Genomic DNA, 72,089 nt, shown 5'->3' with positions numbered 1-72,089 from the left:
TAAAATGTATATTTACCCAAAACTAGATGTTTATCTGAAGGGAATCCTTGAAGAACTAAACCGAATGAATTTGGTTAGACTACGTGAGGGATGGACAGTAAACCTAATTGTCCTTCTCTCAATTTGAATCAAACAAAAACTTCGTGACCAATTCCAGTTACTAAATCCAAAGAATAGACTACCGAAACTAATCTAGCTTTTCCCTGACCAAACTCACCAAGAATCTAGTTGACAAAATGATGGGTAGATTACCCTCATGAGAGATCAAGGATCCTCATTATTGAAACTGGGAATTATGGAAAAAGGGTTTTCGAAACCGATCTCAAACTGTAATTTTACTTACATTGGAACCTCTGTTTTTTTTCATTCAAAGGACTGTTTTACACCAAAATGCTGGAGGAAGTATTTGGCTTATGTTTTTCTAAGAGGAGGTTCGTTGGAACAGCTGGCGAGGAGTCGTCAAGGTACGGTGGTCACGGCAAAGCCTGTCGAGGTCTTGACCAACCTCGGTACGGTTAAAATGGTGGGCTTGCGGTACGATGGGCGAGGATCGACGAAGCAGTCCCTGAGTGGAGTGCTAGGACACCTAAGGAGGATCCTAGAGGGTTCTGACCAGGCGATGCACGGGCTCGCGGTTGCTTTGACACCCATGTGTACGTCGAGGAAGATTTCGAATGGACAAAAAGGAAAGATTTTTGGGAATCAAATTTTGATACTGGATCTCGTTGGTTGGCCAGCTCTGCTGGTCTTCAGAGGATACATTTTTGTAATACAATGGACTCGGAATTTTGGAGAATGATGATCAGAAATATTATGATTTCTATTGAAGGATTGTTTTTAAAGCCAGTCAAATCTGTTATAAATGGCAAGTTCATATTGGGTGTGCACGTGGTATGCCTACCTTGATTTTTGCATGAATCGTCGGCTAGGGGGCCTGGGAACTCTTTTCCTCGGTACCCGAGCAAAAACCCAACCAAAGCTTTATGAAGGAATCCTGCCAATTCAGTGGTCGGGTGGTTGGCTAACCCATGGGCCGGATGGGGTTAGGCTAGATCGGAGGATTCCTAAGAAACAACTAGATACGATTAGTTATGTTATTTAGTTTTAAATCCTGAGAAGACCTTGTTCTATGGGAGGGGATCATTGGCTGTGCCTTGGTAAATGAGGAAAAAAGCGGTGATTGCATGGACCAAGTGCAAGTCTCTTCTTGATCTGATCATGTGACTTCAGGTTTGGTCATATTAATTTTTCAAGTTAAGACTTGACTCATTAAAGTAATTTCCCCGTTAGAAGATTTTTCCCAATTGGCGGAATCGCCCATGCCTTTCATGCGAGGGGAATCTTTGGGGCCCTCTGGTTTGGGAGGGGCCGCCTGGGCTAGCCTCTCGTCCTTGACATCCACGGACGAGGCCCCGAGTGTGTGGACCCCGCCCTGCGCGGGAGATCGACGCCGCTTCTGCTGCCGACAGGAGCCCCAGAGCAGGTGGAGGACTTCATAGTTGGTATCAGAGCGCTAATAAGGATAAACGAATTATTATCAGTAATTGATAATAATAAAAACTCAGAAAAAAGCATTTTCATAATGTATTTTCATTCCGTAAGCTTCTTTAATGAAGAATTTTTAATGAAAGAAATTGTTTTTATAGATGGAAGTTTCGTACTTATTTGGTATTCTCGACCTCACCCAGTCACAAGACATGGCTGCGTTCGCCTTTGAGCATCTCATCTCTTCCACTGCAACTCCTCGAATAAGTCGAGTCAGACTCGCACGCCATTTCGAGGATTTATATTTTTTGGATCCAGCGGAGAGACGACAGCATAAGTGGTTTGCAGGGCAGTATGTCCTTGCCTCTTGCGACCGGTGTGCAACGCTGAGGCAAAACCTCTCATTGGCCATGATTCTGATAAAGTTGAAAGTGGTACATGGTGTCATTCTATATCATTCAACACCTCGGAATTTTAGACTCTCATGCCAAATCTATAGACTCCTTAGTCGCTTTATTCCTAAGGAGAAGATAATAGCTCCCTTGGTAGTAAGTGAACGTTTGTATCAGGGCATGGCTATGGCCTAACCGGATGGTATAGGATCTGTATACCTAGGTATGCTCAAATAGTGCCCCCCCTTTGACTAACCTTCTCAAGAAAAGTACACTTTTTCAGTGGAGTGCAATGTATCAGAGTGCCTTTGACAAGCTAAAGACAGCCTTAGTAACCAACCCTGTTCTTAAATTGCCAGATTTTACCAAACCCTTTGAGGTAGTTACTGATGCCAGTGGATTCGCCTTAGGTGGTGCTCTAATACAGGAAGGTCATGCAGTGGCCTATGAATCCAGAAAACTCAAAACACATGAGAGGAATTATGCCGTCCATGACTTGGAGTTACTCTCAGTAGTGTATGCTCTGAAGTTGTGGAGACATTATCTTTTGGGACAAAGGTTCACCTTGATGACAAATCATCAAAGTTTGAAGTGGATCTTCACCCAAAGGGATCTCAACATGCGTCAAAGGAGATGGATGCAGACCCTATAGGAATTTGATTTTGAAATAAAGTATTGATCGGGGAAAGAAAATGTGGTTGCAGATGCGCTCAGCAGAAAAACCTCCTTGCTTGCAATTACAGTGGTGTCAAATCCATTGATCAATGAAGCAAAGGAGAAAATCATGCAGGACAAATTCTTTGCCCCTATTGCTACCCTTCTGATGAGGGATGCATGTATTATAATAATCGGCTATGTATCCCCAATGATGAGAAAATAAAGGGAAGAATTCTGAGAGAAGCCTATGATAGCCTGATAGCTGGACATCCAGGCTTTATAAAAACCTATATGTCTGTAAAGAAAAGCTTCTTCTAATTAGGACTCAAAAAGGATGTACTTGATCATGTGCAAAAATGCTTGATGTGCCAAAGAGTCAAGGGGCAGAGAGAGTCACGATGCCAGGGAAACTGTAGCCTCTAGACATTCCACAGATGAAGTGGGAATGCATTAGTATGGACTTTGTCACTGGATTACCTTCAGTGCAATCAGGTTACAACTCCATTTTTATGGTAGTTGACAGGCTAACCAAAGTTGCCCATCTGATTCTAGTGAAAGAAACATACTCTGCAGTGGATGTTGCCAGAGTTTTCCTTAAGGAGATCTTCAAATTGCATGGATTACCCAGGAGGATAGTAAGTGACAGAGATCCCAAATTCACATCGAAATTCTTGACTACGTTCTTTGAAGCAGTAGGAACTTTTTTGGATCTCAGCACAGCCTATCACCCCAAAATCGATGGCCAGACGGAAAGGGTGAATCAAGTAATTGAAGATATCCTTCGGTCATGCTGCAGGGGAACCCAAGAAGTGGTTAAGTCATCTGCATTTGGCTGAATTCTGTTACAATGCTTCTTATCATCAGAGCATTGGGATGAGTCCTCTTAAATCTTTACAATGCTTCTTATCATCGGAGCGTTGGGATGAAATCTTTGTATGGACAAGATTGCCTTACACCATTGACTTGGTCTGATCCATTCATCAGAGTCGAAATGTCCAGAAATGCTTGACGACATGGACCAGCAGATGCAATCAATCTGTAAAGATATAAAGGCAGGCCAAGATAGACAAAAGCATTATGCAGATAAAAAGAGATTTGAGAGAGAGTTCGAAGAATCAGATATAGTCTTCAATCGAGTACGACCAAAAAGAAGTTCCTTATCCTTAGGGAAGTACAAGAGGCTCTCTCCCAGATACTGTGGGCCATATGCTGTCATAAAGAAAGTGGGAGATCTAGCCTACAAACTTCTTCTGCCTCCCCATCTCAAGGTACATGATGTATTCCATGTCAGTTTATTTAAGAAGTATGTACCTAGCCCGAGTCACATGCTTGATGATGAACAATTGATCTCTCCGACTCAAGGCCAGATGGTACTCCAACCTGAGGAAATCCTTGACGTTCGGGAGGAGAAGATTCTCAGGAGCAAAGTCCTTAGAGAATTCTTAGTAAAGTGGAAGTTCTTCCCTCTAGAAGACGCCACTTGGGAGAAAGAAGAAGAGTTGGTGAAGGATTACCCCCACTTTGCGAGATCAGGACATCTCGCATTTTTCAAGTGGGAGAGGATGTAAGATTCCTTCTCGGACTGAATATTGATTAAGCCTCTACTTCAATCCCTTGTGATCATTCTATGTTTCTGAATACAAGAAAATATTATTTTTCCTTGTTTGGCCTAGTGAGATAAAAATTTCTAAAGAGTGGTAAATCAATATTGGAATATTTTTGGATAAATAAATTCTACAGATATAAAAAAAATGTTTCCCTGAAACAGAAAATCAAAATAGATTTTCCAAGGTGCAATTGGGATTAAATAAAAATGTAATGTTTCTCTTCTCAACCCCTCTCAAGCTTGAGAAGCATTAATTTGAATGGCTTTTGAGTACTATTGAAGTTATTTAATGTACTGTAATAAAGAAACACATAAATTTCCCATTAATGCTTAATTTATAATGGTTTTTAAGCATTTCTCTCTCTTCCCCAAAGAATGGTCATTCCTATGACCTATTCTCAATTTGAATGAAGCTTCTCATGAAGCATTTCTCTAATCTAAAAGTAATTTCTATACTTGTCTAATTGGAGGCCAAAATAATGGCTTTTTAATACTTTTATGCTATTTAACTTATGGTAAAATTAAGAATCAATCCATAATTGGACAATGATCCAATTAGTGGTTATTCTAATCACATGAATAATACTAAACTTTATTCTTTCAAATTTATTGAGAATTATCAGTAATAGCAGCGGAGCTATGGTAAAATTTTTGTAAAATTAACACATAAATCATTTTCATTTATATTATGAAAAGAGTAATTCCTACCATATTCTAGGATTAATCATCCTAGATTAATTGAATGATTCTCATTATAATCATGGAAAATTAATTTTTATGTTTATGCATAAATAGTTAATCATCCTAGATTAATTGAATGATTCTCATTATAATCATGATTATAATGATTCTCATTATAATCATGGAAAATTAATTTTTATGTTTATGCATAAATAGTTAATTAGAAAAAAGAGAAATTTCTAGTAATCCATTTTTATTTTAAAAGAGTAATTCCCACCATGACAATGGAAATCCATGTATTCAAATGAAGTAAGAGAAAAATTGTGATGCTAAAATAATGTATATTTTATTTAAAAATTAAAGAAGGATTTTAGTTAAATTTATCTTTTTGCATAGATAAATTTTAAATGATGAAAGAGGAATTCCCACTATATTGGAATCCAAATATTTAAATGAGGAAAGTGTAATTCCTAGTGTAAAGGAATTAATGAAGATTTTTATTTAAATTTTTATGAGAAAATTTAGTTAAATATATCTTTTTGCATAGATAAATTTTAAATGATGAAAGAGGAATTCCCACCATATTGGAATCCAAATATGTAAATGAGGAAAGTGTAATTCCTAGTGTAAAGGAATTAATGAAGATTTTTATTTAAATTTTCAAGAAAAAAATTTAGTTAAATTTATCTTTTTGTATAGATAATATTAAATGATGAAAAAGGAATTCCCACCATATTGGAATTCAAATGTTTAAATGAGAAAAGTGGAATTTTCAGCTTAATGGAATTAATGGATATTTTATGTAATTTTTAAGAAGAATTTTAAGTAGATTTAATTTATGGTAAAAGAGGAATTCCCATGATAAATGGATTGCACTCATTGAAATGAGAAAAAGGAGGATTTCAAGTTTATTCAAAAAAATAGGTATTGATGTTTTAGTTAAAAGAAGAATTTTTATATGATATTTAAGAAAAGATGGATTTGAATTAAATTTTAGTGTCAAAAGACAAATTTCCACCATAATTCTACCTAATGAATTAAGGCTGAGAAATTATGTGGCATAAAGAATATCTTTGGATATTTTAATTGGTAAAATCACTAAATGTATATTTACCCAAAACTAGATGTTTATCTGAAGAGAATCCTTGAAGAACTAAACCGAATGAATTTGGTTAGACTACGTGAGGGACGGATAGTAAACCTAATTGTCCTTCTCTCAATCTGAATCAAACAAAAACTTCGTGACCAATTCCAGTTACTAAATCCAAAGAATAGACTACCAAAACTAATCTAGTTTTTCCTTGACCAAACTCACCAAGAATCTAGTTGGTCAATTGGACAAAATGATGGGTAGATTACCCTCATGAGAGATCAAGGATCCTCATTATTGAAACTGGGAATTATGGAAAAAGGGTTTTCGAAACCGATCTCAAACTGCAATTTTACTTACATTGGAACCTCTATTTTTTTCATTCAAAGGACTGTTTTACACCAAAATGCTGGAGGAAGTATATTTGGCTTATGTTTTTCTAAAAGGAGGTTCGTTTTGGAACAGCTGGCGGGGAGTCGTCAAGGGACGTTGCTCGCGGGGCAAAGCCTGCCGTGGTCTTAACCAGCCTTGGTACGGTTAAAATGGTGCGCTTCCGGTATGATGGGTGAGGACCGACGAAGCGGTCCCTAAGTGAAGTGCTAAGACACCTAAGGAGGATCCTAGAGGGTTTTGACTAGGCGATGCACGGGCTCGCGGTTGCTAGGACACCCATGCGTACGTCGAGGAAGATTTTAGATGGACAAAAAGGAAAGATTTTTGGGAACCAAATTTTGATACTGGATCTCGTTGGTTGGCCAGCTGGTCTTCAACGGAGAGTTCAGAGGATACATTTTTGTAATACAATGGACTCGAAATTCAGGAAAATGATGATCGAAAATATTATGATTTCTATTGAAGGATTGTTTTTAAAGCCAGTCGAATCTATTATAAATGGCAAGTTCATTTTGGGTGTGCACGTGGTATGCCTACCTTGATTTTTGCATGAATCACCGGCTAGGGGGTCTGGGAACTCTTTTCCTCGGTACCCAGGCAAAAATCCAACCAAATCTTTATAAAGGAATCCCACCAATTCAGTGGTCGGGGGTGGTTGGCTAACCCATGGGCTGGATGGGGTTAGGTTGGATTGGAGGATTCTTGAGAAACAACTAGATACGATTAGTTACGTTATTTAGTTTTAAATCGTGAGAAGACCTTGTTCTGTGGTGGGAGGGGATTATCGGTTGTGCCTCATAAATGAGGAAAAAAGCGGTGATTCCATGGACCAAGTGCAAGTCTCATCTTAATATGATCATGTGACTTTAGGTTTGGTCAGATCAATTTTTCTAGTTAAGACTTGACGCGTTAGAGTAATTTCTCCGTTAGAAGATTTTTCCCAATTGGCAGAATCGCCCGTGCCTTCCGGGCGAGGGGAGTCTTCCGAGCCCGGTCTGGGAGGGGCCGCAGGGGCTAGCCTCTCATCCTGGACATCCACGGGCGAGGCCCCAAGTGTGTGTGGACCCCGCCCTGCACGGGAGGCCGACATCGCTTCCGCCGACACGAGCCCCAGAGCGGGCGGGGGACCTCACATCCCTTATGCACAGGTTGTGGGATAGACTATATGTACAAGGCTTTACCTTTAAGAGCGGGTGAAATGGGGAAGGAAAATGAAGCTGAATCGAGCACCAGCAATAACTTGCTAAGTATAAGGGACAACTTCATACACATAGTGCCTTTGAATGCAGTCACTAGAATGCAACATAGGAGAGGAGCCGCAACCCATGCTACTACCAAAGCATCTACTTCGCAAAAGTAGAAAACCTCAGGACACGCAAGGATCTTATGTTCTAAGGAGGTTCCTCAGCAACAAAGCAACACAAGGAAGTAGGCTCTCTAAAAAAATAGGCCATAAAGATCAGCAAGGGAGATAGCCATGTTATCATCAAAAGTGGATCCGACGAGGGGACAACTACCAATGTGTCATATTCCTCATCTGATGAAGAAAAGATACTACCATCCTCCCCTCAAGAAAGAGAGCAAATAGACCCCAGTCCTCGTCTACCCAGAAAGTTAGCCAAATATCCCAACATGATCGAGGAGGGAAGACCAAAGGTTGCTCATCAGGAGTTAGTCAAGCTTAAATGGAGAAGAAACCTTAAGCACTTGAAACTACACGAAGTTCCTCTATGCCCAACTTAAAACCAACTGAGGATACCTAGGAGCTTAACAAAAGTCCCAACAACTAAGAACTTCTTTAGAATCTCTCCCAAGAGGTAGACTCAAAAGCCACGACATTCCCTCACCATGTGAACTCTATTGCTACGTATCGGAAGAATCTGAGGGATTATTAAACACACTGAAGCTCATATCCCTATACCCTATACCTTGAAAATTCTAAGCATGAATAGGTATGACTAGATTCACAAATCTACACTCATTCCGAGAGATATTGTAGGTCTTTCCTCCTTTCTACTTTCAAAAGTCTAGATTCCCATTGGCACCTTACTTCAAAGTAGCCAACGTCTATGGAAGGATTGGATGGAAGGAAGGCTTGGAGCAAGAATGGAAGAACAAGGGGAACTAGGAAAATCCAACAAGATTGATGAGGAAGGATCCATAGAACTAGATAGAATTACTAGTGTTCCTATAATCCAAGTGAACAAGTTAGGGTATTATTTTGAAGAACGTAGCATTGCCCTATTTTGAAGATGGAGCCAATGCGAAGCCCATAGGCCTTTTGCAGGATTTGAGGATTAAGATTCTTGGGACCGATTCCGACACACCTTTGTGGCAATGAACTTTGGCCAATAGGCTATTTCCTACGATTTCATCTTAGGACGGCCCTTTATGAGAGAAACCAGGGTGATCCAAGACTGGGACATGGATCACATTTACATTAAAAAAAATACCAAACACTAAAGGTTAGCCTACGCACTTGGAAGATCCATCCAATGAGTGGGGACCCTTGGCAGAAGTTTCAATGAGACTACGCACTTGGAAGATCCATCCAATGAGTGGGGACCCTTGGCAGAAGTTTCAATGAGACTACTCTAAGATCTACTACATTACAGTTATGCCAAAAGTACCATAAAATGTTGTATGATGAATGGGATAGCATGGAGTTTTCAACTCTCCTGAAGTGGTTAAACATACCATCCCCATGGTAGAGGGAGCAAGGCCAGTGAACCAGAGAGCAAATCCTATGAGCTCCAAGTATTCTAAGATGGTTCCAAAAAAATCAATCGGCTCATAAATGTTGGATTCATCTACAAGATAGAGCACGCCAAATGGGTCTCACCCATTATGATAGTACCTAAAAAAAACAAAAACATGAGTGGACCTCAAAAAGATCAATGCTGTCAATGATACAAGATCACTATACATTTCCCTTCACAAAACATGTGCTTGAGCGGGTTGTAGAAAAGGAAGCCTATAGCTTTCTTGATGGGTTTTCCGGCTACAACCAAGTGCTGATCAACCTAAAAGATTAACACAAAACGGCTTTCGCCCCATTGACTGGGGCACGTATGCATACCGAGTCATGCCATTTAGATGTCAGCTCTATAGGATCTCTCTTAACTGTCTAAAATGCCAATTTTGGTTTTAGCATGAAGTAATCCTAGGACACATTGTCTCGGAGCACGATATCTCCAGAGACGACAGCAAGGTGCGACTCATTCTTAAGCTACCACCCCCTACCAACTTCAAGGGAGTCCAACAATTTATGGGGCATGTAGCTTATTACAAGTGTTTTATCTGTATGTATGCTAACATAGCTCATCTCCTTTACAGACTCCTTGTGATTTTTGAATGGACAGAGGAGTGCCAACAGTGTATGATACCTTCAAAAAAGCATTGGGGGCAAGCACTCCCATTTTGAGATTCCCTAATTGGGAAATCATATTCTATGTTCACATAGACACCTTTGCTTTCGCAATTGGTTTTATGTTGGCTTAAACTATAGAATACAAGAAGGACTTCCCTGTTAGTTTTGCAAAGTAGAATGAAATTATGCCATGACAGAAAGATAAGGATTGGCCATGGTCTATACAGTAAAAAAAGTTTCATTATTACCCTTTGGCACCAAATTTGTTTTCTTTGTAGACCATCAAGCTATTCTTTATTTGGTAAATAAACCTTGCACCACGGGTAGGATCACCAGATGGCTCATAATTCTACTAGAGTTTGATTTTATTATCACGGTACATAAAGGCTCCCAACATGTATTGGTCAACCAAATGTCACGCATTCCTAACGGGGCAAGAGCCATATGTGGGTGTTGATGATGACTTGCCAGATGCCCCCGTGTTTGAATTATGTTTGATTCCTGAATGGGGAGAGGAAGTTGCACATAAATTTAATCCAAAGCCAACAAGATCTTCGGTCCGCCATCCTCACCAACACACAACCGCAAGCCTCCCTGGAGGACTGTGAGCAAACCCTCCCCGAAGCCCTGCACAAAATCACCCACCTCCAAGAGTAACTCCACATGGCCTAGGGGGACTCCCAAACCACCTACAATGTCCGCCCCCCCTAGTCCAGAGGGAAGCCCAAGAGATGTGTCGTGGCTGGCCCAAACCATTGAGGATGGCTGCAACGAGCAGATCCGTGCCTCCTTTGACTCCTACAAGGCCATCATCGAGAAAACTCTATGGTGGCAAAAGGATGCGCAACTCACGCGTAGCACGCAACTCTGAGGTAGACACCGAACATAAAGTTGATGCCTTGATGGACGTTGACATCCTAGAATACATAAGTGTATGCCTTAAGTCTCATATAGATGAAAATACCATAGCTGTTACCAATAATCATGGGCCGACATGTATCTATGTTTTAATCAGTATAACGTGTTATTATGGCCCTTGCATTGTTTTATCTTTTTTCCAAACTCTCAAACTTCCTTCATTGATCCCTACACAGATTTTCTCCCTTTGACGTTGTTGCCTTGTTGTGACTATTATAGTGGTTAGGAGCATGAACAATGCAAATAATGCATGAATGAATGAGAGAGAGAGAGAGAGAGAGAGAGAGAGAGAGAGAGAGAGAGAGAGAGAGAGAAGTTTCCACAACTAATCCAAAGATTGGAGATTCTACCAAATGTTTTAGGGTGGATGTCATTCTTAATCACAAGGCTAAGCAATCCCTTGGCTTAATGAAATGATTATCAAGCCTTTTGGCCAAAACCTCATGCAAATGGAAAAATAATTAAGATTTTTCCCTTCCAAGGCCTACAAATTAAAGGTCCTAAACCTTATGCAAGCAAGATTCAAAACCAACACATCAGAGACTTGAAAATCATATGTATTTCAAAGTGTGACCTCCTATTCAACACCGAGTGATATTGGGAACCAATAGATTGGAATAAATGGGAATTAGATCTAAGTCCTTAGGCTACTCCTTGTTGCTAGGACTAGTGCCAAATATCTTCAAGTCAAGATCTTACTTGCCTTCTCTGAAAGTGTTGTTGAGCTTTGCCTTAGAGCCGCAAGAAGAAAATTTTGGGATGTGGGTGTGTAGAGCCTACCATTCACCTAACACCAAAGAGATTTCATAGCCGTGGTGTGGACAAAAAGCTCTATTTACCTAGGTAGAGAAATGAAGATGGTTTTCTTCTCTCCATAAGACATGGATAGAAGAGGAAAGCTTATGCAAGGAAGAAACCTATTCAAGCAAGCTGTAGTTTTGCTTCTCTAGACCACATTTAGCCATGGAAGATTTAGATGGGTGAAGCACTAGAGTATGAGGCCACTTGATCCCTTGTAGCTAGCATTACACATGCTCCACACCATGTATGGTATTATTTTAATATGGAAATCTATGACTTGCTTCACATGCTAGCTTATGAGTTGGTAAGCATTGTCTTACAAAAGATAGTAGGCTTTCCCTATAGATATAGATAAGATAGGCTTTCATTATGTACGGGTAAGATAGGCTTCCATTACGTAAAGGTAAGATGGTGAAGCACCTGAAATGATAATGGATTGTCAGTTAGTGAGAACTGTCACACCTCCGCTAGAACCTGAGATGGGGTGGTACGGCCCAGATAACCCAATCCAGATTGATCCAACAGTCTAGGGAGCCATGCCAACTATCGTGTTGATAGATTCATTCCAGGATCATAGGCCAGCACCAAACCTAGGTCAAGAACTAGTTCACCAATGTCCAGAGACTGCCTACTAAAGAGCAAGAGTCCACCCAGAACTTTCCAAGCTAGCACATGGCACACACATACAGCCATTACCTGCCTCATGGAGTGTATTGTGGACACCATATGGATCCTTATGAAGTGCACATAATCCCACCACTAAGGCACGATCCACCCCCGCAGATGGGATACTATCCTCTAGGCCTAGCTCCTCCATTTCTCATACCCCAACCTACACCAGCCCTAACCATGAGAAGGCTGGTGCCAGAAATGTTGTGGATAGCCATGGAAATAGGGAGGGGTAGCTTCAGGAATTGTACCACCAACACCCGCATACCCAATTCAAGGACCAAGATTAGCACCTGTATAGCTAGTACAAAGGCCAAGACCAGAAAGGAATAAATCGGCCCACATATCCAAAATTATCACTAAGTTTTATAGATCCAAAGACTCTGTACCTCATTTGGAGGTGTTGAACTAGATTTATGAGGCATTTTGCCATGTGCAAGATCAAGTTAAGTTGAGTGCCTTTGGCCTCACCCCTTGATGGAAAAGAAGGACAGTGGTTTCAATCACTAAAAGTAGAAGACAAGTCTACCTTTGACACCATGAAAGAGGCTTTCAAAGTAGGATATTCAAGACAATGAATGTGATGGAGTCCAATTGAATAGTTGCATAATGTAAAACAGAAAGAGGGAGAATCCATGAGGGACTATATCAACCGGGTGAGATATCTTCACTCCCACTGTAATAATAAGGACAAGCGAAAGACTAATTAGTCAATTCCTAGAGGGACTTGAAGATGTAGCCCGACGCCAACCCATGACCTTTCATCCATGGTCGTTCTTGCGTCCATGGTTGTTCTTGCGTGAAGCCATGCATGTTCCTCTATGAAGCCACCACCATACCTCCCCTGCAAATCTATATAAGAGTCCACCACCATTCATTTTTCTCACTTTTCTTCTTGCCCACTAATCAAACTATTGTTGTAGTTTTTTCGCTTCACTTTTCACAGCTCAAGCTACTTAGTGATCTCGGGGGGGTCACTCATATAAATATGTAAGTATCACGTGGGTTCAACAGAAGGACATTTTAAATATTTAAAACTTACAGAAATATATTTACAGAGGGGATTTATTTATTATATTTTAAAAAAAATTTACAGATTTGAATAGGAAAGGATACATTATATTCACTAAAAAATTCACAGATAAGGGACTTTTTAAATAGGCCTTGAACGCACGTGATATAGAGGATTTACATATAGTGACCCCCCCGAGTTAGTGATTAGGGGCTGTAGGTTGACAGCAGGTTGTCATCTATTGTGACAACCTTAGTAGTATACAGTTGGTGGAGGAACCCAAATTTTCATGTGCGGACCAAACACATAGAGGTCCACATTCACTTCATCACAGAGAGGGTCTTAGCAAGAGACATTAATCTCATGTATGTTACCAAATAGAGGAGCAATTAGGTGACATTTTCACAAAATCCCTAGGAGCAGAGAAGCTTTGCAAATTCCGAACTATGCTTGGACTCTTAGAGATGGAGTTGAGCTTGAGGGGAAGTGCTGAGATGTCAAGCTCAACACTAGCTGACACTTATGATATGCCTGGGTGACTATTTCTGTCACTTTTATCACTAGCGTGTTGGGTAGGATGCTGACATGATATATCTTTGCCAGCTTTCTTCCTCCTTGCATGTTTTCACAGTTCCCTCCCCAACTTTGCAGAAGGATTCTCTAACCTTGCCCAAGAGCTCCTCGTGTCCATGATAGAATATATGTAGCACAAGCATGACCAAGTCACAACAACCCAATTAACTGTGCCTTTTGGCATGGCCAAAATTAATCCAAAGCCAACAAGATCTTTGGTCTGCCATCCTCGCCAACACACATCTGCAAGCCTCCCTGGAGAACTAGGAGCGTACCCTCCCCGAAGCCTTGCACAAAATCACCCACCTCAAGGAGCAACTCCACACTGCCTACTAGGAGGACGCCCAAATCACATACGATGTCCGCCCCCTAGTCGAGAGGGAAGCCCAAGAGATTTGTCGCACTTAGCCCAAATGATTGAGGATGGCCACAACCAAATCCGTGCCTCCTTTGACTCCTACAAGGCCATCATCGAGTAAACTTTGTGGTGGCAAAAGAATGCGCAACTCACGTGTAGCACGCAACTCTGAAGCAGACGTCCACCACCACCAAACGTAAAGTTGTTGACTTGATGGACGTTGACATTGAGGTTCTCAACCTCTCCATCGTGCCCCAAAACCCTGCCCAACTTCTAGAACTCTACTTCTGCACCCTCGAGCTAATCCTCCTTCAACAGAACATTTTCAACGACCCTATCCCCGTCTCCACCCTCTCCTGCCTCATAAGGAAAATCCCTCACCCCCCTCCTCACGTCACCCTCTTCTTTCAAAACCAACTTTATTTCAACAACCCCACCATCCTCCTCGCCCTTCCCATTCAAACTCTCACCGCTAATCGGGACACCCTTTTGGCATACGGAGGACAAGCAACAGACATCAACCCCTCCATCAATTTTATAGTCCCCATTGGCCTTTGTCTGTACCCCTATGTCTCTTCTAAATCCCTTAGTGCCCTCACCTACCTAGATCTATCCATCTTGACAATAATATACTACGCTTACAGAGCCCTCCACGCACCCTCCTCCCTTAATCTCCATATGGGCTCTTTGTTATCTACACCCACATCTAAATGGAAGTCATTGCTTCCACTTCCATCCTCTAGTTCAACGAATCCCACATCGCCTTTCGAGCAACATCATTGTCAAAGAGGCATAAGAGGCTAAGGCCTTCTTCTTCTTCTCCAAATTCCCGATAGTAGCTGCCCCCCCTGAAGGAGACCCCATCGAGGACGATGACGACAATAAGGGTGAGTACAATTGCACTAGTGGAGACAACCGTGCCCCGCCACCTTGACTCTAGCAATAGCCTCCTAACCCACACCCCCCATCCCACCCAAGCTCTAGCTCTCAACTGCCACCCAACCCACCCCCCCACTAGTGCCCACCAACACTACCTCAAACCACCCACACTCCACGCCAAAATCCTATTAGGCACCAACTTCCCCACTTCAGCCTCTTCACCCGCAATCCTTTCCCTCACTCCATAGCAATCCTTTCCCTCACTCCATAGCACACCATCTCATGTTCCCTAGCCACCCCTTCCCCAACACCACCGTCACCCCCTTCCTCCCTCCATCTTGGATTGGGCCCATCATTGCTACCTAAACATCTCCCTTTTGCATCGGCACGCTCACATCCTATCTTCGATGCCTCGCTCGGAACAAACCCTCCACCTCTAACACTCTTGCACCTCAATAATCCCAGCCCGCTGACCTGCCTTGACCCACCCCCTAGACCCGCTGACTTGCCTTGACCCCGCCTGTTGTTGAAAAAACCTGGGTGCTTTCCACTCCTCGGCCGTACACACGGTAGGCTTCTCCAAATTATTTTTTGTTGCTCTCTTGATATTTGCTCTCCTATTAGAGAGTAAAAGCTTGATGTGGTGCCGCTTCATCCACTCCTCAGAGAAGCACAGGCCCGCATGTGGCACGAGGAACCCCGACTTAAGCACATCGATAACATATTTCTTAGAAAGTTCATCTTGTTCTTTCCACTTTCTGAAGGAGTTTACAAACTCCAAGGCACCATCCACATCCACGGTGTATGGTAGGAGGCGTGGATCGAACGGTGGAATGGGTCTCCTAGGGGCTGGCTCATAATGTGTAGATGATGAGCCACCCTGTTGGGGAGACACATTGGGAGACCTAGTGCTACTTTTACTAAAGCAAAAGCAGCCGCGGCTCCCCCCCGGCTAGCACATCTACTATCCCCCCAAACTCCCTACTACATCGTCGTCGTCATGGTGAAGATGGACGTGAGGGGAAGCAGGGGTGGGTCTAGGAGAGGAAGGTGGTGTAGGCTTATCACACCCATACCGTGATGGGCTTGCACAACTCAGCCCCGCGCCTATCAAAGGCGTGGTTTTCCTCGACTGAGAAAGTGGGGTAGATTGCCCTCCCACACGGCATCAACAACTGGCGGGGTAGTTTGCCCCCATGGCATCGACTGGCCCAATAAGACAAATATAATGCATAAAAGATTAACTTTGTGTATGTGGGTAGATTGCCCTCCCACGGCATCAACTGGCCAAGTGGGGTAGTCTGCCCCCATGGCATCAACTGGCCCGCCGACTACAAGCCCGCCTATATATAAGATTAAAATATAAGACAAATAGAATGCATAAAAGATTAACTTTGTGTATGTGAAAGGGTTTGATGGAACCATACCTGTGTCTGTGTAAAGTGCGACCAAGCTTGCTACCCATATCGTTCATTTATAATGGACAACAGATTGGCCACATCGGGATCTTGTGATGGGTCGATTGACATTGCTGTTACATACATACATAGGCAAAAAAATATGATGGCGCTAACCCAAGCCATACTTAAAGCTTAGACAAAGAATACAACATGTGATATTAGAACATTGTTAAGACCTCCTACAATACTGCTTAGACAAGTAGGGTGGATAGTGCCCCCTTTGGGATGATAGTTTTCTGAGGACTTTCCACATGCTCCCCACTATTAAAGCCAAAGGCAACTCCTCTTTTGTAAGATAAGGATAGTGATCGAGGGCTCCCCCTCCACTATAACCACCTACTCGCAGACTACCTGACATAAGCAGCATTCTAGATGGCATATAACAATGCCCCATATCTCTATGTAGAAGTGCATTTCCTAAACCCGGCACCCAAGGGTGCACTACATATGAGGTTGAATGAATAAGGCCACTTACCTAGCATATGTCAAGCCAACCAAGAGAAAACAACAACATAAGCTTAGACAAAAAATACAACCTGTAATATTAGGACATTGTTACGACCTTCTACAATACTGCTTAGATAAGCAGGATGGACAGTGCCCCTTTCGGATGATAACTTCTGAGGACTTTCCACATGCTCCCCACTATTAAAGCCAATGGTAACTCCTCTTTTGCAAGAGAATGATAGTGAGAAGATTGAGGGCTCCCCCTCCACTATAACCACCTACTCGCGGATTACCACTCCTAACTTGACATAAGCAGCATTCTAGATAGCATATAACAATGCCCCATATCTCTATGCATAGGCCGTATGCATAGGTCTATGCATACTACATATAGCCTATGCATACGGCCTATGTATAGGCCATATGCATAAGGCCTATGCATAAGGTCTATGCATAAGAGGGCTATGCATAGCCTATGTATAAGACTATGCATAAGCCCTATTGCATAAGGCTATGTATAAGCCCTATTGCATAAGAGGGCTATGCATAAAGAGGACTATGCATAGCCTACTAGCCCTTATGCATAGCCCTATGCATAAGAGGGCTATACATAGCCACTAGCCCTTATGCATAAGCCCTATGCATAAAGAGGGTTATGTATAGCCTAGCCCTTATGCATAGCCCTATACATAAAGAGTGCTATGCCTAAAGAGGGCTATGTCTAAAGAGGGCTATGCATAGCCCAGCCCTTATGCATAGCCCTATGCATAAGCCCTATGCATAAATAGGGCTATGTATAGCCTAGCCCTTATGCATAGCCCTAGCCTATTGACCTAACCCTAATCCCCAGCACCGAAGGGTGTAAAAACACAAAGACAAAAAGCACAAAGCACAAAGAAAGAGGGCTTACCGTATGAGAGACTATGCCCAAAACCTTGCTCACTTAAATAATTCTACAAAAAGAACCATAATAAATAAAAAAGTTAGTCCTCATTAACACATTAGTAAGCAATAAGAACAAGATAAAAAAGAGGTAAGTGCCCTAAACCCTACTCTTAATGCATAAGTGAATGGAAACACTAGTTTATGTTAAGCCTAAACCTATGCATAATGCATATAATGCTTTAATAGAAAGCTTTGATGGAGAGCTCTCCATCAAATCTCTCTATTAGAGCTTTATGCATTAGGCTAGGGTTAGGGAAAGAGAGAAAAGAGAGGGGAAGGGAGAAAAGGAGAGAGGGGAAGGGAGAGAAGCTCACCTAAACCCTATTTCCAAGCTTTCCATGAAAGCTTGGAAGAAGACATAAAACCATGAAAGAAAGCAAGAAGAGCTTACCTTGGAGAGGGAGACTTGATTTATTGAAGACCCTTGAGGGATGAGTAGAGGTGGGAGAAAAACTCGCGTTGTAAGCAAAGCTTTGCATGTGCAGCAATAGGGAAGAAGGTAGGTATTGACACCCATCGGATTTAGGTGGGAGTCCCAGTTTCGTAGCAGGTCGCTGAGCTAAGTAGCAAAATTTCACTGCTAGCTTCGCTAGTGCAGGTGCTAGCAACGGAAGTAGCACTTCTTGCACGGGGCCGGGTCCCACACCAGAGCCTCGCCCACGGATATCCGAACAAGAGTCTAATCCATCAGTTCATTCAAAACCGAACCCAAAAAAACTTCCCTTGCCCGAAAAGCACAGGCAATTCCTTCAGGATAACTTTTCTCTAATGTAGTCAAAAGCCTTATCTAACAGAACTGATCTGACCGAACCTGTAAGTCCCCTAGTCAGATCAGGGAAAAGGTTGCACTTGGATCATAGATACCAACGCTTTTTTCCTCATTGAGAGGCACAGCCGTTGATTCTTTTTCATAGAACAATTTTTGTTCGGGATTTATCATACCATAACAGAATTGAGTCTCAAATTAGGGATCCATCCCATCCAATCCCATCCAAATTAGGGATCCATCCCATCCAATCCATGGGTTAGCTAACCGCCCAGCCACTGTAGTGATGGGATCCAATTAAGAATTTGGTTAGGTTTTGTTCCGGGTACCAGGGAAAAGAGTTCCCAGGTCCTCTAGCCGGATATTCATGCAAACTTAAAACTAGTCACTCCACTTACACACCCAATATGAAATTGCCTTTGTCTCAGCATCATCTATCTTTAAAAACAATCATTTAATGAAACCATTGTCTCACTGATCATAATCCTCAAAATCTCTGGTTGAATCCTTAATTCCAATCATTCCTTCATCAATGTGTCTCTATGGCATCATTGGCAACCAGAACGCTCACCACTTGACCACTCAGGGGCCTTTTCGATAGTTCCTAGCTCATAGTAACCGGCAATATATTCACATATCAAAATGGAAACTTCGTTGAGAATCAGCAAGATCAACCAACGGATCCATATAAAAGGGCCATGGACTCATCCGTTGAGGACCAGCAAGGTCAATCAACCAAATCCATGCCCAAATTCTGAAAACAACTCTTACTCCTTGTTCCAATATCTTCAGGGACGCACGTGTAGGTATCGTCGGTGACCCAGAGTCCGAGCACCGTATGGTCAGCACCCTCTAGGATCCTTCACAGCAGGTGACCTAGCGCTTCACTCATAGGCCGCTTCCTTGGTCCCTCATCCACCATACCGGAAGCTCACCATTTTAATCGAACCGAGGCCGGTCAAGACCTCAGCTGACCTTGCTATGCGAGACGTCCTCCACTGACTCTCCGTCAGCTGTTGCAACTTTATCAGCTAGGTCTGGTGACCTTAATCACAAGATGGTCAAAACGCTTTCTCAGCATTCTTGACATAAAACAGTCATTCAAAAATAGGCCATAAATACAATTTCTATAACGAACTCTCGTCTTTCCACAATAATCAACATTTCTTAATCCACATTCATTTCATATAAATTCCCATTCTCATTCAATCGCATCATTTTCCATCTCATCACTTCTTTCCTCAATCGCATTTACCCATATCCACATCTCATCACATCATATGCATTCACATCTCATGCATTCATATTTACCCGATTCGCATCACATCACATCACATTCATCACATCTTGATTCACATGACATCACATCCATTCTCATCCCATATCATTCATTCACATCCTGATTCACATGACATCTCATCCATTCACATCCTATATCATTCATTCACATCCCGATTCACATGACATCACATCCATTCACATCCCATATCATTCATTCACATCTCGATTCACATGACATCACATCCATTCACATCTCATATCATTTATTCACATCCCGATTCACATGACATCACATCCATTCACATCTATCCATTCTACATCACATCACCTCCATCCATTCACATCCATCACATCACATTCAATTCATATCCATCACATTCACATCCACATATATTCTTTCACATACACATCTATATCCTTTCTTTCTCATACATCCACATCCATTCTTTCACATACTCATTCACATCCATTCTTCACATATACATTCACATCCATTCTTCTCATACACATCCTTATCCATTCTTTCACATACTCAATCACATCCATTCTTCTCATACACATTCACATCCATTATCATCACATACATTCACTCATATCCCATATCATTCATTTACATTATGATTCACATGACATCACATCTCATCCATTCATTCACATTTATCTGATTCACACCGCATCTCATCACATCTATCCACATCACATTCATCTTATCACTTCTATTCATATCACATCCATCCATTCATTCTTCACATCTAGCTGATTCTCATCACATCTATTCATATCACATCCATCCATTCATTCACATCTATCTGATTCTCATCACATCTCATCACCTCTATTCTCATCACATTCGTTTAAACATAGAATTTAAGAGAATTTTTAATTTTTGATATAAAGATTCTTTACGCATCTATTTATGCATAAAATCAACTTCAGTGGGAATAACACTTTTAACAAAATCCTTTTATGCATCTATTTATGCATAAATTCAATTTTAAGGAAAATAAACTTTTAAAACAAAAATAAATCCTTTATGCATCTTTCTATGCATAAAATCAATTTTAATGAAATTAACACTTTTGAAATAAAAATAAATTCCCTTATACATCTTTATATGCATAAAATCAAAATTAATGAGAATAACTCTTTTGAAATAAAAATAAATTTCCTTATGCATCTTTCTATGCATAAAATCAAAATTAATGAGAATAACTCTTTTGAAATAAAAATAAGTTCCTATACGCATCTTTCTATGCATAAAAGCAAAATTAATGAGAATAACTCTTTTGAAATAAAAATAAATTTCCTTATGCATCTTTCTATGCATAAAATCAAAATTAATGAGAATAACTCTTTTGAAATAAAAAAATTCCTATACGCATCTTTCTATGCATATTCCCTTATGCATCTTTCTATGCATAAATTCAATTTGAATGGGAATGACACTTTTGAAATAAAAACAAATCTTTTAGAATGCACAAATAGAAGGAATTACTCTTTTAGAATAACCTAATGATAAACTTTAGTTCCACAAAATTTAAGAAAATTTTGCCATAACCTCCTTTGTATGGCTGACCATTTCTCAATTTTAACATTAAATTTATGACTTGCATTAATCCAATTTGAATTCTAATATCTCTAATCTACTCCATTTTCTAAAAATCAAGAGAGTAAACAATGAAAAGAGTTTAATCAATCTTTTAATTAAACTTTCTAGGATTAAGAGGGCTGAATTGTAAAGAAAAGAAGGGGGTGACCTTTCCATCAAGGCATAGCATCAGATTTTTATTCAAACATTTACAAAGCATAAAATTTAAGAAAACCATAGATTTAAAATTCACAAATAAGTAAGAATTAAGCTTACATGGAACTTGTAAGCTCTCCTTTGGCTTGAGGGATTGAGGGTTCTACTCTTGTTTGCAACAAGGGTGGCCACCAGTTCTTTTGGAGAGATTTAGCCAAAAACAATTGAATTATCAATTGAATTCAATGTATTTGACTTTGGGGAGGAGTAGAGTAACAGTGCATAAACACTATATACCTTTTACAAAGGGGGAGGCTTCTATTTATAGGAAAAAATTAGCCTCTAACCAAGCAAACTGATTCTAGAATTTTCCACATCAGTTTGGTCAATTTTTGACCATTTGTGGGTCAGTTTAGCTCACTTTTTGGATCTAGTTAAAACAAGAGAGAGGAGAGATAAAAATATCTCATTATTTGTGAGTTTAAAACTCATCCACACATGTGAAATAGGTGCCTCCTTCATGAGGGGAATTCCCCAGACTAAGGTGTCAAAAATGCATCATTTCCTATAAATATCTCTTCTTTTTTAACCTTGTCCTTAGTCAACTCTTCATCTTATGTGAGTATTTACTCATTTTTGGGGGATTTTTCTTTTATTCTTCAATTTATCTCCTCCCTACATTTGGATTAATCTTATTGGTCCATAGGAACCTTAATCTAAAATTTTCAAAAAATCTGGACCCTCAGGCTAAGGTCCTTTTTACCTATTTTAAATTTATTCTTCCAATTGCACACTGGAAAGTTCTTTTTGAATTTCTGTTTCAAGGGAAATCATTTGAATAAGAAGGGATATTTTTCCATCCAAAGATATCTAGAAACTGAATTACCTCTCTCTAGAATATTTTCTCTCTCTAGGCCAAAACAGATAAAAACAAGATCTGTTATTATTCTCAAAAGGGGATTGATTACAGGGGAGAAACTGGACATCTTGAGGGACTGGGGGAGGAATCTTACATCCTACCCCACTTAAAAAATGTGAGATGTCCTCATCTCAATCACTTCGAGCGTTACTGCCTTGGAAGTGGACGGTCGATTTGGGAACAACTCTCTTTGACCTCCCCTATTCTGAGGCAGAGGTCTTGCATTACTTTGGTTTGAAATTGCGGGTTGGTTAGAGGGTCTACCTCTGGGATTTCCCTGATATTGACGGATAGAAACCTGATTACTCTGGAAGGAAGGAGCTGGAGTCTGAAATCTTGATCCCTGATTTTCTTGCCCTGAAATCCTTGATCCAAAAGGAGTTGGACAATCCATACTGCGATGTCCAAATCCTTGACAGTTATAGCATTTCAATCCCTTGTTCAAGGGTGGAACTTCTGAAGTTGAATTCCAGGGGATTGAGTTTCGAGAAAAGGACATTTCTTCCATTCTGAAAATTCCCATATCTTGGGATTGACCCTGATATCTCTTAGGCGGTGGAAGGTTGGAATCATTTCCTCTAAATATCTCTTCTTTTTTAACTAATAAACCTTGTCCTTAGTAGTCAACTCTTCATCTTATGTGAGTATTTACTCATTTTTGGGAGATTTTTCTTTTATTCTTCAATTTATCTCCTCCCTACATTTGGTTTAATCTTATTGGTCCATAAAAATCTTAATCCAAAATTTTTAAAAAATCTGGACCCTAAGGTCCTTTTTACCTATTTTAAATTTATTCCAATTGCACACTGGAAAGTTCTTTTTGAATTTCTGTTTCAGGGGAAATCATTTTAATAAGAAGGGATATTTTTCCATCCAAAGATATCTAGAAACTGAATTATCTCTCTCTAGGCCAAAACAGATAGAAACAAGATCTGTTATTATTCTGAAAAGGGGATTGATTATAGGGGAGAAACTTGACATCTTGAGGGACTGGGGGAAGAATCTTACATCTTACCCCACTTAAAAAACGCGAGATGTCCTCATCTCGCAGGTGGAGTATGATCTCTTTCATCATCATCTTCTTCTTCTTCTTCAATCACTTCTAGGGTTACTGCCTTGGAAGTGGACGGTCGATTTGGGAACAACTCTCTTTGACTTCCCCTATTCTGAGGTAGAGGTCTTGCATTATTTTGGTTTGAAACTGCAGGTTGGTTAGAGGGTCTACCTCTGGGATTTCCCTAATTTTGCATTTTGTCGGATAGAAACCTGATTACTTTGGAAGGAAGGAGCTGGAGTCTAGAATCTTGATCCCTGATTTTGCCGGATAGAAACTTGATTACTTTGGAAGGAAGGAGCTGGAGTCTGGAATCTTGATCCCTGATTTCCCTACCCCCGAAAACCTTGATCCAAAAGGAGTTGGACAATCCATACTGCGATGTCTAAATCCTTGACAGTTATAGCATTTCACTCCCTTGTTCAAGGGTGGAACTTTTGAAGTTGAACTCCAGGGGATTGAGTTTCGGGAAAAGGACATTTCTTCCATTCTGAAACTTCCCATATCTTGGGCTTGATCCTGATATCTCTTAGGCGGTGGAAGGTTGGAATCACCTTCTTGAAAGGTGATGGTGCTGGCTTTGGTGGGACCTTGACATCAAAGGCCTTGGAGAAATCCTTCGCCATCTGCACTGCTTAGGCCATGGAAACTGGCTTGGCTTTCTTCACCAAAATATTCAAAGGTTCGTTCAGTCCCCGAATGAACCTGGCCATGAGTTGTTCTTCATTCAGCGGTGGGTGGCGAGTATTTGAGGAGGAGAGCGATTGCTTGGTGATATACTTCAATAGTTATGCTCCCTTGGGTTAACTCTAGAAATTCGTTCATTTTTGTTTCCAAAAAGCTAGGAGGACAGAACCTCATCCTTAGGTAAATTTTGAGATCATTCCATGTCTGGGTATTCCGATCCAGACGGTTTGTCTCGCAGTGGTTTTTCCATGCCACTCTGGCTATTTCTACTATCTTCAGCCTTGCAAGAGCCATTTTGCTCTTCTTATTGTACCCGGTGACATCAAAGTTCTCTTCCATTGCTTCGATCCACTTCTCCACAACCTCGCCCAAGTTTTCCCCTTCACCCTTGAAAGGTCCAAGCTGCAAACTATGAAGAGTTTTACAAACATCCAAGTCAAGCTCTTCCTCATTGAGTTGGGGGTTATCATTTCTACAACGACAACCTTGATCCATGTTCCTATCAATACGAAAAATCTTGTTAAGTCTCTTATTTATGATTCAAATCCGATTTTTGATTCATCTGATTCTGGGGTTCTTTAGATAGGTCGGCTCCCCACAGAATCGTGGGATAAAGATACTCGCATTATTAGATAACAATTCATTCAGAACATATCATTCATATCTTTCACAGAATAATGGTCTATTAGACCAAAATGTCCATCTAAACAGTACTCCATGGGGGATTTCAATTTTATAGACTTTTAATGTTGGAATTAGGGTTGCAAGAAAGCACACAAAGCTTGGAGAAGAAGAAGCAAGAAAATGCACACAACACACAGTGTATTAGATTGTGTCAATGTACAAAAGATAAGTTAGCCCTAGAATAATGGGCGTATATACAAGCCGGGGGAAAAAACCCCCTAAAGAGGGAAAAAGTACCCCAGCAGTCCTAAGTGTGTTCATACACATCATTGCCTATATATGGCAACAAATCCCCCCTGAAGTGATGGTGTCAATGAGAGCTAGCACTCATGTATAGGGAAGTGCCATGCCCGAAGTAGATCAGTCCACAAAGGGGAGCAAGCCCAAAGCTTTGCGGAAAGCTTTGAACTTCTCACGAGGAAGTGCCTTTGTGAAAAGATCGGCGAGGTTGCCCTTTGTTGCCACATAGGCCAAGCTAATCTCTCCTGCTGAGAGTCTCTCCCTGACATAGTGATAATGCACCTCAATGTGCTTTGTGTGAGCATGAAAAACAAGGTTTCTCGTAACTGTCAATGCGCTCTGACTGTCAGTGTAGATAGAGGTGGCAGACTCTTGTCCAACACCACCCAAGTCAACCATAAGCTGTCTGAGCTACACACACTCAACCGTTGCTGTGAAAGCTACCCTATACTCAGCTTCACAACTAGAAGTGGCCAAAGTAGGTTGCTTCTTGCTCAACCAAGATATGCATGAGCTACCGAGCATGAAACACAAACCACTTGTTGTGGACACTCTTGTGTCATAGCAACCAGCCCAAAAAGCACGTAAATCTGGCGCGGTAACGATCCCCCCTTGGGATAAAACAGCCCAAGATGTATGGTGCCACTCAAGTAGCGACGAAAGATGCGCTTCCAATGCTGAGACCCTAGGCTATGCATAAACATGCTCACCTGTGAGACTGCAAACTGAATGTCCGATCTTGTAATGCATACATAAATGAGGCAACCAACAGCTGTATGATAGAGTGTGACATCAAAGTGATCTCCAGCATCATGAAGACTCAACTTCAAACCTGTCTCCATTGGAGTAGCAATAGGCTTGCAGTCTTCAAGGCCAAATCTAAACAACAATGGCTCAAAATACTTTGTCTGACACAAAGCAATACCTCCATCACACTGCTTAAATTGTATCTCCAAATAATGATGCAAATGCCCCAAATCTGACATCTCAAAAGAGGCATTCAAATCAGCCTTAAAATCAGCAATATGACTTTCATTTGGTCCTGTGAGCAGCATGTCATCGACATAGAGAGCAATGATTAGATGTACATCATCCATACGTTTAACATACAAAGTGCTTTCTATTGGACTATTCTGAAAACCATGTGCAGTCAAATATGCATGTATCTTTTCATACCAAGCTCGTGGAGCTTGCTTTAAACCATATAAAGCCTTTTTCAACCTGCACACTTTGTTTTCCTGCCCTCTTTGAACAAAACCACAAGGCTGCGATACATACACCTCCTCATGCAAATCTCCATTCAAGAATGCAGTCTTTATGTCCAACTGATGTACATGCTAACCATTATGAGCTGCCAATGCACAAATGCTACGAATGGTAGTCATACGACAAGTGGGAGCAAAGGTCTCATCAAAATCAATGCCCTTTTCTTGAGCATAACCCTTTGCAACAAGTCTAGCCTTATAGCGATCAACACTGCCATCTGGCTTTCGTTTCAACTTAAAAACCCACTTACATCCAATGCCCTTTTTACCAATAGGCAAATCACACAAAGACCATGTATCATTCTTCATTATAGCATCATATTCACTTTGCATTATAGCCAACCAATTATTTGATTTTTGTGCCTCATTAAATGAAAGAGGTTCTTCCTCTTCACACATACTAGACACAGCCAAAGCATAACAATCTGATGCATAAGAGGCATGCTGAAAACCTGAACGAGTACGACTAGACATAGGTGCATCAATTTTACTATTAGGCAAGGTTTGCACCAGCCATTTAGGCATACCTCTAGCCTGCTCATTTTCAGCCTTATCCTCATAAATTACATCCTATAAATCTGCATCACAAATAGGTTGATCTATGATGTCGTTTGAAATCTGCATAGGCTGAATATTTGCCTCATTAGGACTTACATTTGAATTCCCACCTGTAAACAGAGGCAACAACGTATCAAATGTTGAAATATACAAGTGAATAGGGTGTGTGCGGGAACAAGCCCTTGGTTAGAGGCTGTAAAGAGGATGTGTAAATGTGAAAGAACCTGTGAACAGGTGAGAAGAATCTACTGGGAGAGAATAAAGGGTAGCATGAGAAGATTTAGGAAGTGTGGAGATATTATGGGAGATATTATGGGAAAAGTGAAGAGGTGCAGAGAATCAAGCAAAAGAGGTGGAGATATTCTGGGAGAGGTGGAGTGAATCAAGGAGAAATCAATGGGATTAGATGCATAAACTATAAATTGAGGCATTGGCCTAATGAGAATTTTCAGGTTTTTTATTATCCATGCCTACATTAAGCTATTTGCTAATTACTCACTAATTATATCTTAATTATTTGCTAATTACATCTTAATTATTTGATAATTACTCACTAATTATATCTTAATTATTTACTAATTACTCACTAATTATGTCTTAATTATTTACTAATTACTCACTAATTATGTCTTACGTCTTAATTATTTACTAATCATTTTATTAATGATGTTGATTCTAGTATTTGATCCACCATAGCTCATCACATTGCTCTAATTTCAACATGGTATCAGAGCCATGCCTAGAATCCATTAGGTTTATGAGCCCATTATCTAATTAATTAAGATTAGTAGATAATTAGAAATTAATCAAAATTTTAGTTATTTTTCACCTCACCTCTGCACCCCCAGCCCAGTGGAGGAGCTCCCTCTCCTTGCACACATCAAATTAGCCCAAGCCCTTTTAGGTACTCAAACTAGACTCAAGGGGCTACACTCACCTCAAAGGAATTGAAGCAAATCAGTGCAGAACGCCGGCGCGACAGCCCGGATTGAAGGCATGTTTTTTTCTGAGAAAATTTGACATTGCAGCTGCTCCAAATCAAATTGGTCTAATTCCTCATAGCTCTAGGGGTTTTCAAGCATGCTCTACAAGCTGGTGAAGACAGAATTCAATTTGATCAAGTCTACGGTGAGTTCCAAGCTCTTCATCAAATCTGCAGGTGACTTTGGTAAAACAGAGATTAAGCTTTCAATATTTGGTCAAATCTTGTGTTTCTTAGCTTAATCCTCTACTAGACTCATTGCTATTGATGGCCTTGAAAGAATTTGAGCTCATTTGAAGTCTAAGGCATCAGATCTGGACTCCCCGCATACTCTGTTTTCTGCACACAAAATAATGGATTAATTTACTAATCAGTGATTAATTTACAATCAATGCTGATCACTATATTTTGGTGCAATTGAGGGTTCAAATTAACCATTAGGTATCTGATACAGATCCCTATAACTTCAAATTGCAATTCAGAGTTGGTTTGATACTCCAACCATTCCGTACAAATTGGTTACCCTTGATTTAATGTAATTTCTGCTAAAATTGTGCTGATAAAATTATGATAATCATCATTTTGCATTTAACCCTTGGTTAATTCTTGTAAATCTCACTCAAATTTAAGATTATTCACAGCCACAGTTGCATTTGGGAATGTGCATAAGAATTCATGCTATATGCATTATGTATTGGGCACATTACATCAGTGTAAATATGGGATCAGACACTGCCCTTGTCTAGAATAAGGCAAGAGGTAAGACCTCCCGCATAGATTTGGGTTTGCATTGCATAATGATACAAGATAAACATCAAAAACCCAAAGGAACTGTCAGCAAAACATTTGAACATGTTGCTCACATGGAGCAAGAAGACCTGACGGACAAGCTCATGGTCCCAGCCATGAAAGAAGAAGAACATCTCCTTCCAAGAAGAAGATCCACACCAAGAAGATCTAAAGAAAGACACGGACACGAGAAGAGAAGCTGCCCCAAGAAGACTGAAAGAAGACATGGACGCGTGGAGAGAAGCTGTCACGACAAGAAGACTGAAGAAAAGAGAAGATGTGAGGCTCCAAAGAGTGAGGAGCCATGTGAAAATCTCAGAGAGAGAGAGAGAGAGAGAGAGAGAGAGACCCCACAACCCAATGTAACCTGCCCCAATGTAACCTGCCCTAACAAAGTAAAACCATCTCTGAGCCACCGATGATGTAGGCCACATGGTAGATGTATGTGTGAGCACTTTAGTCAAGGTCGCCGGCAACTATAATAAGCCTTGGATACATAGAGAGAGAGAGTGTCAAGGACTATGAGTTTAGGGACTTGAGGCACTGGTCGCGGGCTATCAAGTAAGAGAGAAACTTGGTATAGGGTCCAGGTGTGGTAAGTTAACTTGAGGGGAGGTGTGCTAGACACTGGTCGTGGACTATCAAGTAAGAGGGAAACTTGGTATAGGGTCCAAGTGTGCTAGAGAGTATTCACTTGAGGGGAGGTGTTGAAATATACAAGTGAATACGGTGTGTGCGGGAACAAGCCCTTGGTTAGAGGCTGTAAAAGAGGATGTGTAAATGTGAAAGAACCTATGAAAAGGTGAGAAGAATATACTAGGAGAGAATAAAGGGTAGCATGAGAAGATTTAGGAAGTGTGGAGATATTCTCCCCTAGCCGGATATTCATGCAAACTTAAAACTAGTCACACCACTTACACACCCAAAATGAAATTGCCTTTGTCTCAGTATCATCTATCTTTAAAAACAATCATTTACTGAAACTATTGTCTCACTGATCATAATCCTCAAAATCTCCAGTTGAATCCTTAATTCGAGTCATTCCTTCATCAGTGTATCTATGGCATCATTGGCAACCAGAACGCTCACAACCTGACCACTCACAGGGGCCTTTTTGATAGTTCCTAGCTCATAGTAACCGGCAATATATTCACATATCAAAATGGAAACTCCGTTGAGAATCAGCAAGATCAATCAACGGATCCATATAAAAGGGCCATGGACTCATCCGTTGAGGACCAGTAAGGTCAATCAACCAGATCCATGCCCGAATTCAGAAAACAACTCTTACTCCTTAATCCAATATCTTCCACGACGCATGTGTGGGTATCGTCGGTGACCCAGAGCCCCAGCACCGTATGGTCAGCACCCTCTAGGATCCTTTGCAGGTGACCTAGTGCTTCACTCATAGGCCGCTTCCTTGGTCCCTCATCCACCGTACTGGAAGCTCATAATTTTAATCAAACGGAGGCTGGTCAACCTTGCTACGCGAGACGTCCTCCGTTGACTCTCCGTCAGCTGTTGCAACTTTATCAGCTAGGTCTCCACCACCACGACCTTAATCACAAGATGGTCAAAATGCTTTCCCAGCATTCTTGACATAAAATAGTCATTCAAAAATTGGCGATAAATACAGTTTCTATAACGAACTTCCGTCTTTCCACAATAATCAACATTACTTAATCCACATTCATTTCATATAACTTCCCATTCTCATTCAATCGCATCATTTTCCATCTCATCACTTCTTTCCTCAAATATCCTCATCAGATCTCATCCACTCGCATTTACCCATATCCACTCGAATTTTCCCATATCCACATCTCATCACATCATATTCTTTCACATCTCATCCATTCATATTTCCCCGATTCGCATCACATCACATAACATTCATCACATCTTGATTCACATGACATCACATCCATTCTCATCCCATATCATTCATTCACATCTCGATTCACATGACATCTCATCCATTCACATCCCATATCATTCATTCACATCCCGATTCACATGACATCACATCCATTCACATCTCATATCATTCATTCACATCTCGATTCACATGATATCACATCCATTCACATCTCATATCATTCATTCACATCCTGATTCACATGACATCACATCCATTCACATCTCATATCATTCATTCACATCCCGATTCACATGACATCATATCCATTCACATCTACCCATTTTACATCACATCACCTCCATCCATTCACATCCATCACATCACATTCACATCACCTCCATCCATTCACATCCATCACATCACATTTAATTCATATCCATCACATTCACATCCACATATATTCTTTCACATACATATCTATATCCGTTCTTTCACATACATCCACATCCATTCTTTCACATACTCATTCACATCCATTCTTCACATACACATTCACATCCATTCTTCTCATACATATCCTTATCCATTCTTTCACATACTCATTCACATCCATTCTTCTCATACACATTCACATCCATTATCATCACATACATTCACTCATATCCCATATCATCACATACATTCATTCATATCCCATATCATCACATACATTCATTCATATCCCATATCATTCATTTAAATTCTGATTCACATGACATCACATCTTATCCATTCATTCACATTTATCTGATTCACGTCGCATCTCATCACATCTATCCACATCACATTCTCATCACTTCTATTCATATCACATCCATCCATCCATCCATTCACATCTATCTGATTCTCATCGCATCTATTCTCATCCATCTATCCATTCATTCACATCTATCTGATTCTCATCACATCTATTCTCATCACATTCGTTTAAACATAGAATTTAAGAGAATTTCTAATTTTTGATATAAAGATTCTTTACGCATCTATTTATGCATAAAATCAACTTCAGTGGTGGGAATAACACTTTTTACAAAATCCTTTTATGCATCTATTTATGCATAAATTCAATTTTAAGGAAAATAACACTTTAAAGAAAATCCTTTATGCATCTTTCTATGCAAGCATAAAATCAATTTTAATGAAATTAACGCTTTTAGATTAAAAATAAATTCCCTTATGCATCTTTCTATGCATAAAATCAAAATTAATAAGAATAAATCTTTTGAAATAAAAATAAATTTCCTTATGCATCTTTCTATGCATAAAATCAAAAATAATGAGAATAACTCTTTTGAAATAAAAATAAATTCCCTTATGCATCTTTCTATGCATAAAATCAAAATTAATGAGAATAAATCTTTTGAAATAAAAATAAATTTCCTTATGCATCTTTCTATGCATAAAATCAAAATTATTGAGAATAACTCTTTTGAAATAAAAATACATTTCCTTATGCATCTTTCTATGCATAAAATCAAAATTAATGAGAATAACTCTTTTGAAATAAAAAAATTTCCTTTATGCATCTTTCTATGCATAAAATCAAAATTAATGAGAATAACTCTTTTGAAATAAAAATATATTCCCTTATGCATCTTTCTATGCATAAATTCAATTTGAATGGGAATGACACTTTTGAAATAAAAACAAATCTTTTAGAATGCACAAGCAGAAGGAATTACTCTTTTAGAATAACCTAATGATAAACTTTAGATCCACAAAATTTAAGAAAATTTTGCCATAACCTCCTTTGTATGGCTGACCATTTCTCAATTTTAACATTTAATTTATGACTTGAATTAATCCAATTTGAATTCTAATAATCTCCTATTTATGCAACATCCTTGGCTTGATTAAGGGTTGTCGCACTCTCATAAGCCTTTCTCTTTCTAATTAAGCGTAAATATCATAAATTTCTAGTTTTTTCTTCTTCATAAATCAGCCCATTACTCTCTAATAACCTCCTTCAATACCAATGTCAAAGGAAAACACCCAAATCAAGAAGTTCTCGGGAGAGGGCTTCCACACTTAGCAAGTCCTTGTCAAGTACAGCCATTATCATGCTTCATCTTGATGAGGCTCTCACCATGTGGACCAGCTTCCGACTCCAAAGGAGAAATGGGATGAGCTTGATAAGCTATATGGAGCTCGTGGTGGTAAGAATTCCAAGATCTCACTCAAAATTGAATTTTTCAGCTTGGAACTCAAAGAGGGAGATGGCATTGGAGCCTTCATCTCTCACTTGAAGGGCCTTATGGCTCAACTTGCATCAATGAATGCGAGAATGGATGAAGATGATGCAGTGGTTGTTTTGCTAAAAGCAGTCAAGAAGGTGTACCCCACCTTAGTCACCACTCTAAAGAACATACCTAATCCCACCCTCGAAGGATTCATTCAATCTTGTCTTGATGAAGAAAAGAGGCCAAAGGGAGGAGCTGAATCTTCAAATGCAACACTTCATTAAATATCGAACAAGCTTTGTTACATCAAGTGGTCAAAGTAAGATGTGCCCATTGCAAAAAGGTGGGTCATTTGGCAAATAATTGTTGGATCAAATATCCCAACAAAATGAAATGTAACAAGTGTAAACAAACGGGACATATCACTTCTAAATGTCCTAACAAAGAGTCAGAGGCTAACTTTGTATCAATATCTAACTCCTCTGAGCACCTATTTTAAAATGTAACAACACCTATATTCCTAAACCTTGTACGCCTAATGTTATAAAGGCAACCTATGTCCAATACCACCTATTCCAATTCTTTTATAGTTGGTATTGAGGGAGGGTATTAAAAGACTAAGGTCATGTAAAAGGGTAGGAGAAAGGTGTGTGTGTCAAGGGACTTAAGGTCCACTAGCTCACCTATTTAAAGGTGGAGCTAGAAGGCTTTTATGTATTGAGCAAGAAGCCTAGTTGTATTTGAGCAACTTAACACTAGTTTGGTACCAAAAAAGGACACTTAAGTGTCCTTTTTTGGACGATGCAAATAAAATGCTACTTGCACTAGGAAAGACATATTCAAAATCCCTCTTGAGGAGTTTGAATATGTGACCTAGTGTGTCTTTAAAAAATGTAACCTTGCAATTTGGATGTTGGCACGATAAGGAATTACACCCATAAATAGGACTTGCATGAGACTGCAACTCAGGTTTGAGAAAACTGCGTTATAAGCTTAGAGAAAAAAATCACTAAGCCCCGTGAAAAATTCCAAGTAATTATTTCATATTTGTGTCAAAGATTTTACCAAGTTTCACATGAAATAAAATTCAATTGAGAGTGTCTAAAATAGTAGGAAGTTGTATGTGTTTGATACACCACTTTTTAGCTTCCATTTGTATCCAAACCAATACATGGTTTTAATGTGTTTGCAAGTTTTTTAAGGTGATACAATGCTTACTCTATCCATTGAGATCTTAAAGTTATATGTAAAAGTCCCTTAGTAAGCTACAAATATTAATTGTTTCAAAATGTCAAAACTGCACACAACAAAAATTCTGGATTTAGATTCTTGAGTCATACGTATTACATTCCTTAGTAAACTTGCAACATTTTGTCTGTATAGAATAATTCCGCTAAGGTACATTATACAAACATAATTTGGGCACCTAAAACCTTTGTTTCATGGTTGTTGAGAGAGAATTTAGAAAATTTGAAAAATGTAGCACGATTGAAAAACTAAGATAGCGCTCAAGTAGCAAGATTTACTTGAGCTTGGGACCCCAAAAAAATCTGTATTAACTTGGTTTTGAACTATATAATCATTTTCGATTGCCAATTTGCACTAACATAACCCTAGTTTTATGGAAGTACCTTTGGAAGGCCAAAATTTTTCTCTTTTTCAGCATCTTGGTAATTTGAGATTTTTGTTATAGTTCACAAGTAGCTTAGGAACTAGGACCTAAAGGAGATTGTGTTGTTTTGAAACCCCAAGTTCTACCAATTGACTTTTACAAACATGAAAAATTCTAGAATCAGTTTGCTTGGTTAGAGGCTCATTTTTTCCTATAAATAGAAGCCTCCCCCTTTGTAAAAGGTTAATAGTGTTTATGCACTGCTACTCTACTCCTCCCAGAGTCAAATACATTGAATTCAATTGATAAGTCAATTGTTTTTGACTAAATCCTCTCCAAAAGAACTGGTGGCCACTCTTGTTGCAAACAAGAGTAGAACCCTCAATCCCTCAAGCCAAAGGAAAGCTTACAAGTTCCATGTAAGCTTAATTCTTACTTATTGTGGCCCTACGGGCGTTTTTATATAACTAATGAAAGGATCTTTTCTCGGGAAATTTTTTTTCTTACTTATTATGAATTTTAAATCTATGGTTTTCTTAAATTTTATGCTTTGTAAATGTTTGAATAAAAATCTGATGCTATGCCTTGATGGAAAGGCCACCCCCTTCTCTTCTTTACAATTCAGCCCTTCTTAATCCTAGAAAGTTTAATTAAAAGATTTATTAAACTCTTTTCATTGTTTACTCTCTTGATTTTTAGAAAATGGAGTAGATTAGAGATATTAGAATTCAAATTAGATTAATTCAAGTCATAAATTGAATGTTAAAATTGAGAAATGGTCGGCCATACAAAGGAGGTTATGGCAAAATTTTCTTAAATTTTGTGGAACTAAAGTTTATCATTAGGTTATTCTAAAAGAGTAATTCCTTCCATTTGTGCATTCTAAAAGATTTGTTTTTATTTCAAAAGTGTCATTCCCATTAAAATTGAATTCATGCATAGAAAGATGCATAAGGATTTTTTTTTATTTCAAAAGAGTTATTCTCATTAATTTTGATTTTATGCATAGAAAGATGCATAAAGGAATTTATTTCTATCTCAAAAGAGTTATTCTCATTAATTTTGATTTTATGCATAGAAAGATGCATAAGGGAATTTATTTTTATTGCAAAAGAGTTATTCTCATTAATTTTGAATTTATGCATAGAAAGATGCATAAGGGAATTTATTTTTATTTCAAAAGAGTTATTCTCATTAATTTTGATTTTATGCATAGAAAGATGCATAAGGGAATTTATTTTTATTCTAAAAGTGTTAATTTCATTAAAATTGATTTTATGCATAGAAAGATGCATAAAGGATTTATTTTTTTTAACGTGTTATTTTCCTTAAAATTGAATTTATGCATAAAAGGATTTTGTAAAAAGTGTTATTCCCACTGAAGTTGATTTTATGCATAAATAGATGCGTAAAGAATCTTTATATCAAAAATTAGAAATTCTCTTAAATTCTATGTTTAAACAAATGTGATGAGAATAGATGTGATGAGAATCAGATAGATGTGAATGAATGGATGGATGGATGTGATATGAAGAGAAGTGATGAGAATGTGATGTGGATAGATGTGATGAGATATGACGTGAATCAGATAAATGTGAATGAATGGATGAGATGTGATGTCATATGAATCAGAATGTAAATGAATGATATGGGATATGAGTGAGTATGTGAAAGAATGGATGTGGATGTATGTGAAAGAACGGATATAGATGTGTATGTGAAAGAATATATGTGGATGTGAATGTGATGGATATGAATTGAATGTGATGTGATGGATATGAATTTAATATGATGGATATGAATTGAATGTGATGGATATGAATTGAATGTGATGTGATGGATGTTTACTTTTGCTCACAGCCAAGCAATTTTTTGCACAGGAAATTGTCACACAGGAACTGTCATTTTAGATGACTCCTACTCTTGTCAGACCAAGAAAATCCTCACACACACAAAACTTCAGTTTCAAAACACACACATTCCTCTTAGATCACTACTACATTGTATCTACACTCAAGACACTGAATATGCAAAGTACAAGAAACAGGAATAAGACAGATAGACTCACAAACTGCATCTTGCATTCAGAAATCCCCCATAGCTACACAGAAAATCCGCCTAGTATCAAGAACATCCATAACTGAAAATCCTTCTCCCTTTTCAAGAGCCAAACGACTTTTTAACTTCTAGGATATGAAAAGTCTCCAAAATAGACTAAGGATTCATACATATGATAAAAGTAATTCCTCCTAGGGTCTAGCCTAAACAGCTGGCACAACTCGGTGGCTTGAGCCAAAGGCTAACATCGGACCCACAATCCCTTGATCCATAATCTAGACAGGCAAAGAATCTTGCAAAGATAAGCATAAACGCCATCAGAACATCCTCCTCTTTGAAATTTTGCATATCCGCTGACTTTCCATTTGAAACATAATGCTCCACTGCTGATTTTTGACTAATTTGCTGCACTGCCGACTGCTGATATGACTTCCTACCTTGACATTGAAAACATGCTTCCTCCACATTTTGAAAATTGGACCATACTCCCTTGTCAAACAGAATGAAAGAAACCTGACTGTCAAATTAGATAACACTTCCAGAATACTTAAAAATTTTGCATCATAATTCTACCTTGAATCTGATCTAATCCTCCACACCTGTTTTGACATAATCAAATTTGTAAAACCTGCTTCACATTCATCAAATATCTGCACTTGACATCCTCCAAGTTGAATGCTATCAAAACTACCTTTGTCAAATAAATCTAAACCCAAATCTGCCAAATAGTCAAACTGATCACCAACTTTCTTCACAATGAAAACATTTTGAAAGTTAGACAGAACATTTCTCATCAACATCAGAGATTCAGATACTTCAAAACCAAAATTTTAACCCTTATAACTTTTGCAACTTCCCTCATAAGATTTTGACATTCCGTTTGAATCCTCCAGCGATCAAAATCAGTCTCAATCAACTTGTGTAGGTTTATTTGGTGTGACACCAATATGCAAGAAACCTACTGAGATGTATACAAACCAAGTTTGCTCTGAAATATGAAAATTCCATAAAAATCAGGAAAATAATCCACATATAATCCTTTAAACCTATTTAGATGTGATCTGATCCACAAACCATAAAAACTGATCACTATGCATCCTATAATGCATTCTTCATTGCCCAATCAGCAACTCCAAAATCTGCAACACATGAATATCTAAATTTTGACAATCTGCCATCATCTGTATTTTAGAATTTGTCATCCACATCTGACAACCCATTTTGCACAAATTCACCTCCATTCTGTCATCAACTTGAAAGCACACATCATTCAACAAAAATATATTTGAATTGAGAACAACTTTTCCCACATCCATTTTAGAATGCACATCCATCAAACTTAAGCTTAAAATTTCATCAGCCCGCATTTTAGGCATCATATGCTGATCCCCCAAATGTGTCAACCAATCCACTTGTTCAAATTCTTTGCAACTGAAACATCTCCTTGCTGAATATCAACTTGTGACATCAAAATATGTCCTTCAAAACATTCAGAGTCAAAATTGTGATTTCCTTGATCATCCGCAATATCACTTATATCAGTCGAAAAATCCACTTGAATCCACCAACTATCAAAATTAGCATTTGGAAACTCCTCTGGTATTCCTGCAGCACCTGAAATGTGACCATAACAATTACCAGCAACAACCATGCTTTGATGTACAAGAACGGATTTTGCTCTTGTTCCGCCATATTCCTCTGAAATACACTTGCTTGCTGGAAATTCCTCCCACTGGTTTTTTGATTGCAAAATCTGTTTATAGGGTTCAAATATCAATTCTGCAATATCTTTTGGCTTCAAATCCTCCTGTGCGGATCTTTCTGGTGGAAATTCTTCTTGAACTGACATATTTGCCAAAAATTCCTCTTCAGCAAATCTGATTTCAGAGAATTCCTCCTGATTTGATTCTTTATCTCTGTAATTCCACACACATCATCCATGGAACCTAAAAACAACTGAATCACATCCTCCTCTTCATTCATCTTGGTATCCGCCTCTTCAATTGCGCTTTGAATGACATGAACAACATCATTGCTATGTATGATCTGCTTCTCCTCACAACATTCCTCAGATGCAAGTGACATATGTAACCTAATGTTGAGCAATGAATCTTCCTCTTCCACTCCATGAGCATACTCTAGTGGTAGGTTAGGGGTATCTAGGGGCTCTTCTAGGCTCTCTTGGCCAACCTCCTTTTGCACCTCCTTCTCCTCCATCTTTGGTATCCCTACTTGATGGATTTCAATGTCCATGCCAACCCATCTGTCATCATCATCACTCAATTCCCCATTGAATTCATCCTCATGTGCATCCCTCAACTTCTCACATGCTTTTTGTAACTTCCCAATGCTTTTCCTACTGGAACATGACTTTCGCTTGTCTCCTTTGTGATCAGCTAACCATTCATATGCACTCTCTAAGTCATCCTCAAAATCCGCCAGCCTTTCAAATGTAGTTTCCATTTCCTCCCAAGATGATGCTTTATGCACTTTATGGATGATTTTATGAAACTTTGTGCATAGGTCAACCATACACCATTTCCTACATGCATCTTTATTTGAGCACTCATCCATTGCACATGGACAATCATCTACCTCATGCTTCCGACTCATGCAAACCTCACATTTTTTCTTCTTCTTCTTACCCCCCATGACACACTCACATAATTAAAATACAACAATCATTTTCAGTCCTCAAGAAAGATGCACCACACCAATCTGAGACCCATTAAATTTGCTAAACGGAGAGCCACGGATGATGTACCGAGATCCACAAAGTTCATTTAATTGGCTGCTTAAAATTGATTGAAATATTTTAAATTGATAATATTATGATTTCTCCTTGAAAAAATTACCACATAAAAGTTACCTTCTGGCTGCAAAGCAGATCCAGTCTCTGCAAATCAAAAAAACTGTCAAATTGTGTTGTCAAACTGCATTGTCAAAATCTGCCATGATCATCCTTGAAATGAACCTTGCCGCCTTACTACTACTGATCTTACAAAATAAGAATATGAAGGCTATTGTGAACTCCCTAGAATGTATTACCATTCAGCATCTGACTTCCAAGAACCATAACTACCATTGTAATCGCCACCATAACTATTGCTTGGCATCTTCTTGTTGGCACTCATCCCCCTTACAGAAGAAAGCATACTCAACCTTGAACACCCTTCATAAGCACCATCATTCGAATTACACCCTTTCTTAAAAATAGACAAACTAATTCTTCTTCAATCTTCTGCAGAGCCTGATTATGTCTGAATCAGATTTTGCCTCCTAAATCTGATTCTTCTTCAATCTTTTGCTCAGCCTGATTATGTCTGAATCAGATTTTGCCTCCTAAATCTGATTTCGCCTCCTGAATCTGATTTGGCATCCTGAATCTGATTTCAAAATAGCACCTGAATCTGATTTCGCCTCCTGAATCTGATTTCAAAACAGCACCTGAATCTGCCTGAATCTACAGCACTTGCTTTGCATGCTCCTATTGTAGGCTCTATCAACCATTGTGGTTGAAACCACCGTGAATCGCCAGTGTTTACTTTTGCTCATAGCCAAGCAGTTTTTTGCACAGGAAATTGTCACACAGGAACTGTCATTTTAGATGACTCCTACTCTTGTCAGACCAAGAAAATCCTCACACACATAGAACTTCAGTTTCAAAACACACACATTCCCCTCTCAGATCACTACTACATTGTATCTACACTCAAGACACTGAATATGCAAAGTACAGGAAACAGGAATAAGACAGATAGACTGACAAACTGCATCTTGCATTCAGAAATCCCCCATAGCTACACCGAAAATCTGCCTAGTATCAAGAACGTCCATAACTGAAAAGCCTTCTCCCTTTTCAAGAGCCAAACGACTTTTTAACTTCTAAGATAATGAAAAGTCCCCAAAATAGACTAAGGATTCATACATATGATAAAAGTAATTCCTCCTAAGGTCTAGCCTAAACAATGGATGTGAATGTATGGAGGTGATGTGATGTAAAATGGATAGATGTGAATGGATGTGATGTCATGTTAATCGGGATGTGAATGAACGATATGAGATGTGAATGGATGTGATGTCATGTGAATCGGGATGATGTGAATGAATGATATGGGATGTGAATGGATGTGATGTCACGTGAATCGGGATGTGAATGAATGATATGAGATGTGAATGGATGTGATGTCATGTGAATCGGGATGTGAATGAATGATATGGGATGTGAATGGATGAGATGTCATGTGAATCGAGATGTGAATGAATGATATGGGATGAGAATGGATGTGATGTCATGTGAATCGAGATGTGATGAATTGCGAATCGGGTAAATATGAATGGATGAGATGTGAATGAATATGATGTGATGAGATGTGGATATGGCTAAATGATGCGAGTGGATGAGATCTGAGGGTATTTGAGGAAAGAAGTGATGAGATGGAAAATGATGCGATTGAATGAGAATGGAAATTTATATGAAATGAATGTGGATTAAGTAATGTTGATTATTGTGGAAAGACGAGAGTTCGTTATAGAAAGTGTATTTATGGTCTATTTTTGAATGACTGTTTTATGTCAAGAATGCTGGGAAAATATTTTGACCGTCTTGTGATTAAGGTCGTGGAGACCTAGCTGATAAAGTTGCAACAGCTGACGGAGAGTCAATGGAGGATGTCTCGCGTAGCAAGGTCAGCCGAGGTCTTAACCAGCCTCGGTTTGATTAAAAGGTGTAGATGGCGAAGGATTTCTCCAAGGCCTTTGATGTCAAGGTCCCACCAAAGCCAGCACCATGTTGCCATTTATATAGGCAGTGATGTGTGTGAACACACTTAGAACCACCGAGGCACTTTTTCCCTCTTTAGGAGGTTTTTTCCCCCGGCTTGTATATACGCCCATTATTCTAGGGCTAACTTATCTTTGTACATCGACACAATCTAATACACTGTGTGTTGTGTGCATTCTTGCTTCTTCTTCTCCAAGCTTTGTGTGCTTTCCTGCAACCCTAATTCCAACAATTGGTATCAGAGCAGGCATCGGCTCCCAGGGCTACACCGCTAGCACCCTCCAACTCACGTTCTCCGATTGAGGTGAGCTTTCACGAGCGCTTGCAGGTCCCTATACTCTGCAGATTTACCCGTAGGGCTTTGCGTTCTGAGAAATTGCATCTGAGGTCGTTTCGGTCTCCATTTATGCATTACAAGTTCTGTACACGTGTTTTCGTCATTTTGTGCAGAAATTTTGACAGTGTAATTTTTTGCAAAACAAGCATACGTATTCTATTGTGGACCATGCTACATAGCACGAGTTGTTTTCTCTTGAGTCTTTGCTTCATTATAAGTAGCTTTTGCATTAGTTTCAGTCAGTGGCCATGGCTGATAACAGCAATGATGTATTTCGCATGTTGTCTGCTCTACTGATGACAAATTGGATGGAGATAGCAACTACCCACTTTGGGCATACATGATGCAGCATGTTTTGGTTGCAAAAGGAGTGTGGAACATTGTGCAGGGTATGGATGTACGTCCAAGTTCTGTGGATGTAGGATCTGTTGAGGATGTTGCAGGTTCTAGCAGCTCTACTATTGCTATTGTTTTACCCACTACTGAACAAGCTCGTTAGGATGGTAAAGATGCGCAGGCTCATGCCTTGATTGCACTTTTTGTCAAACGTAACATCACTCCACATATTCGTTCAGCTAAAACAGCAAAACAAGCTTGGGATATTCTAGCTGGTTTGTATGCAGGTCGTAATAACGAGGTAAAAATCTCTTACCTGCGTAAAGAGCTAGAATCGAAGATTATGCAGGAAGATGATGACATGAATGTTTTTCTTGCTGAGATTAAAGATCTCAGTAAGAGCTAGAATCGAAGATTATGCAGGAAGATGATGACACTTTCTCTGCAGAGCTGGAGGTTGTACGCGCATACGCCTGCTGTGGTACATCCTAAGCCACATTAGCTTAGGGCTTTTGAAGCCCTAAGCCTCACGGGTCTACAACTTGATTTTGAGCTGCAATGGAGGCGTAAAACGTGCGTGGGATGCAAAAGACCAGGCGGCTATTGGTTTTTTCCATGGAAGCTTGCATAAAAGCTTCATAATTATGCTTTTTCTTGCTCTAATCCTCTCCACTTTGCTCTAATCACCTAAGTAATCTTGTGAGGGCTTGTTGCTAATCCTACTCTTGATTTTGAAGCGGTGGCCAACCACATGAGGCATTCATAAGTCTCATTCATCAAAATGTCATCAAGCTTCCTCGTCATCTTCAAGTTCACAAAGCCTTCCATTTTCAAAAATCAAGAGAGTAAATAATGAAAAGAGTTTAATCAATCTTTTAATTGAACTTTCTAGGATTAAGAAGGGCTGAATTGTAAAGAAGAGAAAGGGGTGGCCTTTCCATCAAGGCATAAAATTTAAGAAAACCATAGATTTAAAATTCACAATTAAACTTACATGAAACTTGTAAGCTTTCCTTTGGCTTGAGGGATTGAGGGTTCTACTCTTGTTTGCAACAACAAAAGTGGCCACCAGCTCTTTTGGAGAGGATTTAGTCAAAAACAATTAAATTATCAATTAAATTCAATGTATTTGACTCTCGGAGGAGTAGAGTAGCAGTGCATAAACACTATTAACCTTTTACAAAGGGAGAGGCTTCTATATTTATAGGAAAAAATGAGCCTCTAACCAAGCAAACTGATTCTAGAATTTTCCACATCAGTTTGGTCGATTTTTTACCATTTTTGGGTCAGTTTAGCTCACTTTTTGGATCTAGTTGAAACAGGAGAGAGGAGAGATGAAAATATCTCATTATTTTTGAGTTTAAAACTCATCCACACATGTGAAATAGGTGCCTCCTTGATGAGGGGCATTGCCCACACTGAGGTGTCAAAAATGCATCATTTCCTCTAAATATCTCTTCTTTTTTAACTAATCGGAGAGTCAATGGAGGACGTCTCGCGTAGCAACTCGCGTAGCAACTCGTGTAGCAAGGTCGGTCGAGGTCTTGACCAGCCTCGGTTGTTCGATTAAAATGGTGAGCTTTCGATACGATGGATGAGGGACCAAGGAAGCGGCCTATGAGTGAAGCGCTAGGTCACGTGCAAAGGATCCTAGAGGGTGCTGACCATACGGTGCTCGGGCTCTAGGTCGACGACAATACCCACGCGTGCGTTGAGGAAGATATTGGAACAAGGAGTAAGAGTTGTTTTCTGAATTCGGGCATGGATCTGGTTGATTGACCTTGCTGGTGCTCAACAGACGAGTCCATGGCTCTTTTATATGGATCTGTTGCTTGATCTTGCTGATCTTCAACGGATATTCCATTTTGATATGTGAATATATTGGTGGTTACTATGATCTAGGAACTATCGAAAAGTTCCTTGAGTGGACAGGTGGTGAGCGTTCTGGTTGCCAATGATGCCATAAGTACATCGATGAAGGAAAAATAGGAAATTAGGATTCAACCGGATATTTTGGAGGATTATGATAAGTGACACTATGGTTTCATTAAATGATTATTTTAAAGACAGTTGATTTTGTGAAAAAGGTAATTTCATATTGGGTGTGTAAGTGGTGTGACTAATTTTAAGTTTGCATGAATATCCGGCTAGGGGGCCTGGGAACTCTTTTTCCTGGTACCCGGGACAAAACCTAACCAAATTCTTAATTGGATCCCATCACTACAGTGGTTGGCTAACCCACTGGGGACTAGATGGGGTTAGGATGGACTGATGGATCCCTAAAATGAGACTCAATTCTGTTATGGTACGGTAGATGAAGTGAATCCCGAATAAAAATTATTCTATGGAAAAGAATCAATAGCTGTGCCTCTCAATGAGGAAAAAAGCGTTGGTCTCTATGATCCAAGTGCAATCTTTTCCTTGATCTGACTATGGGACTTACAGGTTTGGTCAGATCAATTCAGTTCGGTAAGTCTTTTGACTACGTTAGAGTAAAATTTATCCTAGAGGAATCGCCCGTGCTTTCCGAACAGGGAAGTTTTTTCGGGTTGAACCGAGGGATTAGTCTCTTGTCTGGATATCCATGGGCAAGGCCCCGAGTGAGGGACCCTGCCCCACGTATGAAGTGCTACTTCGGCCGACGATGAGGTGTATGGTCCCGGAGTGTTTTCCCCAGCATGTAGAGGCTGGAAGGCCGAATTCTAGATCATCGGCAATATAAAGGAAAGAATAAGAGAGCCGGTTTGGCTTGTATGGGATTGATTCATGTATAAATGTTTTTAATAAATCTTATCTTTGGCATTATTGTACTATGGCAAAGGGCTGTTTTAACAAACCTTGTGAAAAGGGCCTTAATTAAGGAACATGTTTATTTATGTCAAAACAGTGTGGTAGAATTAATTAGAAAATAAAATTGATACGTGAGTAGGGTGGAAAGTGGGAGGATGGAATGCCCCGATGGCACCATCCTTACGCGGACGGGTGGACCAGATTAGTCGAGTAGCTTTCCAACAACAGATTAAGTCGAGTAGCTTTCCAGTAGCTTTCCAACAATAGATTAAGTGAGTAGCCCTGCTTTCTGCTTCCTTCAGACTTAAGGATAATTGCTAGATCTGGCTTTCTATAGTGAAAAGATGCAGGGGAGAAAAAAATACATGCTTTGTTTGCTTCCAAATTGGCATGCTTCACATATTTTCTGCATACCTTCAACTTTAAACTTTGGCAGCCCTATCACAATTCCTTTAGTCTGCATAGACTTCATTCTCTACACATTCATATGTCCAATTCTTTTATGCCAAATGTCTGTGTCTGCAACAATTCCTGAACTATTTGCAAACATCGCAGTACTCACTTCAGGCATGTTTACATCCAATGTAAACATTCTGCCCACTCTGTTGCCTTTTGCAACCAACCTGCACTTGTCTTTAAAGTCTTCAACATAACAACCATCAGGGTTAAACCGAACCTACAAACCCTGCTCAATCATCTAGCCAACTGAAACCAGATTCTTTGTTATGTTCGGAACATGAAGTACATCTGCAAGGTACTTCACTTTGCCATCCTGCATAGACAATGGCACATCTTGGGCAATTGGATGAGCAGTGTCATCCCCTGTTTCCACAAAACCTGGTCTTTCAAGGTTTTTCATCTCCTTGAACCACTCCCCATGACTTGTCATGTGGTTCGAAGCACCTGAATCAACGTACCATACATCATCTTTATGTGCTACTTTAACATTTTCAGACATGGCATTAACGACATGCTGCATAACAAACAACCTTTCATTATCCTCACTGTTTTTGCTCGAGGATGCATAGTTATTTTACTGCAATTTTCCATTTTGCATGTCAGCTTGCTTCTTATATAACAAGCTGCTTGCACATGTCCAGGCTTACCCGCAATCAAATCATCCACATGTATCATTATACTGCCTTTGCTAATTTCCACGACCTCTTTGACTCCCCCTGCCTCTGAATTGGCCTCTTCCACCTGCGTTGTTGTTGTTGTTGTTGTTGTTGTGAATTTTGGGACTGTTGTTGTTGTTGCTGTTGGCCATAATTCTGATTACCTGTTCGGCCACCTCCTTGGCCACGTCCACGGCCTCCTCTACCTTGTCCTCTTGCTGAACTTGTGTAGAAGGCCTGTTGCTCTGAACTATTTTTGTTTTGTGAAGACTGTTGGTCTTCACCCAAGCTCTTCTCTTCTATAATCAACATAGACACCAAATCTGTGAAATTGGGAATGTTTTCCCAAGTCTGAATAGACGTCTTGAAGGCCTTATATTGTGGCCCGAGACCACATAGACAGACTTCCACCTTATTATCATCATCTACTAAAATGCCAATAGATGCAAGGGATTCCACAATACCCTTGATCTTCAATGCATAGTCATTCATAGACATGCTCTTTTTTTTCACAGTATGAAGTTCATTCTTCAACTGTATCTTTCGTGCCTTGGTATTTGTTTCATAGAGCTTTACCAAGGTGTCCCACGCCTCCTTGAGGGACTTGGCATCCTATATGTGCCCAATCATAGTGTCTTGTATACTGATTGAGAGCCAATACATAACTTTTCTGGCTCCTTGGTTCCAATCCTTGAACTCTTGCAGTAGTCAGATTGATCTCTGGTATCTCCGGTACCTCTTCATGCTCACCTTCTATATAGTCCCAGCAACCCTTTCCCATTAGGAAATTTGTCAACATGAACCTCCAAGAATGGAAGTTGTTCTTATCAAGCTTCTCAATGAGCGACAATTTGGTTTATGCCATCATTTGACATCTTGCTAGACACACAAATTTACCAGAAACAGCACTCTCGTTTGTCTTGCACAAACTGCTATATTTTCTGCACAGCGGTACTGTAATACACTCAAACATCACAAACAATGACCTCAATGTGCATACATACACCCAATGGCAACTGTTGACCTCCTTGCAGCACACACAGTGTCTGCACAACCAATCTGTCTTCCTGCAGTTCTTAAAACAGAGTTCTGCAGAGAATTGATGACTTACCCGCAGTGCTCGAAATTGCCTGCTTTCTGAAAAACGAAGGTTGTAACGCGCCCGAAACGCATTTTCGACCTAGAAAATTTTATTCGATAGGATAATTTTGTCCGATAGGACAGAATAGTTGCCCTATAGCTTTACTCTCGCGAAGAAAGCTCCTCAATCAGAGATCGTTTGCCGGTTCCTCTCGTAGAGCTCCTGACAAGGGTGTAGTCATCGCCAACACAAATAGGGAAGAGTAGTTGAAGCTCTTATCCTCGTACCGCTTCTTGTGCTTCTCTTGCTTGCAGCTCAGCCCTTAGCATGAACCAGGCTTTGATACCATGAAAAGATGCAGGGGAGAAGAGAGCTTGAGCTCTTGCAAGCACACACACACTCACAAAACCCTAAAAGAGAACACACAAGGTGAGAGGCTGAAAATCTTCTTCTTCTTCTTCACAACACTCAACACACCATATACAAAGATAAGAGTACACTTAATATGAAAGGTACTCAACCAATACATACTCGGGTTCTCTATAGTGTAAACCCAACTAAATGAGCTGGCGTTATAACTATGCCAGTCTCTAGAATGGCTGTCACATAGCCTGTCATCCCACTGGCTGCATATCACCCATGATCTCACTAACCATGCCAGTGGTGTAAGTGTGGGGCCTATCCCCCAGCGCCTCACTAGATGAGCTCGATATCTCAACATATAGGCCTCTCACTCACACCACACACACCTCACTAGATGAGCTCGATATCTCAACATATAGGCCTCTCACTCACACCACACACACCTCACTCACCTCGCTCACACAAAGAGATAGACAAAACACCAAACAGAGCGCACCACTACTATCACAATACCAAAAAGAGTGATACAAGGGAGACTTTGCTCTCTGATAGTAGAAGGACTGTGGAAAAACTCAAGGTGATACATGAGAGAGTGTCCTCTTCTGTGAGAGTGTGTCCTAGACTGTCTGTATGCTGCCGCGAGAGAGTGCTCCCCTTAACTCCTCCTTGGGTGTCCTTCTCCTCGGGTGGTGCTCAAGAGGATCTCTCCCTGCCTTGGGAAAGGGAGAGGGGAAAGAAAGATGGTGCTTAGGATCTCGAAGAGGATCTCTCCCTGCCTTGGGAAAGGGAGAGGGGTGTTGCCTCCATGAGTGCCATCGAAGTTGGCCATGCACGTATGAGATGTCGAAGGAGACCAGCGGTTAGAGGGGTCAAAGAGCATTGGCGATTGGAGGGCACTGGTGGTGACGATGGTCAGAGATGTTGGAGGTGATGGTAGAAACTCTTGGTGGAGTGTGGAGGACTTGGATTCCCGTCCACAGGTTGAGTAGTCGGAGTGGTCGAAGTAGTCGGATGGCACTGACGGTCGGAGTGGTCGGAGCACACCAGCGGTGACGGTGGTCAGAGTCATCGGAGGGCACCGGCAGTGACGCTAGTCGATGGGGTGTGGAGGAACCGGCTTCCCGTCCATAGGTCCCCCACTACTACTCAACTCACCCTCGTCCCGGTGAATGCCAAGAAAACACAGGTGAGCCTTCGAGCAAAACATCCGGAAAGGAGACTGCCAGGCATACCTCATACAACGATCCTTCCAGGAAAATCTTCTAGAGAGATACAAAATAAATAAAAATGAATCAACTAGGCTCCTGGGCAACTTCATCCAGCAAGCTGTAGAAAAAAATGATTGAACATGGAGCTCCTGGGCACTTCATCTAGCAAGCTATTTCTGAGAGCTCCTAGGCACTTCATCCAACAAGCTATCACTAACTATATTACAACTATCATCCCCCGGGCAAAGCATCCGATAGAAGGCTACCTCAACAAAAGCACAAAACCAATCTAAACAATAATCATCACTGGCCACTTTGTCTGGGCAAAACTTCTGGCACGAAGTCTAGGCATACAAGATACAAAATGAGATCTGGCCATGGCCAGTATATAAGAGATCCTCTTTTCATTAACAAAAAAGGTTTGATGCTCCCAAGCATCAGTAGCATGTGCCACGGTAGCCTCCAAGAGAACGTATGCTTCAGGGGGGCCAATACTGCTCATAAATTGCCACGAAGATGGCCATACCAAGGGCTCTACAGCCAAAGGGGAAAGCTACACATGTACATGCTATGTTATGGTATTGCAGAGCGATGACGAAGGGGTGTGCCCTTGAGAGTTTCGCTGCTGCAACCCATGCCAAGAGCTCTTTAACACATTTAGATGATCCTCTATGTGCTGCAAAATGCAATGATGTGCTTCCAAAACCACAGCCGCTTCCACTAGATCTTGTAGGCATTGCACACATGAGAGATGCCTTACTTAAAAGCAAGCAAACTACTGTAGAATGGCTGGACCGGGCTACCAAGTGTAGAGGTGTAGCTCCACATGTTCCTGCCACTATGGGCATCTAGACAACATCCAAAACTTGTTGGACACAATCAAAGTGGCCACTCTTTACTGCATAATGGAGGCATGTCCTCCCATTGGGAGCATCAAACACGAGGATATCAGCTCCCCATGCCACAAACCGCTCAATGCAAAATACCCTTCCATTTTTATAAGCAAGCATGAGAGGCATATGTCTACGATGATTCATTGCATTCAACGACACACCCTTCTCCAAAACAGCAACAAAAGTACCTAGGATTTGCCCATGTGAGGCAGCATAATGCAAAGGTGAGAGGTGGTTGCGAGAGAGAGTGCCAATGGGGAGTGACGGGAGGGGGACGATGATCGCACACGAAGGGAAGTGAGGGCAGTGAGAGAGGGGGAGGGAGTCAAGTAAGTTGATGAGACGAGTAAGGTGAGAGAGGGGGGGTTGGTCTGTGGGGTGGGGGGGAAAAGGCATGGTGGGGGGGGTTGGTCTGTGGGGTGGGGGGAAAAGGCATGGTCGATGAGGGGTGAAGTAAGAGGGGGGGCAACCATTTGGTTTGTTTTTTTTTAATAACTATTATTATCATATTTGTGTTTTTTTTTAAAGGGGGGGAATGGTGTGGTGGGGGTGGCAGGAAGGTTTGCCCAGAGTACAAATCCAAGAGGCTAGTCAAAGGACTCAGCTTGACAATGTGATTCTTTCTAAATGAACTGCCCTCAATAAGTCGAGCACGACACCCTCCAGTTGGCTGGCATAAGACGGTAGAATGGCTTCCACATAGCACAACACTCTGGGAGTTACTAAACACCGTGGTGAGGCTGAAACATCCTGACATTTCCCATCCATGAAGAAGGAATTTGGAGACCGCACAAGAGGTTTCAATTTGTGTTTTTTTCCCCACCTCTACTGGAGGGTGCAGTAAGTCAATGTCATTAGAGAGAACCATGATGATCGTCGAGGGCGCGGAAGGTTGAGGATAGCTCGTTAGCACTGTTGCGACGGGCTGTAGTGCCAAAACGAGCTCCAACAATGGTGCACAACTGCGAAAGAGAGGAGGACAAAGGTTGAGGATAGCTCGTTAGCACTGTTGCGACGGGCTGTAGTGCCAAAACGAGCTCCAACAATGGTGCACAACTGCGAAAGAGAGGAGGACGAAGGGGGGTGATTGTTGCACAGGGGAGGCACCGCTGGAGGGATGGGGGGTCATGAGGTGAGAGAAGGGGAAGGCCTAGGCGTACAATGGGCCAGCGAGGGGGGCTGGTCGTGAGGGGAGAGAAGGGCGCACAAGGGTAAACGAAGGGGGGGTTGCTGGTGGTGAGGTGAGAGAGGGGGGAAAGCGAAGGGGGGGGCTGCTGTGTACACCCAAGAGCAGGCGAGGGGGTTGTGAGGTGAGAGAGGGGGGAGGCTTGGGCGCACAATTGGTAAGCGAGGGGGGGGGGACTAGTTGGTGAGAGGGGGTTTGTGAGGAAGAGGAGGTGGGGGTGTCGGTGAAGAAAGTGGGGGGGGGTGACGGGTGACCGTTGCGCACAAGGTTGAGGGGGCCCGGGGGGGGGCGAGGAAAGTGGGGAAGAGAGGAGAGTGGGGTCGGTAGAAGGAAGGGGGAGAGGAGAGGAGAGGAGGGTCAGTTGGTGAGTACACAATAGAGGAAGGGCAAGACGAGGGGGGTCGAGCGAGAGGGTGGGGCGGCCGGGGGTGAGCAAACAAGGGGGGGCGCTAGACGGTAGGGTGACAGTGACGAAGAGAAGGGTGGTGGGGTTGCTAGAGGGAAGGGGGAGAGGAGAGGGATGGTGGTCGGTGGGGTGAGAGTGAGGGAGAGTACAAGATGAGAAGGTGGGGACTCAGGAGTGAGGTTGGTCGGTGGGGAGTGATGGGAGAGGGAGACGAGGTTGGTCGGTCAGGTGAGGGTGAGGAAGAGAGGGTGGTGGGGTTGCTAGAGGGAAGGGGGAGAGGAGAGGGATGGTGGTCGGTGGGGCGAGAGGTAGGTGAGGGGGTGAGGAGTGTGTGGTTGGTGAGGAGTGAAGGGAGTGTGTGGTCGGTGAGGAGTGAAGGGAGGGGGTGGTTGGTGAGGAGTGAAGGGAGGGGGTGGTCGGTGGGGTGAGGGAGGGAGAGAGGGGGTGGTCGGCGGGGTGAGGGAGGGAGAGAGGGGTAGTCGATCGGTTGGTCGGTGAGTTGAGTGTGAAGCGGGGGTGGTCAGTGGGATGAGTGAGAGGGCCCTAAGTGGTCGATGGGTGAGGTAAAGGGGAAAAGAGAGAAAGAGAGAGGTGGCAGGTGTTTTTGTTTTTTTTTGGGCTTTTTGTTTTGTTTTTTAATAGAAAAAAGAAAACTAAGAGGGGGGAGTCGATTTTTTTGGGGAAAAATGATTTTTTTTGGAAAAATAAAATAAAATAAATATTGAGGGAGGGTTTTTTTGGGAAAGAAAAAAATTACAAAGGGGGGATTTTTTTATTTTTTTTAAATTTTTGCTTGATTGGGGAGAAGGGGAGGTTGGGTTGGTCACTGATGATGAGAGTTGAGGGGAGAAGAGAGAGGGAAGGGGAGAAGAGAGAGGAAAAGGGTGGGTGAGACGAGTGAGAGATTGATCGGTGAGGAGGTTGTGTGAGAGAGATTTTTTTTTTTTGCATCTCTTGTAAACGAAGAAGGAAAAAGAAACCGAAGAGGGGGATTTTTTTTATTTTTTATTTTTGAGACGGAGACCCGATCCTTGGCACTTCACGAACACCAGAGTGAGTTGAGACATGTGTTTCGCTTGAGCCACCACCCTTGGCCGGCCACATCTTCTGAAGTGCTTTGATTGAGGGATCTGAAGTCTACACAGATCTTGATGTTTTTGGTCTTCTTTTTTGGAATCATCACTATAGGTGACAACCACTCGGAGTGCTCAATGGGAATGATGATACCTGCCTCTTCCATCTTGTCTAGCTCTTTCTTCCGCACTTCAGAATATTTTAGATTCACGCAGTAGATGCCCTTCTTGATCGGCCAACTGCCTTCTTTTTGTGAAACTTTATGAGTGCAAATGGCTGGGTCTATCCCTGGAAGATCCTTGTGAGTCCATGCAAATGCCTCTTGGTGTTCATTGAAAAAGTTGGTGATTCTCTGAAGAGTGGAAAGGTCCTCCCAACCCAAGCTGCCACTAAGAGGGGGTGTGGCTCCTCTGATGTGCCCAAGTTCAGCTCTCTCACCTCCTCATGGTAAGTGGTGGGTGGAAGAGGAGCGGTGCCGAGTGTTGCTTGATGGAGACATAAGGGGTCATGGATTGGGGTGTTGTCCAGATGGAAATTACCAATGCGTTTCTCTGTCCAGTTAGGGGGTATCTCTTCTACTGGCAAGGCTTCTTCCCAACCCTTGAGGTGCTCTACCCGCCTCACCTTGTAGGTGCGTCTGGGAGGGGTTATAGGTGCCTCTCTGATGACTCCTCTTGAGAGACCTTCTTGCGAGGTTGTCAAAAAAACTCAGGTTCCCCTAGACCTATGACCTTTATGGCTTCCTGTTGAGATAGTGTTGCAGAGGAGGAGGCCAGAGTGAGCAAAGATTCTGTCCAATCCCATACTCCTGCTTCTTTTGAGAGCTCTTCTTCTTGGGATAGCTCTTGAATAGGGTATGGGTCCAACTCCACTATGTCCACCAAGTTGCACTACTGGAATCCCTCATAGGAATTTAACCAATTTCATAGAGGTTTTGTCGCCTCGCCCTTTGAACCGAATGGATCCTAGGCCTCATCTGCTGGTGTTCTTCCTCGTCATTGGGTCCTTTCTCCCGAATGAGAATCATGTCATGTAGGGCAGTACCCCAAGCACTCTCATCTTCGGGACCTTTTTCCGGTGTCCCCTCTGGGTTAGGGTTATGCAAGTTGTCCCGACCCCAATCATGGATCACTTGAGCTGCCCTCAACCAAGGCCTTCCAATGAGTAAGCTGTAGGCCCCTTGAGTTGGTGGGAGGTGGAGACCCAAGACTTTCCTAGTAGCTTCGGGCATGATGTTAACACCAGAACCACCATCCACAATGGCTCCTGTAATTTGAGTTCCTCCCACGGAGATTGTCACCCTTGGGATTCGGTGATCGGCCACTCCTGGGACAGTGAGGCATACCCTTGCTTTGCTGCCTCCTGGGCCGTCGCCCACTACTACTAGATGTGGATTTATCCCTAGTTGCCTTCGGATCCATCCAATGCTGGACCAAGCCTAACAGTTGCTCTCCTATTTCTTGGTTCAAACCACATAACTGAGGAAGGGTGATTTTCACCTTTACTCCTGCCAACTTTTCCTCCCAACTTAAATTACTAACCTTGGGTTGGGTAGACTTTGAAGGTGTGGTGGTTGGGGGAATGACCAAGGTAGGCGCCGCTTCCTTCTCCATTTGAATGAATTCCTCCACGGCCTCCTTATAAGCTCGGTTCCACAATGGATGGGTAGATTGCACCATCAGGGAGAGGAGCTGGTGTCTTTGGGGCTCCTTGGGACTGGGTGGTGTGATGACTGCCACTATTGGAGTGCCAGTAGTGGGAGGTGGCACCACTACCACTATTGGAATGTCAACCTTAGGAGATGGCACCACAGCTTCCACCATGTTAACTAGTGGGGGTCTAGGACATTCTCGGGTGTAGTGGTCTTGGCTCTCCAGGCAATGGAGGCATGGGGGCGAGCCCTCTAGTATAGTGCATTGAGCTTGCATGTGGCCGCTCCCCCCACAATGGTAGCATATAAGAGGTCGGGTGGGGTTGTTGGGAGGATGGTGATTGGGGAACCTTTGGTTAGCCATACCTGTTGTTAGCGGTTGGAGGTACTGGAGGGGCTACCGCATAGACCACTGGAGGTGGGTTTTGATAGACTTGAGGTGTTTGTGGGACCGATGGGAGGTACTGCTGATAGGTTGGGAGAGTGCTTGCTTGATATGGAATTTTCATAGGTAGGGGGTTGTATGTTAGGGTTGCTCTGGAGGAAGGAGGGGTATTGGTGTATGCTACCATGGCTACTTGAGCTCCCTACTACTAAGATGAATTGGTTTGGGGCGGTGGACGGGTTTGTACAAAAGTAGCCATGGGGGAGGGAAGGGTATGTGGGGTAGCTAAGTAGGAGGGACCAGCGGGGCAGGGTTAATATAAGCTTGGGATTGGGGGGTTGATTGACGGTTCAAGAAGGGTGTTGGGTTTGTTGGTGGTTAGGAGCCTGGGAAGAAGTTGAACCACTACTGGTTGGGGTCAGCATGTAGTCTTCGGCAAAGGGATTAAGCGGGGAGGCACCTTGCTTAAGTTGTTGTTACATAAGGCAAAGTCCCTTGAGGTAGTAACACTCCTTGTCCTCATGGCCCGCCTTTGAGCAAAATGAGAAATATTTCTTGGATAGACAATCATTTGGAAGATGGCCTTGCAAGCTACATACCGGGCACCATGGACTCGTCTTGGGATCTTTGACCTTGAGCTACTCGATCTCCTTCCTAAGCACTGCCATAGCTGCGTCTTCTTGTTGTGACCTTTTGAAATCTTCAAGCTCCTTCTTGAGCTTGGCTAGCTCTTCCATGGAAGCAGATGTAGACGCTATCATCGGGGCTAGATTGGAGGAGCCAAAGACATGCCGAGGATAAGTGGGGACCAAGAGGTACTATGCTTTGCCATGAGGCAAGCATTCTCCAATTGTGTAGCTCTGTCTTGGAAGTCTTGCAGGGTGCCTTGGGGTGGAAAAGTCTCTCATCTTCATCGCCGTTTGAGTAGGGAGTGCTCGAAGCACCCACTATTGTAGCATGTAGTTTCTAGGATCTTGGGGTAGCCGAGCGACCAAAGCTTTAGCTCTTGTGACAAGTTGGGCCACTGACTCCCCTGCATTCATGGAGAGTTGGTTGAGCTCTTGAGTGATGAGGTCGAAGTAGTTCCCTGGCCAAAAGGTAACCAAGAAAAGTAGCCTGAGGGTGGCCCAATCCGGGAAGTGGTTGATGAGAAATCGACTGTACCACCGATCGGCACTTTCTTCTAGCATTGTTGGGAACAAGACCAAGTGTGCATCATCTCAGTTGAGACCTCTTGAGCTACACATAGTGAGGAACCGCCGCACATGGTCTTCCACATCTTTAGTGATGGTACCTTTGAAGGTTGGTAGCTTAACTTGCATGCAGTTAAGGACAGTAGCCAATGGCTCTGGCCCTGGAGCTGCCATAGGCTTAGAAGAGGAAGATGCTGAGGGAAGAGTAAGGGAACATCGCTCAAACACCTTCCTTAAGCAAGCCAGATTGTCTGCCCATCGAGAGTGTGCACATAGATCATCAATGAATACCTCCAACCACTTGTGCAACTAGTCTTTGTTGAAGGCTATGCATTGGAATGTTGCTGGGGAATTAGTGAGATCGAAGGGCATGACTCTATATGCAAACGTCCTCCATTGTGTTTAAAGTTGTCTTATGCTGGTCCTCTGGTGCTATTGACACCTGATTATAGCATGAAAATCTATCCAAGAAGCTGTAAGCTTCTTCACCAGCCATTCTTTCTAAAACATGTTCCGTATAGGGCAATGGATAATGGTATTTCCTAGTAGCTATGTTGGCCTTTTTAAGATCAACACATACCCTAAGTTTTCCATTCTTTTTTGGCACTATTATGATTGGTGACAATCTGTATGTTCTATCTCATAGATGAGATCCATAGTTAATGAGTTTATCTATTTCCTCCTTTACAATTGCCGCATACTTAGGATTCATCTAGTATGGTTTTTGCCTGGTTGGTCTTCATCCTTCCATGATTGGGATCGTATGTTGCACCACCTCAGGTGGTACAGCCTTTATCTACACATAATTCCAAGTGAAACAATTCTTAAATTCCTTAAGGAGGGTAACGAGCTCATTTTCTTCAGCGGAAGTCAAGTCCTTATAGCAATATATACAGGTCTGGCTTCCTTCCTTGGTTTTGCAATATCAACTTCCTTGACTTCAGTCAGGCCATCATATGATGTAGACAGCGCATCTTCCTCCTTAACCCTTTCTGCCACCATCAGTCGGACTGTAAGGTCCCTCCCAAGCCATGTATGTGTTAGAATTCGTGGTGCTCATGATAGATCAAGTATGTGGAGGAGAGGGACTCACAAAATACAAGAAAATATCTTGCTTATTAACACTAGTTCTGTAATTGGACACTAAAGTGTCTTGAGGACACTTTAGTGTCTTGTTTCTCACCAAAACTTTGGAATTTTTTGGGGAACCTAGAAACAACATTTCTACACCTTGTTTCAACCATAGGTCGGTTAAAAGTCAAAAAATAAAGGGGATTTTTCATGATGTCAAATCACAAGCTATATTAGAAATTCGACAAAAAAACTCACTTGAAATTTTCATTGAAATTTGAAGCTGTTTTGTCAAAAATCCCATAAAATGCCTATAACTTCTTGAATAAATCATGTTTTTCATGTTTGTAAAAGTCAATTGGTAGAACTTGGGGTTTCAAAACAACACAATCTCCTTTAGGTCCTAGTTCCTAAGCTACTTGTGAACTATAACAAAAATCTCATAATTACCAAGATGCTGAAAAAGAGGAAAATTTTGGCCTTCCAAAGGTACTTCCATAAAACTAGGGTTATGTTAGTGCAAATTGGTAATCGAAAATGATTATATAGTTCAAAACCAAGTTAATACAGATTTTTTGGGGTCCCAAGCTCAAGTAAATCTTGCTACCTTAGTTTTTCAATCGTGCTACATTTTTCAAAATTTCTAAATTCTCTCTCAACAACCATGAAACAAAGGTTTTAGGTGCCCAAATTATGTTTGTACAATGTACCTTAGCGAAATTATTCTATGTAGACAAAATGTTGCAAGTTTACTAAGGAATGTAATGCGTATGACTCAAGAATCTAAATCCAGAATTTTTGTTGTGTGCAGTTTTGACATTTTGAAACAATTAATATTTGTAGCTTACTAAGGGGCTTTTACATATAACTTTAAGATCTCAATGGATAGATTAAGCATTGTATCACCTTAAAAAACTTGCAAACACATTAAAACCATGTATTGGTTTGGATACAAATGGATGCTAAAAAGTGGTGTATCAAACACACACAACTTCCTACTATTTTAGACACTCTCAATTGAATTTTATTTCATGTGAAACTTGGTAAAATCTTTGACACAAATATGAAATAATTACTTGGAATTTTTCACGGGGCTTAGTGATTTTTTTCTCTAAGCTTATAAGGCGGTTTTCTCAAACCTAAGTTGCAGTCTCATGCAAGTCCTATTTATGGGTGTAATTCCTTATCGTGCCAGCATCCAAATTGCAAGGTTACATTTTTTAAAGACACACTAGGTCACATATTCAAACTCCTCAAGAGGGATTTTGAATATGTCTTTCCTAGTGCAAGTAGCATTTTATTTGCATCGTCCAAAAAAGGACACTTAAGTGTCCTTTTTTGGTACCAAACTAGTGTTAAGTTGCTCAAATACAACTAGGCTTCTTGCTCAATACATAAAAGCCTTATAGCTCCACCTTTAAATAGGTGAGCTAGTGGACCTTAAGTCCCTTCACACACACACCTTTCTCCCACCCTTTTACATGACCTTAGTCTTTTAATACCCTCCCTCAATACCAACTATGAAAGAATTGGAATAGGTGGTATTGGACATAGGTTGCCTTTATAACATTAGGCGTACAAGGTTTAGGAATATAGGTGTTGTTACATTTTAAAATAGGTGCTCAGAGGAGTTAGAGATTGATACAAAGTTAGCCTCTGACTCTTTGTTAGGACATTTAGAAGTGATATGTCCCATTTGTTTACACTTGTTACATTTCATTTTGTTGGGATATTTGATCCAACAATTATTTGCCAAATGATCCACCTTTTTGCAATGGGCACATCTTACTTTGACCACTTGATGTGACAAAGCTTGTTTGATATTCGATGAAGTGGTTGCATTTGAAGATTCAGCTCCTCCCTTTGGCCTCTTTTCTTCATCAAGACAAGATTGAATGAATCCTTCGAGGGTGGGATTAGGTATGTTCTTCAGAGTGGTGACTAAGGTGGGGTACACCTTCTTGACTGCTTTTAGCAAAACAGCCACTGCATCATCTTCATCCATTCTCGCATTCACTGATGCAAGTTGAGCCATAAGGCCCTTCAAGTGAGAGATGAAGGCTCCAATGCCATCTCCCTCTTTGAGTTCCAAGCTGAAAAATTCAATTTTGAGTGAGATGGCTGAAAGTATGCCCTAAGCATACATACTTGACTTCTGATGTTAATCTCTGATTTTTGCCTGATGTTTTTGGGACTGAACTGAACTTGCCTTTTTATATGACCAAATGAAGCCAGTCGGCTGCTTCATATGCTGGTCGGCTGGCAGAAAAAGCTCACGACTGGCATTAAATGCAAGTCGGCTGCAGCAACTAAAACTCGACTAGCATAAAAAATGCTAGTCAGCTGAGATATTGGGTCGGCTGCTGCATCTCCTGGCTGACAGCCACCAAATCTGGCCGGCTGGGCCTCAAGACCTGCAAGGGTCTGGCCAACTGCTCTACAGCCTCCAAGGACTGGTCGGCTGGGCCTACATGCATGGCTTAGGGGATTGTCTACCCCTTGATCTTGGAATTCTTACCACCACGAGCTCCATAGAGCTTATCAAGCTCATCCCATTTCTCCTTTGGAGTCGAAAGCTGGTCCACATGGTGAATGAGAGCCTCATCAAGATGAAGCATGATAATGGCTTGTGCCCTCCATCATCTTCAATATCTTCAGCCTTAGTTCGATCAATAGCCTTAGTGCCGGAGATGAATGGCCAAAAACCTTTGGACATCATCTTGTACTTGACAAGGACTTGCTAAGTGTGGAAGCCCTCTCTCGAGAACTTCTTGATTTGGGTGTTTTCCTTTGACATTGGTATTGAAGGAGGTTATTAGAGAGTAATGGGCTGATTTATGAAGAAGAAAAAACTAGAAATTTATGATATTTACGCTTAATTAGAAAGAGAAAGGCTTATGAGAGTGCGACAACCCTTAATCAAGCCAAGGATGTTGCATAAATAGGAGATTAAGATGGTAAATTTTATGGTTTAGCACTTAGGGCTTGTGCCCAACCAGTAATTTTGATGGAGATTAACTTCATTAGTGTTAAGGAGCACTTTGTTTGGTGATTAAGATCACCATTAGTGTTTAAAAACATGATTAGTGCTTAAGAGCACATTTTTAGTGTCTAATGATACTTATATTGGTGATTAGACGTCTAAAAATGTGTTTAAAAGCACATTTTTAGCATCTAATGACACTTATATTGGTGATTAGATTCACCATTAGTGCTTAAGAACACTCTTAGTGTTTAAAAACACTGGAATAACTCCCCTTTGCTAGATTAGAAGCCTCATTAGTGTTAATCAATACTATTAGTGCTCATAAGCACACTTTGAAGGCTTTGTGAACTTGAAGATGACGAGGAAGCTTGATGACATTTTGATGAATGAGACTTATGAATGCCTCATGTGGTTGGCCACCGCTTCAAAATCAAGAGTAGGATCAGCAACAGGCCCTCACAAGATTACTTAGGTGATTATGCGTATGTCGAGGGAGATCTTCATGGATTGGTAAGAAATCTATTTAAGTGAACTGGGAACTATGAAATTCGATCTCATTGGTTGACTAACTAGTCTTCAACAGAGAGTTCGGATAATACTTGATTGTAAAATAATGGAACTATAATACTAAGGATTATGATGGGAACACTGAGGTTTTATTGTAGTTCTGTCTTTAAAATAGTTGAATATGAGAAAAAGGCAAATTTCATATTGGGTGCGTAAGTGGTGTGTCTATTTTATATTTTTGCATGAGTGCTGGCTAGGGGGCTTGGGAACTCTTTTCCCTGGTACCCGGGACAAAACACATCTAATTTTTATAAAGAGGGATCCCACCAATACAATGGTTGGTGGGCGGTTGGCTAACCCATGGACCGGTTGGGGGTTAGGCGGCGGCTGGATCAGTGGATTCCTACAATAAAGTTCATTTATGTTCAAGTTATGATAGTTGAAGTAAGTCAGAGGGTAATTCTTGTTCTATGGGAAAGAATCAATGGCTGTGCCTCACTTGAGGGGAAAAAAGCGATGATCTCTATGAACCAATTGCAAGTCCCTTCCTTGATTTGGCCATGTGACCTGTGGGTTTGGTTGGATTACAAAGGATAGTTAAGGCTCTTGACCCCGTTAGATAAATTCTCGTTAGAAGATTTTCCTACTAGAGGAATCGCCCGCGCTTTCTGGGCGAGGAAAGTTTTTTCGATCTCAATTTCGGAAGTCCCTTGCCCGGACATTTGTGGGCGAGGCCTTGAGTGGGAAGCTCTGCCCTGTGCAAGAGTTTGCTACTTCCGCTGCTAGCACTCTGAAGATCGATGCGCAGAGAGGGTAGGGGTCTCAAAGCTCTTATCAGAGCTTTGTTGAAAACTCAAGAATCGAAGATGAATTTTGTGCTAAATAGGAAAACCTGTGCAAGTAGAATTGGCCAGTGGAAAGATTCTTTTCACACACCACGAGACAGACCATATTCAGTTTAATCTAGATGGGAACATAACAGGCTGCCAGGGTTGCCCATGTGATTCCAAAAAAAGGAACCTACACTGCAGTGGATGTTGCCAGAGTCTTCCTCAAGGAGATTTTCAGGTTGCATAGCTTACCTAGAAGGATAGTAAGCGATAGAGATCCTAAGTTCACATCAAGGTTCTGGACTGCATTCTTTGAAGCAGCGAAAACTTCCTTAGATCTCAGTACTGCTTATCATCTCGAGACAGATGGACAGACAGAAAGAGTGAACCAAGTAATAGATTTATATATTCTTTGGTCATGATGTGGTAGAGAACCCAAGAAGTGGTTAAGCTACTTACATCTAGTTGAGTTTGCTTATAATGCCTCTTATCACCGAAGTATCGAGATGAGCCCTTTCAAAGCTCTATATGGGCAAGATTACCTCACACCATTAACTTGGTCCGACCCATTGATCAGGGTCGAGATGTCCAGACAGATGCTTGATGATATGGAGCAGCAAATGCAGGCAATCCACAAAGATATTAAGGCTACCCAGGATAGACAAAAGCAGTATGTTGATAAGAAGAGAACGAAGAGAGTGTTTGAAGAATGAGATATGGTCTTCATTCGTGTATGACCCAAGAGAAGTTCTTTATCTCTAGGGAAGTACAAAAGCTGTCTCCTAGATACGGTGGACCATACACCATTACAAAGAAAATAGGAGATCTAGCCTATGAACTTCTTCTACCGGTACATAATGTGTTCCATGTCAGTTTGCTTGAAAAGTATGTACCCAGCTTGAGTCATGTGCTAGATGATGAGCAGTTGACTTTTCCGACTCAAGGCCAGATGAAACTCCAACAACCCGAAGAAATCCTAGATGTTTGGGAGAAGGCTCTCAGGAATAAAGTCCTTAGAGAGTTTTTGGTCAAGTGGAAGTTCTATCCTTTAGAGAACGCCACTTGGGAAAAAAAAGATCAACTGATAAAGGACTACCCCCACTTTGCGAGATGAGGACATCTCGCATTTTTCAAGTGGGAGAGGATGTAAGATTCCTCCTCAGTCCCTAAAGATGTATAAGTTCTCCTTTCAGTCCCCTGTAATCATCCCCCATTTCAGAATACAAGAAAACATTATTTTCCTTTGTTTTTGACCTAGAGAGATAAAATATTCTAGAGAGAGGTAATACAGTTTTGAGATATTTTTGGATATAAAGTTAACCTTTAAATTTAAGATGAATTCCCCTGAAATTGAAGTTTAAAAAGAGTTTTTCAATATGCATTAGAAATCAATTGAATATGTGCATTGGACACCTTAGCCTAAGGGTACCCATTTTTAGAAAATTATGGATTAAGGTCCAAAGAGTGTTCTAAAGGGCCAATGGGGTTAATCCAAGTGTTTGAATAAGAAAAATGCAAGAATAAAAGAAAATCCACAAAAAATGAGTAAATTCTCACATAAGATGAAGAGTTGACTAGTATTGGGATTTATTAGTATGAAAATGGGAATTTTGACACCTCAGGAGGGTGAGTGGAGCTCATAAAGGAGGCGCCTAGAATCTCATCATTTCTCCCAATTTTTAATTCATAAAAAAGTGATATTTTATCTCTCCTCTCTCCTCTTTCAAACTAGATCAGAAAAGTGGACCTAACTGGTCCAAAACTTGTCTTCCAAATTGGACCTAACTAGATCAGAAAAGTGGACCTAACTGGTCCAAAACTTGTCTTCCAAATTGGATCAAACTAAAGCTAGAAGCCTCTAGATCCCAGTTGGACTTGGTTGGTGGCCTCCCTCACCTATAAATAGAACCCCATTCCTTTGTATTTTCATCTTAGTGTATTTACATGCTAGTGTAATTTTTATTTTAGTGTAATTCTATTATCCCTCTACCTTGCCTCTCCATTGTGAAGCTTTGGAGCTTCACTAATCGTCTTCTTCTTTTGGTGGAGATTACTCTCTTCTTCTTGGTGGCCAAGCTTCTTCTTTGAGTGCTACACATCTCCCTAAAGAATCAAGCTAAAAACCAAGGGTAAGCCCAAAACAATGGTGTTTTACTCTCTTCTTGGATGGCAATAATTCTTCGCAACCTCTCTACATACTTGGGAAGCATTCTATTTCATGGTTTCTTTTTAAAACTATGCCCTTATTGATTTATGTTGTTTTGTAGAATTAATGTTAATCTCTTATGCTTAAATGTTATTTTGTAGAATTAATGTTAATCTCTTATGCTTAAATGTATTGTTTTTTATTTGTAATCTCTCTTTTTGAAAGAATACTCACTTTATGGTTAAATCCTTCTTGGAAGGATAAGCTTTAATTCTAATCTCATTTTCTTACCCAAAACTCTAGGCCTAACAAGCTAGAGATGGAGATTAAACATTTTTATGATTTTTAATCTACTTAAAAATGAGGTTAATTCATTTAAGCTTGTTTTTATGTTAATAAATTTTATATTTATTCATTTTAAGATGAAAGAGAGCTTATGCTAACATTCTTATAATTATTTTTATAAGGAAGTTATATTTGGGTTTTTTTTTTAATAAGCAAGATGCTTAGATGCAATTATGCTTAGGTTTATGCATAAAGAAATTTTATATTAAAAGAGAAAGTATCACCATATTTTTATGTTTATGCATAAATTTGATAATGCAAAAAGAGGAATTTTCATCATATTCTATGCATAAACATTTTAATGCTAAAAGAAGGATTTTTGTTACATTTTTGAATATACATTCATAGTATACGCATGCATAAATTTCTAGATGTCAAAAAGAGGAATTCTCATGATATTATATGCATAAACATTTTAAATATTAAAAGATGATTTTTTGTTATATTTTAAATAGGTATATTCATGGTATGTATATACATGGATATTTTTATTTGTTAAAAAAAGGAATTTTCATCGTATCTTGAAATAGGAATATGCATAATTAATTTTGGTATCAAAAAGAGAAAGTTTCATTATACTTCTATGTAGATAATTATGGCATGTTGATGCCTAGGCTCAGATGGAGAAGAGAATATTTAAGAATATTTCTAGGTGAATAATTTAAAAAAAATGATGTATGCATATTTATTAAAGGATTATTTAGAAAAAGAAATATCCTTGTTAAATTTCATTATTCACCACAAGTAGAGTTATTTATAGTTCTAATATGTCCAAGGAAGAATAAATTTTCATATTATTGGATGTTTATCCTTATGACTAGAAATCACAGTTATTGTATGAGATAAATAGAGAAATATCTTTAGGAAATAAATCTAGGAATAAATTCAAGAAATTATGTGTTGACCATGACCTCGTGAGAAAGGTGGGTTAGTAAGATGCTTGCCCATCTCTTGAATAAAAAATTAAACCAAGACTTGTGACCATTCCCATTTCTTCAGTACGAAGAAGGGATAACTGTCTGATTTAGAGAATTTTCCCTAAGACCCAAAATCGTCTAGAAATAAGTTAGAAAATGGTTTGTAATTGATGGATGGATCACCGAGATACGAGATTCGTGATTTTCATTGAGAAAGACTGGGTTTGAAAAAAGGGTCTTGTGAAACCAACACTAGAGATGTTTTCTCGTGAAATGGTTTTTTGTGAGAGGAAATCAAACTCAATGGGAAAATCTTACTTGCATAGAAACTCAATGGGAAAATCTTACTTGCATAGAAACTCTGCTTTTTATAAAGGACTGTCTTACACCAGCTGTCTTACGCCAGACTAGTCCCTTGCCCGGACATTCATGGACGAGGCCCCGAGTGGGAAGCTCTGCCCTGCGTAAGAGGTTGCTACTTCCGCCTGCTGCTAGCACTCCGGAGATCGATGTGCAGAGAGGGCAGGGGTCTTACACTCACCATTAACTGGGACACCCTCCTTGCGTATGGACAAGCAACAAACACCAATCCCTCCATCAATTTTATAGTCCCCCCCAACCACTGGCAAAGCTTTGTTTGTACCCCTATGCCTCTTCTAAATCCCTTAGTGCCCTCGCCTACCTAGATCTACCCAGCTGGACAACAATCTACAATTCTTACAGAGCTCTCCACACGCCCTCCCTCCCTTAATCTCCATATGGCCTCTTCGTTATCTACACCTGTATCTACCGCCAAATGGAAGTCATTGCTGCCGGGTGAAAGCATGTATAGGTGGTACCAAAAAGGAGTGTCTTGGACACTCCTTTTAGCCACCCCTTTGGGAGGAGAAAGAGGCTTAAATTTGAAATAGAGGTAGGATTGAAAATGCAACTAAGCATTCATGAAGGGAATGGCGTGCCCATTAAACGCTTCTGAATATTCTCTCTCCTCCACTCAGTCTACACTCGTCCTACAATCACTCTCTCTCTCTCACTCTCCGCCTCTCTCTCTCTCTCTGCCATAGCATAGCCTTTGCTTCCCGCCTACACAAAAGGGCCTCTCTTCCCGCTTGAGCGCAAGCTGTATTCAACTGTACTATCTCCCTCTCTCCCTCTCTCTCTCTCTCTCCATGAAGACTACAGTTGTGCTTTAATGGTCTTCTTTGCAATAACCTCAGCCTCCTAGCTCCCTCATAACTGCTTTAATGGTCTTCTTTGCAATAACCTCAGCCTCCTAGCTCCCTCATAACTGGCTCCACATGGAGTCTCATAGTGTACAGAATGGCAATACAGGCTCTGTATATCTTCCCCCATTGTCTATCACACAACACATCCCGAGAGAACTTCTGCCAAGTCTTCGAAACTACTGGGTTGCAAAGAAGAGGGAACAAAGAAGCATTGAGAAGAGGATAGCACGTACGCGCAAGGATGGTGACATTGATGAGCGAGAGGCAAAGAAAATCTGCAGAGCAATTTCTCAGTGCTGGCGCAAACAAACAAACGGGCTTTCCGAGGGCCTTCAAACAAAGATTTTACAACAGCTCCTCCGTCATCCAACATTCTCAATGTTACAGCACACGTCAAAGACAGTTGAGAGACTCATTTTCTCTAACATTTGTCATACATTATGTGAGGTGAAGACACCCCATTCAAATAATGAGTTGTTATGTTATTCCAAGTTCATCTAAATGGATCCTCAGGTTTCTAAGTGCTTGCGGGTGCCTAAGAGTGCTTTATAGTGCTTTACAACGATTTACTAGTGCTGCCAGGTGCAGAAAGTGCTACTAAGTGCTTCTAAGAGCTTTACCCAATGAGTGTCATAGCTTTACACTGATTGAAAGTGTGTCATAATGCTTACCAATGTTATAGGTTGCTTCAGAATGATTTATAATGCTTGATAGTGTGTCTAAATTTGTCTTCTTTGTCATCACAGAGGGACTTCTATATGCAATTCCAAGTGGCTCATCCTAACATAAGTCCCTCAGATGTTTTGAGGGTCTAAAGCCATACTTCGTACGCAAGTTGAAGGACCGCAACACTTGTTGCTGTGAATACCATGTGCATCTTGTCTACTTCAAGGAAGCTCTTAAATCAGATGCGCCAAGGAAGATATGGGCTACATGGCCGGCCATGCAGTTGTTGCAGGTGCCTTGTTTGCAGTTCTCATGATGGAACAGCGCAGTGCGCGGCCTCCAATGCCACATTTCCAAGCTTAACAGACCTGTGGGAGTCTGTATTGTGCCCAAAACCCATTGATTGTGCTTATCACCGTAGACAATGTCTTTTGGGTACATGCAAACATTGTGGCATTAAACAGATCTCCTTGTGTCCACATGAAAAAAGCGATGACATCTCTATGATGACTGTCAAGCTTTTTGATGACGTTCCTACACGGGAAGTGGATGAGAACGGTCAAGCAAAAACTCGGAAAGATCTTGTTGTTCACCAAGTCAGCCCGAGGACTTTCACTTCCTTGCTTCAAAGCAAATTGGGAAACTTCATCAAACACAATTATAAGTACAGATGGCAAGCTGAACAATTCAAAGAGTGTTTGGATAAATTTCTAGATGATGTAGTGGTGTCGGTAGTGGATTTTGCAGAGAATTACTCCTTCAATTCAAAGAGTGTTTGGATAAATTTCCAGATGATGTAGTGGTGTCGGTAGTGGATTTTGCAGAGAATTACTCCTTCAAGGTGCAGAATGAAATTCAGTCAATGCATTGGTATTCAACTCAGGTGACAATCTTGGTCCACATTTCGTACCTGCGTGATGTGCTTGGTACCATTCGGAAGACAACCCACTTCTACATCTCTGATGACAAAATCCACGACACTTTGTTTGTGCAGCATTGCTTTATTTTGCACAATGAGTGGCTGAAAGCTCAAGGATGTAGTGCCAAGCGACACTGGGTGTGGTCTGATGGCGCTACTTCACAATTCAAAGCAAGGTGCCCTTTCTATTTTGTAGCCCGATACTTCAATATGACAGGTATTGAGATGATGCACAGTTTCTTCGCATCCGGCCATGGGAAGGACGAGCACGATGGGGCTGGTGCAGTGCTCAAAAGAGCTCTCAGATAAGAGCAGCTGAAATCTAACGGATGGGTGTTACATAACGCTTCAAGTGTGGTGGCATTCCTCAACGCAACCCTCAAGAAAGAATGTCCATTGATAGGGAAGAAAGTCGATTGTAGATTCTGGGAGGTCAAGCTCGGTGATGTAGACAGAGATAGAGAGTGGGATTGCATGCGGATCAAAGGGTCGCGATCCTTCCACTGTGTCAACGACTACAGTCAATTAGATATGCGCGGGCTACAGTGCAGACCATTGTCCTGCTTTTGCCATGCGTGCATGAAAGGCCAATGGAGGAGATGTGTAAACAAGGACCACGTTGAGAGGTGGTAGTACTTGCGAATACAACCGACTGTCAGCAGCCTTAGCACTTGCAAGTGGTATGACCTTAGCACTTGCAAGTGGTATGACCACTTGCAAGTGGTCTTAGCACCTTCAAGTGGTCTAAGTACTTGCAAGTGGTATGAGCACTTGAAAGCGGTATGAGCACTTGAAAGTGGTCTTGAACTTTGCTAGTGGCCTAGGCACTTGCAAGTGGTATGAACACTTGCAAGTGGTCTTAGAACTTGCAAAAGGCATGAACACTTATAAGTGGCCTTAGCACTTGCAAGTAGCACCTTCAAGTGGTCTGGGATTGGGCCCATCATCGCTCCCTAAAGATCTCCCTTCTACATCAACGTGCCCACATCTTGTCTTTGATGCCTCGCTTGGCACCACTCCCTCTACCTCCAACACTCCTCCACCTCAACAACCGCAACCTGCTAACCTGCCTTCACGCACCCCCCCTAGAAAAGCGCGAAATCCCACCCTAATCCCCACAGGAGCAAGATGAGGTAGATCCCCCCCTCAATCCCCTTAGTTGGCGCGCAATCCTCTGGATCACAACAGCGAGTCTGACGAGGCCACCTCCATCTTGCTCCGTCGCCAGGCTACAACAACCGCATGGACATTCATGTCCTCCGGCTCTACATCCACGCCAAGCAGGATGCACGGAAGAAAGCATGTTGGCCCAAATGCATGCATTCATGGCCAAAGATGATGAGGTATGGCTAGTGGAGAGAGAGAGAGAGCGCGCGAGAGCGAGCAAGCTTGGCAAAGACAAGATGGTGTGTAAGAGTTGTTTCTATTGTGCCCACGTCCGCCTAGTAGCCTTTTTAGGGTTTGTTTGCCCATGATGCAGCGGGGCAAAATCTTAGCAGTCCATCACACAAGGGATCCAAACACGCAACGGTAGAAACCGTGTCTCTGCTAAAAGACCGTCCTCTTATTAAAAGGACATATAAGCGGCAGCAGGCCGTTTTCGCTCTGTCACAGCAGCGAGCGAGAGACCAGCAGCTGGCTGGAGGGAGAGAGAGAGACCCCAGCTGCATGTCCGCCGACTAGCCTTTCCTTTTTAGGGTTTGTTTGCGAGGCACACGCAGAGCGTGCACCTTCCAAAAATTCTCCACGGCCCAGGGGCCGAGGAGGGGGTTTGGAAATAGTTTTCAACCAGCAATTGACGCGTCTCGGGAAACCCTCACTAACTGCGTCATTGCCCCAAGCGCAAAGATGGATTGTATGACAGGCCCCTCAAGCTCTTTATACGTGACCTGTGGGCGGTGCTCCCCTCGTTGGAATTAACCTATGGGATAGGTTAACCTTATAAAACGCCTATATTCTTGGCAGGACGATGGGCACGTGTTTGTGTGGGGAAGCTTTAAGGGGGATTATCTATTGTAAATTTCACGCTTTCAAAATTTGCATATATCCTCATTCATCAGACAGTTAAGCTTGGAATATGTGTATGAATTCTAATTTGGTTATCAGACTCCAAAGATTTGGTTAGTGAGATGATTAAGGTTCCAAGATAGGCATGTTTAAGAGATGCCTTACGCCAACCATGTGTGGGTCCAAAGCTAGACTAGCATGTGAGGCAAGTTATATATTTGCAAGCTTTGTAGGATAATACCACGCATGCTGTGGAGCGTGTGTGCAATGTTGACTACTACAAGGTCCTCTAGGGATGAAGTGGCCTCATACTCTAGTGCTTCACCCATCTAACTCTTACATGGTTGAAGGTGGTCTAGTGTAGCATAACTATAGCTTGGTTGTGCGTCCACCAAAGATTTTTCCCTGTATGTTATCTATGTATAGATGTAGCTCAATTGGGACATGGTTATGTAGATCTATAACACATATCTTTAAATGTTAAGTCCTTTCACATTTTGTCTTGACATTCTATTATACATGCATAAAATCTCTCTTTAAACTTTGTAACATTGTCTCTTCCTCCTAGTGGGTCGTGCAAGATTGGAGACTCTTTATTAAAACTCCTCTCGAATGGTTTGACCTAAGAACTTTCATTCAATAAGTTAATATCTCAAATTCAACTTGAGCGAGTTTTATCCATTTAACTAGTTTTATTCAACAAAGTGATACAAGCTTACCTGACTTAATTGAAAAAACTCTGTTTAACCTAGTTGAGTAAGCCACCTACATATACTCAACTAGGTTAAACAGAGTTTTTTTAATTAGCACTTTGTTGAATAAAACTAGTTAAATGGATAAAACGCGCTTAAGTTAAATTTGAGATGTTTAATGGCCTTAACTTATTCAATGAAAGTGCTTAGGCCAAACCATTTGAGAGGAGTTTTAATAAAGAGTCTCCAATCTCGCACCGCCCACTAGGAGGAAGAGACAATGTTACAAAGTTTAAAAAGATTTTATGCATGTATAATAGAATGTCAAGACATTTGTCCTGGGAAACACACGATCATAAGCACTTCATCCCAAGGAAATGAGTATGGATCATCACTTAGTGAGAACTGTCACACCTCCGCTAGAACCTGAGGTGGGGTGGTACGGCCCAGATAACCCAATCCGAATTGATCCAACGGTCTGGGAAGCCATGCCAACTACCGTGTCGATAGATTCATTTGAGGATCATAGGCCAGCACCAAGCCTAGGTCAAGAACTAGTTCAGCAATGTCCAGAGACTGCCTACCAAAGAGCAAGAGTCCACCAAGGACTTTCCAAGCTAGCACACGGCACACACATACAGCCATTACCCGCCTCGTGGAGTGTATCCCGGATACCATATGGATCCTTATGAAGTGCACATCATCCCACCACTAAGGCAGGATCCGCCACAGATGGGATACTATCCTCTAGGCCTAGCCCCTCCATCTATCATACGCCAACCTGCACCAGCCCCTGGGCTTGTGCCAAAAATGTTGAGGATAGCCATGGAAATAGGGAGGGGGTAGCTTTAGGAATTGCACCACTAACACCCGCATACCGAGTGCAAGGGCCAAGATTAGCACTTGCATAGCCAAGGCAAAGGCCAAGACCAGAAAGGAATAAATCGGCCCACATATCCAAAATTATCACTAAGTTTGATAGATCCAGAGACTCCATACCTCATTTGGAGCTGTTTAACCAGATTTATGAGGAATTTTTCCATGTGTAAGATCAAGTTAAGGTGAGTGCCTTTGGCCTCACCCTTGATGGAAAAGCAGGACAATAGTTTCGATCACTAAAAGTAGAAGATAAGGCTACCTTTGACACCTTGAAAGAGGCTTTCAAAGTAGGATATTCAAGAAAAGGAACGTGATGGAGTCCAATTGAATAGTTGCATAATGTAAAATAGAAACAGGGAGAATCCATCCGGGACTATATCAACCGGTGAGATATCTTCACTCTCACTGTAATAACAGGGACAAGCGAAAGATTGATCGGTCAATTCCTAGAGGGACTTGAATATGTAGCTCGACATAAATCCCTATATACTCTGGGCCATACCTCCTTTGAGAAATGTTGCACAAGTGCCATGGATTTCGAAGACAATTTCAAGGGAACTCATTCTCGATAATTGCATGAGGGCACGTCTAAAGCTTCCTTCAAAACCACAAGCACGAAATCGGAAGGAAAGGGAAAAGAGTCCTATTTAGGAGACAACAGTTGGAGTGGCTAGTAGCTGCATTAATGTAGCAGATGACCCAACAATGGAGAGTAGGAGAAGTTGTGACCAAGTTGGGCAACCTCGTCTTTACCCCAAGAGAGAACTAGTGTGGTGCCCAATTTGTCCAGAGAACCACACTAGTAGGGAATGTCCACATCTGCAACCTAGACACACTCTATACTACGCTTACTACCAAAGATGGGGCAAGCACAAAAACCTCAAACTCCTACCACCAAGAGCTACTGAAGCACAAGCGCTCTACCCTACAGGCCTTACCACCTAACTCGAGGCCTTGCCGGCCAAAGCAAAACACAATGCACCTCAATCAGGCCATGAAGTGGCCCGGAGAGGAATCCTCAGGGTGCATGAAGTACTCTTGCCACCCCTAGTCCTCCCACCAAAACCACCCTTACCTCGAGTGACCCCTGTTCATGAGCAGTTGACCCTGACCAAAATTTTTGAAGAAGGTAAGGAGGAGCTATTCACAACACCATCTTTGAATCCCCTAAGCCAAGCAACCCACCCATGCAAGTCCTAAGTCACTACGTGATGGAGGGTGAGCATATGTACCCCTTACCCAGTTCTGAAGGAATGCACTTCTTGAAAGTGAGAATGGGAAAAGGAAAGGAAAATTCTATAGGTTGGATGGCTATGCAATGCTATCACTATGTTGGACCTCATCAAATAGCTGAGTGTCCAGTCAAGAAAGGGATAACTAGTACTTTCTCTAAGTGCTCCCACCTTAACTCCCTTTGTAAGATTCCTCCTCGGGCTGAATATTGATTAAGCCTCTACTTCAATCCCTTGTAATCATTCTATGTTTTTGAATACAAGAAAATATTATTTTTCCTTGTTTGGCCTAGTGAGATAAAAATTTCTAGAGAGTGGTAAATTAATATTGGGATATTTTTGGATAAATAAATTCTACAGATATCAAAAAAAAGTTTCCCTGAAAGAGAAAATCAAAATAGATTTTCCAA

The 72,089-nt window shown here is 41.2% G+C and overlaps 1 protein-coding gene, 1 non-coding gene and 1 pseudogene across 2 annotated transcripts; all 3 read right to left on the bottom strand.

Moving 5' to 3' along the window:
- Window positions 1–37,854: 37,854 nt before the first annotated feature.
- On the bottom strand, window positions 37,855–38,918 carry LOC147622148 (uncharacterized). The gene is made up of 2 exons (XM_086823555.1): window positions 38,410–38,918; window positions 37,855–38,371 (listed from the first exon to the last, which is right to left on the bottom strand). The coding sequence occupies exons 1-2, from the start codon at window positions 38,916–38,918 to the stop codon at window positions 37,855–37,857; spliced, it is 1,026 nt and encodes a 341-aa protein (XP_086679681.1).
- A 402-nt stretch (window positions 38,919–39,320) lies between these two features.
- Window positions 39,321–50,229, bottom strand: LOC147622147 (small ribosomal subunit protein eS27w pseudogene; annotated as a pseudogene).
- An 18,360-nt stretch (window positions 50,230–68,589) lies between these two features.
- On the bottom strand, window positions 68,590–68,719 carry LOC147622146 (U4 spliceosomal RNA). Its single transcript, XR_015269743.1, has one exon. It is a non-coding gene; the product is annotated as a U4 spliceosomal RNA (small nuclear RNA).
- Between the last annotated feature and the right edge of the window lie 3,370 nt (window positions 68,720–72,089).

This window comes from Cibotium barometz, chromosome 29, assembly GCF_041138505.1.
Source record: "Cibotium barometz isolate CiBa-2024 chromosome 29, ASM4113850v1, whole genome shotgun sequence".
Lineage (NCBI taxonomy): Eukaryota > Viridiplantae > Streptophyta > Polypodiopsida > Cyatheales > Cibotiaceae > Cibotium > Cibotium barometz.
Note: the sequence above shows the minus strand (reverse complement) of the source record. Positions and strands in the feature narration are given on the sequence as shown.

Coding starts and splice junctions, on each gene's coding strand:
- LOC147622148 (XM_086823555.1), bottom strand. CDS start 38,918: ATGGAAACTACATTTGAAAGGCTGGCGGATTTTGAGGATGACTTAGAG. Junction 38,372..38,409: donor GAGGAGGATGTGATTCAGTT/GTTTTTAGGTTC, acceptor GTGGAATTACAG/AGATAAAGAATCAAATCAGG.